General features: G+C 45.1%; 3 protein-coding genes across 4 annotated transcripts in view; 2 read left to right on the top strand and 1 right to left on the bottom strand.

Annotated features, from left to right (window-relative positions):
• Positions 1 to 14,936, top strand: part of how (protein held out wings) — a 20,853-nt gene extending 5,917 nt beyond the window's left edge. The window contains exons 4-9 of one of the 2 annotated variants that reach the window (XM_072288642.1): positions 2,665 to 2,808; positions 2,896 to 2,986; positions 7,000 to 7,050; positions 7,141 to 7,455; positions 9,702 to 9,790; positions 11,769 to 14,936. In XM_072288642.1, coding sequence (XP_072144743.1) covers positions 2,665 to 2,808; positions 2,896 to 2,986; positions 7,000 to 7,050; positions 7,141 to 7,455; positions 9,702 to 9,772 — 672 coding nt within the window. In that variant the 3' untranslated portion in view covers positions 9,773 to 9,790; positions 11,769 to 14,936. Of the gene's footprint in view, positions 1 to 2,664; positions 2,809 to 2,895; positions 2,987 to 6,999; positions 7,051 to 7,140; positions 7,456 to 9,701; positions 10,566 to 11,768 lie in introns of those variants that run through there. The other variant, XM_050169943.3, reaches the window with a different exon arrangement.
• A 10,173-nt stretch (positions 14,937 to 25,109) lies between these two features.
• LOC140218917 (uncharacterized) lies at positions 25,110 to 28,462 on the bottom strand. Its single transcript, XM_072288611.1, has 3 exons — positions 27,432 to 28,462; positions 25,983 to 26,901; positions 25,110 to 25,286 (listed from the first exon to the last, which is right to left on the bottom strand). Exons 1-3 carry the CDS (start codon positions 28,460 to 28,462, stop codon positions 25,110 to 25,112), a joined length of 2,127 nt encoding a protein of 708 aa, XP_072144712.1.
• A 9,361-nt stretch (positions 28,463 to 37,823) lies between these two features.
• Positions 37,824 to 61,942, top strand: Mettl3 (methyltransferase like 3). The gene is made up of 8 exons (XM_050170245.2): positions 37,824 to 38,412; positions 40,616 to 40,867; positions 43,468 to 43,665; positions 46,986 to 47,168; positions 48,650 to 48,903; positions 50,065 to 50,278; positions 55,151 to 55,410; positions 59,380 to 61,942. The coding sequence occupies exons 1-8, from the start codon at positions 38,152 to 38,154 to the stop codon at positions 59,570 to 59,572; spliced, it is 1,815 nt and encodes a 604-aa protein (XP_050026202.2). The 5' UTR covers positions 37,824 to 38,151; the 3' UTR covers positions 59,573 to 61,942.
• The last annotated feature ends 9,686 nt before the right edge of the window (positions 61,943 to 71,628 follow it).

Here is a 71,628-nt window from a genome sequence, read left to right as displayed (position 1 = left end):
ATGTGATTCATCGCTTTAATGTCTGCAAATTTTACTTGAGATTTTATGTTTGTGGAAAATTGATTGTGCTTGGGACAAACCTGCCACGCTGTGCCTGTGGGAAAATAATTTTCAAATATCCTTTCTTTGTTTTGCAGTACTTGTCAAAGCCACAAATGTTGTAGGTAGAAAAATAAGTTTTAAATTGGCCATAATTTGAATCCAGATGCCTGCCATGGTGCTTAATGGTTATAGCTTTCTGCTGCTGAACTCAAGGTCAGGGATTTGATTCCCGACTGGCAGTGCCCACATTCCAGTGAGGGTGGAATGCAAGAATGCCTGTGTACCATGCTTTGGGTGCGCGTAGCTATCCCCAGATGGTCAATATTAGTCTGAAGCCTGCAGCATCCCTTATAGCTTGTGTGGATTTAGGGCACTAAACTCCATAACTTGAATCCGCACTCCATGAGTGACTGACAGCATCTTCTAAGTCTCTCTACATTTCTTGTGCGTATTAAGATAATCTTTTTCCAGTGCGTAATAGTGTTCCTGTTCAAGAGTTATTGTCCATGCAACTCATCCTCTGTACACGGCCTAGGCTGATTATAAGGGCTGTAACCAAAGTTATTTAGGTAGTATACTAGCGCACTAGCATTCCATCTTAGCTGAATATTTTTTTGCATTGCTCCTTGTGTGATTTGTCTTGAGGCTTTTCAATAATTCTGGAATGTGCATCGCTGATGTTGAACTGTCAGAAATAATAGCTTTGACCTGTTCTAGCTGCTAACCTCTTGTATGATGTTCTTTCATGCTTTCATGCACAGGGCTGAAGTGAGTATTCTGCATTCATCCCACTCTTATGTTTCCATCGCAACATACTGCTCACTGAATAACGGCAATGCCTGCGGTTGCACATTTCGCAGGGTGCATTTTCTGGCATCAGAAGTGCTCATAATTATGCCACTTCCTGTAGAACATGGCTTTGGGTTCTGTTGCATTCAACTTTGGTTACACTTGTAGGGGGCATTTGTGGACTGCATGCACCACCATTCAGGCTTTCTATTTGTGCTGCATGTGCTTTAACATGACCGGTTCTGAGTGTGATGGCTTTTGTTGACTGTCTTGCACAACTAACTTGCCAAAACAGGATTATGTACAGTGCTGGAAAATTAACAGTACTCGTCATGTTAACATACTGCATTCAAAGGCATTTTACTGCAATCAGCCGTTAAATATTTAGGAACTGGATTTGTCTGTCAGTGCATACGTAACATGCTAATTTCAAACCTTGAGTGGTCTACATAAGGCAAACTTGAGTCGACTAGGAAGGGAGACAGTGTCAACATTGGAAGATATGATCTGCAAATTTTTCAAAGACAGAAAATGATCTTCTTTGGTGCCACAGTGGAGTAATTGTAGGTTGGCAGAAAACAAAGCTTGCACGGAAGCTGTTGCAGAATTGACGTTGGACAGAATTGAAGCATGTTGTAGAAGCAGTGAGAATGGGAGTACCAAAATAACCTCAAGTCAACTGCTTGTCGCAGTAAATGATTGCAGTAAGTGTCGTTCTTTTGCTGTGCTGCTGACACCTTTTACTCTCTTCATGTCATAATGTGCTGAAGTGCATGAGATAATACACTAATGCGTGTGAATAAGGCTTTTACTCAATTGAATACAAATCTGCAGATGACACAAATATATGAATGGAATATTTTTTTTCATAGCATCAAAATGCTGGCGAGTTTTCAAATTGGTTTGGGTGCTAGTACACTCGCCAAGAACATGTGCCAAGAACTGCTAACAGTGATGCACATTTTACTGACATGTATGCAGTGAAACACACAAGATGAAAACTTTCACAATTTATATAAATTGCATGCACCTTTACATGCCATAGTTTCGGGATATGGTCCACTATTGCCATTACCCAAAGTGCTTAAATTTGTAGACACTGGCGTTTTACACAATCAGAAGAGCAACAGCTTTTGCTGTTTCTAAATTTGATTTTATAACACCTGGTGGTTGGTTCAGCATGGCCTTAGTTACTTTTGTACTACTAAACCACATTTAACTAACTCGCTGTACAGTAATGTTTGAGATGTGCTGAAACAAGAATGTGAAGGTTTCTGCAAGCAGCATAACAATTTCTTGTAGAAGTACTTCCATTTTGTAAACTAGTTAAAAATTGAAAGGAATTGCAAAGACCAATACAATTTATTTCCTATTTGAATGTTTGTTTTTGCCCACCTCTTAAAATCCATGTCAACTTCTTCTTTGCTCAGTCATATGTAATCAAGGTAGTGGGAAGAACCAGCCTTGGAAACTGTTTCACTTGAAGAACTGCACACCTTGTACTCTTAAAGGTGCATGTAATGTGTATGGTGGCTCTGCAAAAGGTGGGAAGAAGTGTTGATGTGGTTCAGGATCCAGCATATATCGAGGAGCAAATGCGTACCACAGGTGCATGCTCTCTTGAAGTAGTGTTTGAGAATGGGATGTACAGCAGAAGACATGCACAAGCACAGACTTAGCAATGACAGTATTTGTTTATGGCTACTGTCAATTTAATTCTGTATTGTCAGGCCAGTTTTGGCAAATGTGAACCAGGCGTATTACTTGGCATGCGTGGGGAACGAGTGACAGCCGCTCATGTTGTTCATTATGCCACTGTTAATGCACCCATAGGAGGACATGAACAGGGGCAAGCCAAACTGGGAGCACCTCAACGACGATCTTCATGTGCTCATCACTTGTGAGGACTCCAGCAACAGGGCAGAGGTCAAACTGCAGAAGGCAGTGGATGAAGTTCGCAAACTACTTGTACCAGTTGTGAGTTCTTAGTCTCTCTTTGCTGCAGCATATTGCATTGTGTGGCAAGTACAGATTGATGAATGGTTGGCCTTGCCCTTTTGCCAGACTGAAGGTGAGGACGAGTTGAAGAAGAGGCAGCTCATGGAACTTGCCATCATAAACGGCACGTACAGGGACAGCAGTACCAAAGGAGTCGGTGAGTGATGCCTTATTTAGGCTCAGCTGGGAATTGAGGCACGATCATTGTATTATATGGACAAATTGAAACACGATAATTGTGGATGTGGGCATAGTATTGGCTTGCACTATTGGCAGCTTACTATGTAAATCACTTTGGTTACTGGAAATGGCGGTTAGAATGTGCTTGGCACAGATCAGCTTTGCATTTTGTTACTTTTCATGTCTTTTTTTTTCACTAATTGCTGCTTTCAAGGGGCATTCTACAAGTGGCGAAAACATGTCACTATCATGGTGTAAGTGTAAATTTTGTGCGTGATATCAGAATTGAATACATTAGTGGTTCAATGAGAATTCAAATTTCAGAACTGGGAAGTGTGGAAGTTCATTATTGAAGGCACATGATCAAAGTGATATGCCTAACTGTTATTGGATACACCGTGCTATTTGTTAAATGTAATGGTTCTTTTCAATGTGTATAACGATCTACATAAAGTTGATGCAGAGGCAGGGCAAATTAGTACAAAGGGAGCACCAACAGTGCTAGTGGTAGCCCTTGCTGTATGGTGGTGGATAGCAACGCTTTGTATGCATGTAAATTTGCAAGTATCCTGGTGTCCCAAATGGCTGTTTATCACTGCAATAACATATTTTCACAATTGCATACGAACTTTACATCATTGGTGTCGAACATTCTTCATGCCATTTCAAGCATGGAATCTGACACTGCCTATTTCCCATTTCCATGCCATATTTAAATATTGGGCAAGCACAAAGCTGGATAGGGCCAATTCTATGCAACAGTAGGCTGCAGTGTACTTGGAGTATGAGACCATATGAAGTCCATGACTGCCATATGAAAACCACAATGTGTGAAGTCTATAGTGTCGTCTATACCTCCCTGTAGCACCTAGCAACTGGTATTAGGCAACAGGGCACCTGTCCGTAGAATTAATCGTTAGTATTCGTAGAATCGTAGAATTAATCGTTAGAATTAATCTGGGTATGCTTAAATGTCTGTTTGTGATGTATATCCAAAGGCAGTACGGTCAAGACGGGGCACTTGTTTTATCTTCTATTCGAATCGCTTTTCATGAGCCTGGCTCACATTTCTGCATGCATGCAGTGCTTGTAAAACAGCACATTGCATAGCTATAATACTTGCAGTTTAGATTTTCTCCTTGAACATAGCACCTCCATGGTGTAACATTGTTAATGCCAGTGCAGCTGTGTCCGAGTTAGGGTGTTATTGTAAGACCATTCCTTATTATCGAAACTTTTAGCTATGGCCAATCTCCAACATTTTATCAATAGCTGGCAAGTACTCTTTCCACAAGGCACTAACTGTCGAAAGCTGAGAAAACCTCTCAATGCCCGATATTATGTCAACCTCAAATTTGATTACCTAAATGTAGACATGTTTCTGAAGGTGTTCAAATTTTTGTTAGAGTAGACTAAATCGCACTGACTAGTTCTGCATCGTGTGTAGTCGGGTACAGCTGCGAGTCGTTGCCCAACCCTTTTTGATCCTTGTCCTCATCTTTTGCTACCGTTCTCATAATTATTTAGATTCTCTGTCCACTTTATCAGTTTGTGGCAGATTGGAATGCATGAAAATGGTGAAACAACTTTGTAGAGTGACAATACACAGGCAATACTGCAGAGAAACCTGTTGGCAGAAAATTTGGCAGTTCAGGATATTCAATATTAAATAGGGGTGAGGGATTATTCAGAACTTAGGAATAATATTGACTATATTACATTTTTAATATTTTAATTCAATTAAAAGAACTAGGTATTCGAAAATTTTTGAATATTCGATTGGTTACGAGTGTTCTAAACAAATCAAATATATTGTTAGTTGTGTGGGAGGGAACAAACATGGTTTTTAGTGTTTATTCCTATCAAATCTGGCAAAGTGCGATGTTGTGCTAAATTTTGCGCTTATTTTGTGAGAATCGTGAAAATGTAGTAGTTCAATATTTTTACCAATGACAGTGTAATTGCAACGTTCCAACATCATGTTAAAATAAACCAGCTTGCTAATAAATGCATGTGCATATCATGATTCGATGCTAAGTATTTGTGTTCGATTCATATTAGAAAATATTAATATTCGCACACCCCTAGTATTAAACAGTACAACAGCATGACGGGAAACAAGATGCACATAATACTGTGTGCATCTTGTCTCAGTCTTCATCTCAAGTTGCGCTGTTCAGTGCTACACATGCTGTACCAACAAGCCCAAATCTTCACACTATCAAGTCCAGGATAGTTGCAATTATGACTTTACAACCATCAATATTTTCCAATTGCATAAACTAGATCTTGCACAAAGAGGCAAACCTTATATGAAACCTCCTTATGTTAAAGGGGTTCTAAACCACCTCTCGGGCTAGATGAAAAAAAGTCTGCAGATTGCATATGCTGCTGTGAATATCTCAACCAAATTTTGCAGTCGTGCGTGGCGCTTGGAGCTCGCAAGTGGAGCACGAAATTGCCTTTCTCTTAAACTCTCTTTTCAACAGAAGCCTGCTCCTCACTCTTTTCTAGATCCTTTATTTCATAATATAGCATTCAGATACGTGTCTGCTATTGCCCAATAACTGACATCAGTCAAGAAGGGTGTTTGGATCAGTGCACTTCTTCCTACTGTTACTGTATATTTATTGGTGCAATTTAAGAAACAGGCTGAAGTAATTAAAGATCTGCATTCGAATTTTGATCATTGTTCTTCCGGAAGAAAATGACTATCCTCTACTCGCAAGCAGCCGCCCACATGAGAACTGAACTTTTGCCACCCTGCTTATTGGCGTCATGGCCATCGAGTCTTGCTAATTTCGGCTAGTTTTGAACACTCGTCTAACCTCGTGTCGCATGAAACTTCAGGTCAGGCCGCACACATGCTCGCCAGCGCACGCTCACTTCTAATCGCTCCTAGTTAGATGCCTTGGCAGACTTCGCCTCATTATGAGAGTGCATCAATTGCACAAGTTGGATGTGCTAATATCCATCGGTCAAGCTAGTGCAGCACAAAGCGGGTCTGCACCACGTATCACAGCCAGACAGGAGCTTATGAACGCATGCGCGCAATCAAGCCCTGTCAATCAGAGCAAATGCTGTAGTTGCATATACCTACAGTCTGCCAAGTAGCGTAGATACTGCGGTCGCCGCGGGGTGCTGCGACGAGTCTGCTGGCTGAGCGCACTGCGCCTCTCTGAGGACAACCGTATTTGGCACTTGCAGGTGCCAAAATCGTAAGTAGTGGCGGCTACGTGAACAACCAAAATCAAATTTTAACTGCATGCTACGGTGACGTTCGGTAGGCGGAGTATTGTGGGCTCTTCGCCATAGCCTTTGTTACTTTGCGAATTCAACTTCTTTGAACAATTTCAACAGAAGTAACAAGTTTGTAACCTCAACAGCACATGTTGATTCATTCTGTCTGCTTGCACTATATTGAGTGTAGCTTGCAGCCTTTCGTTAGAAACTTCACATTTTTGTTCATTAAAATTTTGTGAGAATATATTTGTCATATGTAAAGGCCTAAGCCAAAATCATGCAAATATAAGTTGTAGAAAGACATTGGCCTAGCAGTCAACAAAATTTTTTGATAGATTTAAGGGTACTTGAATGAGTACCCAATCTGTGTAGTTAAGCCTAAATGTAAAGTGATAATGAGTTGTGCAGAATAATATATAATGTGATGACCAGATGCAAGAGCATTGTAGTGCAAGCTGCAGTCATTGCATGCAGGAATCTTCGGTGAGCATTCTGGAGATCCATTTTCACATTATGTTCAGTCAACTACAGGTTTTGACTAAGCTTGTGTAAATCATGTGGAGAGTGAAGCCTATACCCATATTTGTACGAGTGTTTTGTTTGAAATGGGGCAGCATGCATTGGCCTTCTCTATACCACCCTGTCCTCTTGGTGTGTTTGACAGCTTGCATTTCCTCCACCTGTCACATGCGGCTGCCATTTTTGTTGTGTGCCCTGTGTAACATGGAAGGTGCCTCTCTCACCCAGGTCTCGTTTTTGAGAACAGCCCCTTTGCTAAAGCCTCATTCACTCTTGCAGGTAAATGCTCACCAACCTTGATTGCCTTCAGTGCCTTGCATTTGAGTTTTTTCTTTTTTTTTTTTCTTGCCTTCTCTTTCTTGCACACAGCGCCCACAGCCATGGGATTGGCCTTGTCTGCTGCTGACGCACAGCGATTGATGGCAGGCGGCCCTCCGCCGCCAGTGGCATTGGCTTCTCCAATGCGCGCCCAGTCTACACCACTCGGAGCGCCCCTGATTTTATCCCCCCGTGGTCTGCCTGTGGGTCCCCCTAGCGCCCTGCTGAATGGCTCTGGCCCACCACCGCCTCTCATAGCCCCAACAGAAGCGGGCCTACTTTACGCAGCATATCCCGACTATCATCAGTATGCAGCGCTCACGTCCCCTCTGCTCGCCGAGTATGCTCCTGACCACTCCCCAGCCGGTGGGTTGTTTGGACGATGAGTGTTCCCTCTTCCTCGTGACTTCCCCTTTCTCTTTCGGGTTTTCTGGTCCCAAACATCCGCCCACTCTTGTGCTGATGGCAAGGCCCAGCTTTGCTCTTTGTTCAGATGCATCCTCATTCCTAGCAGAGCCTTTTGCCTGCTGGTGCATGCATCACTCTGAACAGTTGCAACATGCCGAGGACTGTGTGACAAGGTCACTTGGATATGGTTTGAGTCCACTTTGTTGAAACTTCGTTTGTTTATGGCTTCTGCTCTTTGCCTTATTTTTCTACGGTCTTTCCTTTTTTGACATGTTTGAGCTTGTCAAACTGGAGAGTGAAAGGTTCTTTCCCACTGAAATGCAACTGACTTTAGGATTCCTGCCATCTTCTGGTTGTTCATTATTGTGCGTACAATACACAGCTTTGTTAAGTGTAGTGTGCTGTAATGAAAACATCTGGTTGACAAAGCCTTGCTGCACCTTAAATTAGCTTGTTTGATCCATGTTGGGAACTTCTTTCTTCTTTCTTTTTACTTATCCGTCATTGTTTGCTAGCCTGAGAGGCCACCTTTGAACAGGTGTTTTCCCTGCACGGCTGTCTTGAGAATTCAGCCTCTTGCTGCATCCAGTGTTGGTGCTTTTAACTGTGGGATGGTTGCTTAGATGGCAACTTGTTTTTCTGAGGTACTTTGCCGTTTTGTTCCCAGTGAGCCTCAAGTCAAATAAGTGGTGAATATCACTCTAAATGCAATGTGGAAATCCACCAAAGTGTGACACTTCCAGAAAATCATTCCATATTTTTCTTTTGCCATGCAAAGCCTTGTTCAAGTGTTCAGGAGTGTAAAGAAGTGCAGGTTTGCATGTGGTGTAGATTCAGGGATGGACATTCCAGCATACCTCTTTCTTAGCCACTTTCACCACACATACAGGGGCATTTCAAAGACACGTTTGTTTCTCCCTTGCATCCAGCTTCAAACCAATGTCACTTGTGCAACTTAATTTTGCCATGTTTGTGTGTAGCATGTAAATATTTGGGAGATCTTATAGTGCAGGGACCAGGAACAAATGTTTGTGTCCTTTTGCTGCCATTACTTTTCTTTCCCAGTCTCTGTGAATGCATTGCTTTGGCTTTTGTTTTTAAAGAGCTTCTGTATTGGCAAACATTGTGCTAGAAAATTTTTTTTGCTGAGAAGCATTTTTCCACCCCACCTAGTGAGGAATTGTTTTCCTGTGCTTGCATGGGCTTGTAGATACTATACATATGTGCGTGTTTTGTCAATGTACATACAATGAGATTCCCGTTGTTGCAGTAGACAAGCATTGATGTACATATATGTGCATGTGCTCAGGGGGTTGCCGACATATATTTTGTTGTTCTCTAATTTATTCAGTTCCCCTTCTTTTTCTTTGCCTCTCATTGTTGCATCTGCAGTGCAGTGCCTGTGTATGCCTGTGAGAAAGAAGTTGGCCATTGAGTTCTCGCCGAATTCCTGTACATGTTTTCACATGTAGTGGTTGCTTAGGTTTGCTTATGTTGTTTCAATATACCTCAAGCTTGACGGAAAGCTTTTGTAATGCATCGGCACTGCTCTTCGCAGAGGCTTGCCTGGGTTGAGCTCTCGCTCTCTTGCTTCATGTGCACTTGATGTTTGCTGTGTGTTGTGTCCCTCAGGAGCTTTGGAAATCGGCAAACGGGGAGCGGGTCTCAGCTGCATGAGTGGGGCTTGTTGGCCTCAATGTTCTGCGTCATGCTGGCGCGTGCAGTTGTTCTAGTCAAGTTCGAAAACTCTTGAAGATACCTGGGTGGCGGTAAAACTTTCCTCTATGCAGCTGGAACAGCTCTCTTGCAATTAAAGTCCAATGTGGCTGCACAGAAGGCAGTGTCGCACGATGAACGAGCGCAGTGTCCGAGCTGAGCACCCATGCAAATCCACTGTTATTTGTGTAGAGTGCTTGTAGCAAATGCCTTTTCCATTTCAGCATGTAGATATCTTTCCTGTAAACAGAAACATCTGTGCCTACTATGTCTCGCTTAACGTTTACTGTCTGCTTCATCAACCTGAAATGTTCAGGCCCCTTAGCTCAACAAGTAGGTGTCTGGAACCATCTAGGCTATGCTTGCTTTTCTCCAAGAAACGGCTCCTGGGGTGGCATGCTCCGTGGGATGTGCATGACAAATTACCTTGGGGGCCACATATTGTGTGTGTTTTAACTCTGCCTGATTTCCCGACTGCCACTTCTTAGGTGCTGCAGCAAAACAACGCCGTCATTTGGCGATTCGCGAACACCCCTACCAGCGGATTGGGTCCCTATAATGAGGGCCTAACCCCAAGGTTGGTGAAATTGCTATTGTTTATCTTAGTGTCGTGTCTCTGCTTTTTCTTTCTCATGCCCAGCTTTTTTAATTAAAGGCTAAACCAGTGCTACTGTTCCTTGATAGCTACATGACCTCTACTGGCTGCACTATGTAGGTCCACATTTTGAGAGAAATCGACAGCATTTTATCTTGCTTTCAGCTGCAACTGTACTGTTACTTGCTGTGTCAGACTTGGTCATCAAATCGCACTTGCACACTGCAGTCGTTTGCAGCATGTTTCAACATTTCTTGTTCAGCTATTGCTGGCTGTTTCATCATGGCCAGGCTTAGTTTCAGTTGCCAACATCTTCTACTCTTTGTGCTTCTGCATTTTTGTTTGGAATGATCATGGTTGTCTCTAGGAGTGGGCCTTGAAGGTGAAGTGCCATTTTAGGAAGTATGATGGCAACCGTGAATTTGACTTTTGTATGTCTGTTTTTTTTTTATATATCTATATATATACACATGCTATATACATGCGTAGTCTTGTCCTTGGCCCCTCCCCCTATTGGTTCAAAGCGAACATGCTAGAAGCACACACATTGCTCAACTTGCTGCTGCTCTTGACATGTACTTGCTCAAGGCATCCTGTGAACTTTTCTTTTTTCCAAACTGGTGTTGAGCAGTGTGTCCTTTTTGTTTTGATGGATGATTTGTACATATGGTTCGTTAAGATATTATTTATATTATATTATACATATTATATATATTTGAAGAATGGAATAAAATAGACTTCAAAGCCTGCAGAGAAAGCTTCTGTGACTTTTTTTCTTTGCCCGGGCACTCATGAAAAAACGATTCCCTTTCAGACATGTAACTGCTAATTTTGCCAATCTAGTTTCTGTGCACTGCTTTTTACTGACTCTGCAGCTCCCTAGCTAGCTGCTAGGGGTTCACAAATGCATTTCACTTTTAGGTGCTTGCAGCATATCTTTGTGCAGAAGTGCTTTCTACTGCACAATAGAAATTGGGCACTAACTTGCGATGTTGCATATTTTCACACCTCTGTCTGGCTTGTAATAAGCACTAATGCACTAGCACTGGATCAACCACTCTTTTACGTGTTAATCTTTTTCTCTCGGAGGAAGCCGCCTTTGCCCCTCTGTCTTACTTGCGATGCTTCATTTTTTTAATACCTTTCACCTGTTCTCCTTGCCTTAGTGTGCTGATACGTTGGGGTCCGTCCCTACAACTGTGACACAGGATGTAGCAGTGCCTTACAATCGTCTGTGCTTACGTCATTGTGCATCTGTCACTGATTGTTCTTTTGTCTCACTGTAGCTGCAGGTCACAAATTGTCTGTAGACAGAATTCAGGTCTCTGATTGCCTTGCGCTTTAAGCTTAGCTAGACATGGGAAAGGAAAATGGTATGCTGCTTAGCTGCAACATGTATCTACAATTTGCCATGTTGTCAGATTGCAGAGTTCGGTCAGAAAATGGCACACTGCACTCCAGTTAATGAGAGTATCTTGCTGCTGAGGTGCTTACTTTTTCTCCATTACTCTCCAATGCTTTGGCAAGTGCAAATAGACTAAATGCAAGGAAGACTTTTGACTGTAAGGCCTAGCATTAAGCCATTCATTTGGTCAGCTTTTGATAAAAGCGAGCTTAGCCTCTTTTTTTTTTTTTTTTTTTTTTCTGAGATACTGGTCATGTGTCAACATAAAAAGTTCTAGGCTAATGTTAAGAGCTAGGCGTTATGCATCAGCTTGCAATAGGTCATCTAGCTTTGCTGAACCATTGAAACTTAAGCTTGCAAGAAAAGCTTGCTGGAAGTACTAAGCCCCCATCTGCTGACCTGGGAACTGATGAACCTGTGTGCGTGTGTGGTTTGTTTCTTCGACATTATTTAATATATGCTGTATGAGAACTACTACTAACAGTCTTTTCTTTCCGTTTTTTTTTTTTTCTTCTCTCTTTCTCTGCCCCCTTTTTTTTTCTTCTGTTAACCCAGACTCCATCCACCACAATCTTCCGTCCGCCAAACGAAGACCACTAACCCCCCACCCACTGACACCCCTTGGAAAAGCTCGGCTGTGCTCGGACTAACGGCGGCTGCGGTGGTAAACCGACGTCCGACTACCTTCTGTTGATGGCGCTTTTTGGCACGTTGTTTGTTTTCTCTTGTATTTTTTTTACCCCTTCTGCCAGTTTGTTGGCTTTGTTCTGACCATAATCTGACCAGTGGTGTAACCAGCCTTTCAGGTGCAATTGTGCTGCCAAGGGCTGGCACCCACGTGCGCAGACGTGACGTGATGACCCCTACTCAGCACATGATTATGCACACACAAACGCACTGGCAGCTTCGCGTGTCTAGTGGAACACCTTTAATCTTGCTAGCTTGGCAAGGTTTGGTCACTAATAGTGTGCAGAAGCGTGCACACCTGAAAGCTGAATTTTTTTTAAGAAATTTTCATTGGCATGGCTTCAAGCATTTTAACTTGCAGTTGCAGGTGCACCTGTTTCTGTTGGCTGAATAAGCTATATTTCGCACATGTGAATTTGAATGCACACTGTGTATACCCACCCCCTATTTGTGCAAAGCAGGCTGAAGCTTACCAGCACAAATTTGTATAATGCCTAAGTAAGGGTTGTGTGGCTCTAAATCTAAGCACAATAGCACCTCTCTCTGTTCTTGTGCTCCAAAATGAGGTGCAGTGAACTGGTGGTGTAACAACCAGAAAATGGAACAAAAAAAAGTAAGGGTGGCAATGGGGCAGTGGTCAAATTTTTTTAACTGAAGTCGGCGTCAAACCACCCATGTGGAGCAGTTTTCATTTTTTAAGCATACCTGAATAGACAGTTATTAAACTGTCATGTTTTGGTCTGGGTAGCTGGCCTACACACCACAATACTCTTTGCACCTTTTCTTGTGATGAGTGATGCACCATGTTGCTTCTGGGTGCTGCATTGGCTGTTGCAAGAAATTTTTTACATAAGTTCAAACCTTCACACACACACACACACAGTAGTGCCTTATGGTTTCTCAACATTCAAGCTTGAGTCTCCTCATCAGTGTTGCGCATGAAGTTTCAGTGGTACATCTTTTCAATACTGGAAAAGTACTGGAGGAATAGAAGTGTTTTTGTGTGAGTGTATGCTGTTTTGCAATGTCGACAGATGAAAACGAAAAGTTTGTTCATGATGTGTTTCCAGCCTAGGAATTCTTAGTTTTATTGTTTGACTGCTTATTGCTTAAAGGACTTGAGCGTGGCAGTAAGGTAGGTGTGCCATCATTGACCCGACATGCATGAGAAGCATTCAAACTTTTGTGCAATAGCTCATTAACATCCACATTTCTGAAGAATCTCAGTGCCTTAATGGTTGACTTCCACAGATTCTATCGTGCTAGGCATTCTGCTGTTCAGCACACCTGCCTTAAGGTTGGTCACAAGTTATGTAATGTTGTTCCATTTTCCAGTGTTTTCAGCTGGCAAGCTAGGCATAGCATAGCAGTTTGCAATACAGGTTTTATTCGTTGGCTATAACTTTTTTTGTATGCATGAGCTTTGTTGTGTATCATCTCCCTTCTTATAAATGTTTTGTTAAGGGCAGAGTCTACTCATGTTTTTCAATTTTTCACTCTTGAGTCGGGAAGGCCCTACCCCCAAATATGCTCCTCCTGGCGTGCACTGGTACAAACTGGTACCTATGCATTTTTCACCATGCTACTTAAGTTATTTCTGTACATAATGTGCCGATTTTAATTTCAACTTTTGTTGTTTTTGTTGTTCAACACATCCCCTCCTGTGCACTTCTCTGGCACTTGTTCTCATATCTGAGATAGTGACAGAGCGCCAAGAGGCGAGTTCATCTGAACAGCTGTGACTCTGAGGTTGTGATCAGGATGCAGAGTGCTGCTGTCGGGTGTGTTCCCCCCTCCCCTCCCCCCCTTTTAAAAGCACATCTTGATGGCATGGCAGCTGAGCTTTTGTTCCAATTTCTTTCCCTTGCAGCTAGGTTCTCTGCATGTTTGTTTTGGCAGCTGAAAGAGTGAAAGTTGTGCATATTCCATCTGTGCCGCTCGTTAGAAGAAAAAAATTCTACCTCTTAAGTCAGCTTTGGGAATACCTTTACATGTTCCCTTCTGCTTCTTGTGCTGTAAAAGCAGTGGAATAGCCTCTGGCACAGTGTTGAACGTGCTGGCATTTTTGCCAGAGCTGCACTTAATAGGGCCCGTACCAGCTGCAACTGGAGAAAGGTTTAATTGCCTGTCGCACAGCATTTGTTAGTGGCACGGATCTCTGCATCTTGCAGTGCGAGTACGAAAAAGGCTTCGCTGACTGGCACTGCTCCTTGTATGGGGGCTGTTTTTGCAAATGTACATTTATGTCCTTTATTACCCAGCAAAACTACTTAATTGTGCATCCTTGTTTAATTTCTTTTTGGTGGCATGGGCATTGTCCAAGTGTTTTTGAGATCGTAGCTATTCCGCCCCCTCCCCCTTTTTCTTTCAATATTTTCATGAGCTACTTGCCAGTTTAAACATTCGTCCTCTGAATTTGTGCTCCGCAGTGAGCTTTTCATTTTTAGTGCTGCCGTGAGTAAAGAATCTCATTTTCAAACAGGTCTGGACAACTTGTTTTCCATTCTTGACATGTGAAAAAGAGGTTAAAAATGTGCCAAGTTTCATAAGTGGACCACCTCATAGTGCATTCAGTTTGCACGTGCAAAATTTCTGCAAGTGCCAAAGCAGCCTCGCCATTCTTTCACATGCCTAAGTTTGGTGGTACCACCATGGACATTTTCCCCCGTTCTTGTTCAATATTTTTTTGCTTGAATCAAATCTCGGTTCTATCTTCCAAGTAGAAGGCACTGGTGATGCCTTTTGGCTAAATACTGAGCATTTATTCAATTGACATTATTTTTCCGATACTGTGTACTTAATAAAGGCTTACACAAGAATGTGAGTGTGCCTGCAGCCCAGGCTCAAGTTGCTTTGTCTTTGCACTTGGATTTGCATTATGCACACTTTTGTTTTCCGCTTTCTTGCGGCTCTAAGCACAACAGCTTCAAGAATGAGCATCCATACCTTTCGGAAGGTTTTGTATGTTTTCATAATTGTGTACTTAATTTCATTGTCTCATAGCAATAAAACAAGAATTCTCATTTTCCCCCCCTCTTTTCTGCCTCTTGAAATTCATTACACAGTGCAAGTGGCGGCCACATATTTGAAAACTGCCTGCCAGACTTGTGATACATGGCTGCTTCACTACATGCAGTTGAACCTGGTGATAATGAAGTATCTGACGCTGGAGTACTTTGTGTTTTACTGCTTTGCAATATGTCCAGGTAGGGATGTTAAGAAATGCGAAAAAATATTGAGCTGAGCTATATTAGTAAATTGTCCTTCTGCAATAGCGAACCTGGCACTGTTATGACGTGAACTTGGTAAGCCAGAAGACTCAAACTGATGGCCGACCATTGGAAGTTCCTGCACCAGCTTACTGTGTTTTGTTATGGATTTTGATGGCATCGGCTTGAATAGTTGGTGTGAAGGGCTACTATGTAGTCTAAATCTAGGTTTCAAGAACTTTGCACCAAAAGAGCCTAAATATGATACTACTAAATCTGTTGCCACATAGATGTACAAATACTGAGGTTTTGACTTGAAAGTTCAGACAAAGGCAGTTCTGTAGCTCCTTTCTTTGCTCGACTGGTTCATTTTGATATAAGGCTGTGATCTGTAGTGCACTTTTGTTACCGACAATCTGCACCGTAACGGTAAGAAATGTTTTTCTCGTTGCTTATGCTTTCTCATCACGCAACACTAATGCATTTGGCCATAAGCACGGTTGTTACTTCCAAAACGCCCCCTGCATCAGCGCAACCATCTCAAGTTTCTTAAATGCATTCACTTTGTCTTGATCTTTGTCATCCTACATTACTTCTGGGAGAGCTTTCTGGGCATAACTGCAGTTTGAATACCATAGCACATACCAAGGCATTGTTGCAAAGAAAAATGGGAAAGAGGAGAGCACAGTATCTTGTGGGGACTCCTTCAGTATGTGCTAGTTCGCAAAAGGATTGCATATTCAAGCTCATTGGGGGCACTTAAATGTGATATCCTACGATAATCCCAAGCATTTCTGAAATTTTCAACTAGCCTACAGAACCTGTTTGAGTACATTCCAGTGTGATTAGAATTCTTGGGAACTTTACGAAGTTTCCAATTGGTCCATTTATATCTTACCTTTTTCTGCCAACTTGGGTCCCTGGGTATGTATCTCTAGGTATGTGTCGCTCAAAAATTCTTTGGAGCTGGGCGGAGTCGAACCCGCGTAATATGTTCAGACGCGCGAACTTCGCCGTGGTGCCGTTAGGTGGCGTAGCGTGTCCGTAGGGAAGGAAAGGGAATTGCACCACATCAAGCGCGAGGAAGCAGTCTGGCTGCAGTACACTCGTACATGACTCGTTTCGGCGGTGGCAGTACGGTATATCGCCATATTCAATGCGAATCGTATTAACGTCGACATTCATGTGGTTTCTATCGATTTTTACAGCGAAGCTATGTTGAGGGCGAGCTCCACCACTGGAAAAGCTGGTGTCGGCGTGACATGGTATGAGGGATCACGTGGACACCGGCTGCTTCGGAAGCGCCGAAGCGAGCGGAAAACTAAAGTCCCGCCTGCGCTGTGGTTCCGATTAAAGTATAAACCCCATGCAAGCGATATTGCACGCGACAAGCGACGCGATGGAGATGGCTGTTGCGTTCGCTCGTCGCCTACAAGTTGCACCCCATGCGAGCGACGACTTCGAGCGATGTCTCCCCAGTGTTGCCGGTATGAGGGCAGCAATATGGGCGCCGAAACTAGCGTGACGCGTGCTTTATTACCTTAAGTTGATGTGTTTTACTGTAAAAAGCAGCATAAAGTATTTCTGAAAGTCTTGCAGTAGGTTCTTATCCTTGCACGTATAAAAATTCAATCGTTTGCTCGTTCCCTGCTACAATCGGAAGTACTTGAGTTATGTACATCCAGTTCCGGCTTCGCGCCATTGGCTTGTCGCTCATAGCACTTCCGGGCGACGAGCGACGAATTCTAGATTTGCAGAACCGAGCGATAGCGCGACAAGACCGAGCGATCTGTTCACGCGACGGCCCGATCCGTCGCTCGTCGCTGTCGCGCACAAAATCGCGCTCATGGGGTTTAGCCTTAAGTGGGGAGCTCTTCCCGCTTCGGGTGTCTGCTTAACACTTGAAAGCACTATATAACAAGTAGCGGCTGCCTTTGAAGGCATTCAACATGGTAGGCCTTAGGTAGGCCTGCTCGGTGCCGCAGTGCCGGACGTACGGAACGGAGCCCGGTGTTGGCGTTCACACGTACCTGCAGGACAAGAAGCTGCGTGAAGCTTGGATCGCGAAACTTAGAAACGGCAAGCAGCCATCGGCTACAACTCGGGTGTGCTGCAAGCACTTCCTCGAGGAAGATTTCTGCCACGGCGTCGGGGCTGCGAGGTTCGCGGTGATAGCAGAAAGCGCGCACTGCCCGGCTCATGTGAAGCTTTGGTCTGTGAAACTGTTGATGCTAGATAGTGGCAAGTTCACTGGAGTGGAAAGGGAACGGCAAGAACAACATTAAATAAAAGGCATTTAGCGTCTGTAAACCATTCTGTGCTTTCTGTTTGCCCAAGATTATTATTTTGACAGTAAAAAGAACTTCCCTCGTTTCGAAAGTACTTGCTGAAATGTCCAGGAGGGCTCCCGCGTGGTGTTTTTATTGAGCGCCAACAGCTAAACCTATAAGGAGCGCGCCGAGTTATCCCTCCTACTACGTAAGCGAGGGGCTTCCGATAGATGGCGACTCCGTAAATCCTCGCCCCCGATGCATTTGTGTCCGTGGGTAAAACTCGTCCAATCACAGCGGGAGGCGTGCGCCGCTGGGTTCCTGGCATCCTGGCAACACCACCCGATGGCGCTCGCATCTGCGGCAGCGCCGGCCGTGCGGGGGTACGAAATAAATAACCAGAAAGCGCGCATAGCGTTCGCCGAAAGCGTTTCCCGGTAGAGATTACGGTTGCACGAGCTGCAGTTGCCGGAAAACGGCAACTAGCATACGAAGCAGGGAGTGACGTATGTAAAAGAAGAAACGCCTAGCAACTGATTTTGTTGGTGTTCTGATAGCGCTGTGCAAAGACCACACATAGGGCTTCCGAAGAACAGCGTGAACACGATGAGTGGTGACGGTAACAGCAACGTCAATACTGTTACGGAAGGATGAGAGAGGAAGATCGGAGACGCTGGCTGCTGCGTGTTGTTGTTGGTCAGCCATCTTAGCTGCTGTGACTCATCCTATATATATATATATATATATATATATATATATATATATATATATATTGTAAATATAGTTTTTATATACTCGCAACATCCCCGTGAGACATTGGTGAGAGGTGCGGAGTACCACGGCTGAAAACGGCGCTCCGCAGTGGACGTCGCATCACCGTCCGCACCATGAACGACGGTGAGCACTCGGGATCAACGTCGTTGCCGTCTCCTACGTCACCGTCGCATGCTACGTCGCTGTCACCTTCGGTTGTTGTGCAACCCAAGGATCCTGGAACTTTCTGCGGGACCGACAGCGCCGACGTCGAAGAGTGGGTGGCCATGTACGAACGCGCGAGTGGAATCAACAGACGGGACCGTACGCTTATGCTAGCTAACTTGTTCTACCCAAGAGGCACTGCAAAGGTGTGGTACGAAAACCACGAAGGGGAGCTAACCAGCTGGGACCAATGCAAAGAGAAATTGACAGAGTTGTTTGGCAAACCAGCCGGCCGTAAAACTGCCGCAAAGCAGGAACTGACCTCCCGTGCCCAATCCCCCACGGAGTCCTATATGTCTCGTACATCCAGGACGTGCTAGCACTTTGTCGTAAAGCCGATCACAACATGACAGAAGCTGAGAAGGTCGGGCACGTGCTTAAGGGCATTGCTGACGACGCGTTTAATCTGCTCATGTGCAAAAGCTGCTCTACAGTTGACGCAATCATTAAAGAGTGCCGACAATTTGAGCATACCAAAAGCCGCTGCGTCTTGCAACCATTCGCCAGACTTCCCAACCCGCGCAGCAGCATGCGTCGCCATCAGAGGACGTGTTGCGAATCGTTAGACGTGAACTGGATGCGATGACGCCCGCAGCTTTCTGTTCGCGTAGCCCTGATGCTACTACATTTTCAGTTCCCCTAGCACAAGCCATCGTTCGCCAGGAACTTGAAAACATTGGTTTACAGTCTGTGCTGTCGCCAATCCCAGAGCTAACGAACGCCCTTCTACTATTTTCGCTCCACCCCGACGCTTCTCTCCACGTTATCGCGACCCGAGTGAGTGGAGAACTGCGGACGACCAGCCGATATGGTTCACCTGTCGCCGCATTGGTCATGTCGCCCGATACTGTCGCAACTCGTGGCCCTCAACACCTCGCACGCCGACCAACCTGAGCCGTTTTGATAGAAATACCCGCAATGTTTCGCCTAATCTGCTCCAAACACGTGGTACAGTCGCTCACCATCGCCGCGCGGACACCAGTCTCGTTCACCGCAAGCACGTCGCCCAGCTTCCCGTCCGCCGCAGCCACGTCGCCTTTCGTCCCCTGTGGCCTTAGGCCACACCCTTTCGGAAAACTAGGAAATTTAGCCCTCGGAGGTGGTGCTGCATTGCAGACTACTGCAGCAAATCCTCTGTCTGTGCCCACAAGGAGAAGTGTAATTGACGTCAAAATAGACGGCGTACCTGTCCAAGCACTCGTCGACACTGGAGCCCATGTATCTGTGATGCGTGCTAGCCTACGTAAACGTTTAAAGAAGGTCCTCACCCCAGCAGCTGCCCGAGCGCTTCGTGTGGCCGACGACGTTTGCTGGTTGTTCTTGGAATGTGTACTGCGCGTTTAATTATAGCCGGCTGCCCTCCTTCTGTACTCTTTGCTGCCCTCACGACGTTATCCTTGGATTGGACTTTTCATCCACTCATGGCGTTCTTCAGTTAGCACTGCCTCAACTCGCCGATGCTCCGAGTACCGCACCACCGCGCTTGTGCTCGCTTAAAGATGTGCGTCTGTCACCCGAGGCAGTTACTTACGTCACTTTGACCGCCCAGCCACAGGTTCCTAACGGTGAATATGTGCTTCGCCCCATCATCGACGTGCTTTTTAACCAGAACGTTGCTGTTCCGCATACGTTGGTCACGGTTACTAACAACGACGTCGTTCTACCACTTCTTAATGTCAGCCTGTGCCCTCAAGTGCTTCCGGCCGGCATGTTCTTGGCCAGCGTTTCTAGTGATTGTGAATTTGACATTGAGAGTCTGAATGCCGAGAGTGGCTTATTAGCGCCAATTGCAGCTGACAGCTCTGATTCCTTAACGGATGACTTCGCGAAAATGATTGCACTTGACCTCACCTCTGCACAGGCCACGGACATACAGGCTTCTGTTTGAATCGTACAGTGATATCTTTGATTTCGGCGACAGGCCATTAGGCCAAACATCTGTTGTTCACCACCGTATAAACACTGGAGATACGAATCCTATTCGTCGGCGTCCCTATCGTGTATCGCATGTTGAACGTCGAGTCATCCAATTAGAAGTGGACAAAATGCTCCGCAAAGGGTTCATCGAGCCATCAGCCAGTCCTTGAGCTTCGCCTGTCGTCCCTGTGAAAAAGAAAGATGGTACCTGACATTTTTGCGTCGATTATCGCCACTTAAACAAGATCACGCGAAAAGACGTCTACCCACTACCACGCATTGATGACGCCTTGGACTGCTTGCACGGAGCTAAATACTTCTCGTCCATCGATCTTCGATCCGGCTACTGGCAGATTTCAGTTGATGAAATGGACCGCGAGAAGACGGCCTTCATCATGCCGGATGGCTTATATCAGTTCAAAATCATGCCCTTTGGCCTATGCAGTGCTCCTGCGACATTTGAACGTATGATGGACTCTCTTCTGCGGGGCTACAAATGGACCACCTCTATTTGTTACCTTGACGAGGTTATTGTTTTTTCTCCCACGTTCGGCAGCCACCTTACCCGACTCGCTGCAATTCTTGCGGTCTTCCGAAAAGCCGGCCTTCAACTGAACTCCACCAAATGTCAATTCGGGCGCCGTCGGACGGGTGTCCGACCAGATCCGGAAAGACGTCGCGCCGTATCGCAGTTTCCGTATGCCACGTTCTGCCTCTGACGTGCGCTGCTTCGTCGGCCTGTGTTCTTACTTTTGCCGCTTCGTCAAAAACTTCGCCGGCGTTGCTCGGCCTTTGACAGATCTTCTAAAGAAGAAGACTCCATTCTCGTGGGGCCCGGAGCAGGCTTACGCGTTCGCCGCTCTCATCGGGTTTCTGACCACCCCTCCCATACTTGCCCACTTTGATCCATCTGCATTGACGCAAGCGGCTATGGCATCGGCGCTGTTCTCGCCCAACACCAGAATGGTACCGAGTGCGTGATAGCTTACGCCAGCCGCCTGCTGTCAGCTGCCGAGAGAAATTACTCCATCACCGAGCGGGAGTGCTTGGCTTTAGTTTGGGCTGTCGCCAAGTTCCGGCCATATTTGTACGGCCGCACATTTTCGGTCGTCACAGACCACCACGCACTCTGCTGGCTGTCTTCCCTCCGGGACCCGACTGGACGACTTTGTCGCTGGGCATTGCGGCTCCAAGAATTTTCATTTAGTGTCCATTACAAGACTGGACGCCTCCACAAGGACGCTGACAGCCTCTAGCGTCACCCCGTGGACCCTCCCGATCCTGTTGCGCATGATCCGGTGACCTGCGTGATGGCTTTGATTGACATGACCGACACGCGCGCTGAACAACAACGCGACGCATCCTTACAGTCCATCATCGCCGGAGTGCAATCTGGCAGCACCGACGGCACGTGTCGCATGTTCGTGCTGCATGACGGCATCATATCTCTACCGCCGCAATACCAACCCTCACGGCCCTGAATTGCTGCTTGTCCTTCCTCGTCATCTGCGACCCGTCGTTCTCGAACAACTTCACGATGCACCGACGGCGGGATACCTTGGAGTTTTGCGTACATACGACCGCGCACGACGCCGGTGCTTCTGGCCGGGTCTCTACCGCTCTGTGCGTCGTTATGTCGCAACTTGCGAATTGTGTCAGCGCCGGAAGAAACCATCCCTGGCACCTGTCGGACGACTCCATCCCATTGAAGTACCCTCTGAACCGTTCTTTCACGTAGGCCTTGATCTGCTTGGCCCTTTTCCGACAACGACTAGAGGGAACAAGTGGATCGCCGTCGCTACTGATTACGCGACACACTACGCGTTAACAAAGGTATTGCCGAGTAGTTGCGCAACTGACGTCGCCGATTTTCTCCTTCACGACGTACGTCATTCTCCAGCACGGTGCACCTCGACAGTAACTTACAGACCGCGGCCGCTCGTTCTTGTCTCGAGTTGTGGACGACCTCCTCCGCTCTTGTGCCACTGAGCACAAGCTGTCCACCGCCTACCACGCGCAAACGAACGGTCTTCTGGAACGTCTCAACCGAACAGTCAGAAATGCTGTCGATGTACGTCTCCAACGATCACCGCGACTGGGACGCCACGCTGGCTTACATGACGTTCGCGTATAACTCGTCCCGACATGACACCGCAGAATATTCACCCTTTTATCTCTTGTATGGTCGCGACCCCGCACTGCCGTTTGACACCATCCTTCCTTCTGTGCCACGTGTTGAAACTGAGTACGCTCATGAAGTCACCGATCGCGCTCGCATGGCACGTCAAGTCGCCGAATCTCATTTATTAGCCTCACAGCATATACAGAAAGAACGTTACGACTGCTGCCATCGCGATGTTCATCGCCCCAGGTGCTTGGGTGCTGCTTTGGTCACAATGTCGTCGGGTCGGCCTCTCCCAGAAGCTTCTCTCTCGCTACACAGGGCCTTATAAAGTCCTACGCCAAATTAACGACGTCAATTACTAGATTTCGCCGCTACACTTTGATGCATCCTCAAGTCAGACGCCTATCGACGTCGTGCACGTTTCGCGGCTGAAGCCATACTTCGCTCGCAATTCGCCTGCCATGCGCCGAGACGGCGCTTCGCCACCCGGGTGTCCCGTTGCGGAAGGATGAGAGAAGAGAGAGGAAGAAAAAGATCGGAGACGTTGGCTGATGCGTGTTGTTGTTGGTCAGCCATCTTAGCTGTTCTGACTCATCCTGTGTGTGTGTATATATATATATATATATATATATATATATATATATATATATATATATATATATATATATATATATATATTGTAAATATAGTTTTTATATATACTCGCAACATCCCCGTAACAATATGCACAACGGTGTCGTGCTCAGGCTCCGTATACCCAGTTCAAGGCTACGTCACATTGGTCTATCGGATCAGGTGATACCACAGCTTTAATTTTTGCTGGCCAACCACATTCATAGCGTGGATTGGAGCTTTATTTTCTTTTTTAAGCTAGGCTCACCTCGATGGGCAACAGGGTTCTGAAGCAAAGAAGGTCGACACCAAAGTGTGTGGGAAATGTCTCATTTTCAGATAAAAAATCGCCTGGTAAGAAAGTAAAACCTGGTGTGTTGGGTTCTCGTGACATTCAGGTCAGCCACCCTGTAGTCTGGAAGGGCATTACTGCTTCCGAGTTCGTTATAACCGGGTTGCGCTGTAGACTACTGAAGGAAGAAATATTCGAAAGCACGGTTATACCCGCCATCGCGGATTTTGCCGATGGCCGACAATTGGCAAAATTGTGGGAGAAAAAGCTGGCTGCCAATTTTCATGGCCAGCCATATGTCTTTCGTGGCTGATACAGAATCAGTCGGGGAACTGTGCCCAAGAACGCAGTAAGACGACCATTTTAATGCGGTTAGCATTCTTGCGGTACTTCACTCATTTTTCCCGAGGACTGGCTGTCTGTCTATTTATCAGTCTGTCTGTGTTTCTGTTTTCCCGCCAACTTGAGTCACTTGGTTATCCGTGTTCTAATGGGTAGAGCATTGGGCTGCTGCGGTGAGGTAACCGGGTTCGAAACCCACCCCACAACCAACTTGGGTTACTGGGCATGCGCCGCTCTTCAATGAGCCGGTGCTTGAGCGGAATGAAACACGCCTCACATGTGTTCAGGCAAATTTGTCAAAGTATGTTCACGCATGCGCCATGCGCGGACTTCACGGCGACGCCGACATTTGACGCAACGTGTCTAGAGGAAAACGCCAGAGGGGAGCCCGGTGTAGAATAATTGAAGGCTACGACCAACGCTCTGTGGAGGTCACTTCGCGAGTGTGACTACAACAAAACTGCTGCGTGAGACTCTCTCGGGCGGCGGCGTATAGCGGCCGCGCACGCAGGAGCCTCGAAGGAACGATTCTCACTCGTCGGGGTTCGCTTCAAGACTGAACGTTTATTTTACAAAAGACATCGCAGTGACTAGAAAAGGAAGAGAAAAGAAAATACAAAATACGAATTGTCCGTTGGCCGCACCGACGCCTTCGTCCTTCTCGGAAGCGCCGGCCATTCGTGCCCAGCAGGCGGTCCGCCGAAAACACGGGGCACGGATCAGGTTGCGGGTCGAGGCGCCGGTCGGGACACCAGCCCAGCGGGGCGCCCCCTCGTCCGTTCGCCGGCTCCCTCTCTTGGTGCGTCGCCGGGCCCCCAACCACGGTTGCACGAAACGCGCGACGGTCGCTACCAATTCTCAACAACCTCCCCCGCAATGAGCGTCGGCTCATTCTTCCCCTAGTTCAAGCGGGTAGAGGGCTTGGACCGGTCGTCTCAGCAGCTTTCGGTCCGGCAGAGAAATCTTGCATACTCGAACTCGGCCGTCCCTTCCAGGAAACGTCTCGACAACCCGGCACAGCTTCCACATCTGTTGCGGGACCTTCTCTTCCCCGAGTAGGACAATGTCCCCTTCCTTTATGCTTCTCTCTTTGCGCTGAGCGGTAACATAAGCAGAGCGAAGCTCTAGTAGGTATTCCTGCCTCCATCGTCTCCAGAATGAATCGACAAGTGTCATACGGTGTTGCCAACGTTTTGTGAGCGCAGCCTTCGTAGATTCGCTGGGGACCGTTTCTCTAGTGCTAGGCAAACTTGTCATTCGGCGCCCTATTAAGAAATGCGATGGCGTTAGGGGCAGAAGCTCCCCCGCGTCCGAGTGAAGGAACGTGAGCGGGCGGGAGTTCACAACCGCCTCGGTCTGAGTGAGGACGGTAGTCAAGCTGTCATAAGGTAAGGCACTTCTTCCGAGGACCTTTCGCAGCGCTGTCTTAACAGTTCGCACCATGCGTTCCCAAAAACCGCCCCACTACGGTGCTCTTTCTACGATGAACTTCCAGGCTATGCGGTTGTCGCCCAAGTAAGCCTGCATCTCGCCTCCTTTTATAGCGTAGAATAGCTTTTCCAAGTCTCTCGACGCTCGCTTGAACGTTAGAGCGTTGTCTGAATAAATTTTCCTGGGCATTCCCCGCCGGGCCACGAACCTCTTGAAAGACATAAGGAAAGATTGTGTTGTCAAGTCCCTGACGAGTTCCAAATGCACAGCTCGCGTGGTGGCACATGTGAACAGGGCTATATAGGCCTTGTAAGAATTTCCAAGCTCGGTATAAAATATCGGCCCTGCGAAGTCCACTCCAGTAATTTCAGATGACTCTGATTCGCGGATACGGTCGTATGGGAGCGGTGCAAACGGCTCATCCGCGGGGCGGCTGCTTTGTCTTTGACACGGAACACAATGACGAATGATTTTCTTCACGGCCTGTCTTGCTCGCAGGATCCAATATCTTTCGCGAAGTTGAGTCAGAGTGTCCCTTACTCCAGCGTGTAAAAGCCGCCTATGCTCCCAGGCCACCAATAAGCGTGTAAACGGATGCACAGCGGACAAAATAACTGGGTGCCGCGTCTCTTCTTTATGCGCGCTATTCTGTAGCCTGCCTCCAACTCTCAATAGGCCGTCGCTGTCAATGAATGGAGTCAGACCCGCGATGGTGGACTTACGATTAAGTGTCCCGGTAGAGATTAGAGAATGGATGTCCTTCCCAAAGGTTTCTCTTCGTGATACTTTCAGCCAGTAACTCTCGGCCTGTGCTAACTCTTCCGCTGACAGGCTTCCCCTTCGCTTCTCTGACGCGTTCCGTGCGTTATGAAGAAAGCGCATAACCCATGCGGTGACACGGAGTACCCGTGTCATTGAGCTCTTGTGCTCAAGTTCCATGAGAGGCATTTTGTCTACCAGCGTCACGGTGTTCAGCACGTGAACTTTACGGAGCTCTTCGGTGCTACATTCAGCTTCAGAGACGTGTGAAGGCATCGCGTCGTACGTTTGAACACCTTTTAGCCATTTCGGTCCCGTCCACCAGCTCTCGCTGATAACCAAAGGGGAGGGCAGCATGCCCCGTGTCAACAGATCTGCTGGATTTCCCGGGCAATGTTTCCAAACAGCGGGATCAGTTAGTGCTTGTATCTCCTGTACTCTGTTGCTCACAAATTTTGTCGTCAACGACCGGAGCCTACTGAAAGCCGTGGCTTTGTTGTCTGCTGAATCGCCAGCATTCTCTTTCCAGGGAAGGGAAACTTGATATCGGCAGTTGTTCCTGGAGATGTTCTCCCTCAATTCCCGCAAAACTTGGTTGTCTTCCACGTCCGCCTCTCCTTCGTCGACAATGCCAATGTGCTCGAGCTGCCAAAACGATTTCAGTTGAGCAGCAGTGTCGTCTTGGTCTTCCTCGCCGATGACAGCCACGCGCAACACTCCCACAGTGGACACGTACGTTGCTGTTGATTCTGTGGTGTGCGTTGTCCCCTGCAGGGTCCAGCCAAAAATGGTCTCCACGGCTACGAGACCGCTGTCCAGGCGCCTGACACTACCGGTTGTGACCTCCCAGTAGAAATCGGATCCCAGCAGCAGCCCTATCTCTGCTCCATCTTGCGTACTGTCGGCGAGTTGGAGGCCTTGCTCTTCGAGGTAGTTGACGGTGGACGCTTCAGGTGCTGGCACGATGTCGCAGCAGATTTGCGGGATCTCGAGCGCTTCAACGCGGCTTTCTTTCTTTCGTTGTGTCGACTGCACAGCCATAACTCCACTCGGCGGCACTTCATTCCTGAAGACGACTTGTCGTTTCCAAATGTCATTATTTTCAGGGTCTCCTCTCCCATCACACGCAGTCCCATCTTCTGTGAAACCTCTTTCTTGACAAAGATACGCTGACTTCCGCCGTCAATCATCAGCCTGACCATCGCTCGCTTCTCCCTACCCTGAACCCACGCTTGAGCCGTCTGCAGAAGGACACGGGTTCTCTTCTTGGTGCCTTCGACTTGCAGCGAAGACTGTACGATTGTCTCAGTGAGTATAGTCTTCTCTTCCGACTTTCCTGTCGCTGGTCGTCGATTCAGGTTACACAGGGCTGCAACGTGCCGGCCGGAACATCTCTTACATTTAAGCCATCTTGAGGTGCGGCATTCGTATGCTCGATGACCTGCCTTGGCGCACTTAAAGCAGAGTCTTTCCCGCTGCACAATTCGCCTCTTCTGATCCGCAGTAAAATCAACTTCACAGTCGGCGGTTGAGTGGCTGCTCGCTTCGCATAATTTGCACTGTGTTTCAGCTCTCATGACGGCAGTTAAAACCGACGCGGACGCCTTCTTTTCAGGGATATCCTTGCGGCTCGGGCGACTCAGCCTGTCGGTGCTCTGCTGTTGGCGGGTTCCACATTCGGCCCTCTCTCGACTTTCTACTTCGGTCTTGAGGAAACTGAGGAAATTTTGAAGATCATCTCCTGGCGCGACTGCAGATGTTGTCTTTTGCCTGCAGTAACCGAGGCAAAGTTCATTCGGGATGTTCTTCCGTAGGACTGTCAATAAAAGCACTCCATAAGTGCTCGACGCCACACCCAATGCCTCGAGACTCCGAATCCCCGTCTGTACCTCATCATAAAGGGTCCGCAGCCTCTCGGTGTCGAGGATGTTATGGACAGGTCGGATGTTGAGCAACCTCGACATATGTTCTTCAATAATAACGTCGTCCTTTCCGAATCTTTCGACCAATGCCTTCACTGCAATTTCATAATTTCGGTCACTGAGTGGTAGCCCGTCGATAGCGGCTGCTGCTTTGCCGGTGAGATAGCTCGTCAAGTACTGAAACTTGTCAATTGGATGTAGAGCTGGATTCTTGTGGATGGTAGACTCGAACTGATTCCAGAATCTGTGCCATGAGCGCAGGTTTCCGTCGAATTTGGCGATCTCTAGCTTCGGAAGTCTTGTCGTTGTCGACGGTAGCTGAAGAGTCGTCGTAACTGCATGCTGGACGGAACCTGACTGTGCGACGTGGTCAGAGTTATTTCCTGTTTCTGATGGTGTACTTGACCTCGTTTCGCTCGCGGCTCCACCTCTCAGGGCCCTTTTTATCCTTGTTTTCAAGGTGCAAATTCTCAAGCTGTACGCAGCGCACTCTGTTAATACGGTGTCGAGCTCCTGTAGGTCCACTTTCTTTTCTATAGCGTCGTTGACTGCTTTAAGCTCTTCAGCTTGTTCAAGAAGGATGTCGAAATGTTCTTCAAGCTCACCGGTTGATGCTTCTGTCGCTTGAAGTAAGGTGCTGGCCGCTGCGATGGTAGTGTCGACGGCTTGTCGCAGGGCCGCTTGCTTCCTTTGTAGTCGCTCCATGATGCAGGCGAAGTTATTCCAGATGTAGCACTCCCGGGTTTCGGCACCAGAAAATGTAGAATAATTAAAGGCTACGACCAACGCTCTGTGGAGGTCACTTCGCGAGTGCGACTACAACAAAACTGCTGCGTGAGACTCTCTCGGGCGGCGGCGTATAGCGGCCGCGCACGCAGGAGCCTCGAAGGAACGATTCTCACTCGTCGGGGTTCGCTTCAATACTGAACGTTTATTTTACAAAAGACATCGCAGTGACTAGAAAAGGAAGAGAAAAGAAAATACAAAATACGAGTTGTCCGTTGGCCGCACCGACGCCTTCGTCCTTCTCGGAAGCGCCGGCCATTCGTGCCCAGCAGGCGGTCCGCCGAAAACACGGGGCACGGATCAGGTTGCGGGTCGAGGCGCCGGTCGGGACACCAGCCCAGCGGGGCGCCCCCTAGTCCGTTCGCCGGCTCCCTCTCTTGGTGCGTCGCCGGGTCCCCAACCACGGTTGCACAAAACGCGCGACGGTCGCTACCAATTCTCAACATCCGGGTTGCATTGTTAAAAACGGCCCAGCTGAGGTGCAAGTGTTGCCAGCCAGTTGCGACGACGGCGGCGTCAACTTTCAAGGAACGACACCGTTACGCTCTAGCCTCGTCGCCGTTGTGACTGAATGAGTTCGACGAAGCAGGCTTTGTGCCGCGACACGACACCGCCAACCGGGTCGGCCGCGAGCGGGGGAGTTGCCGCGGGAACGTCGTCGGGGACCGCTTCCCACGCGCCGACCAAGACGCAGGACAATGGCTACCCGGGCGCGCTGCGAGGGGCAGCTCCGAGTTCTACGAAATCCGTGTGACGTCAGTTCCGGACCGGACCGTGAACCTGTGTGTGTGTGTGTGTGTGTGTGTGTGTGTGTGTGTGTGTGTGTGTGTGTGTGCGTGTGCGTGTGCGTGTGTGTGTGTGTGTGTGTGTGTGTGTGTGTGTGTGTGTGTAAGCCGTCCCGGGGAGAGGCGGCGTGTTTACAATGACTGGACGAACGTTTCCCTTGGAATGAAGGAGGGGGAGGGGCGAGTGTTTATAAACCGCTGTTGTGCGGATGCTCGACACTTTCTTAAGCAGTCATGTTAGACTGAGACACTCTCTCAAGCAGTCATGTTAGGCTGATGTACTTTTCTAGCAGTCATGCCAGACTGATATAGATACTGTAAATAAACCCATATTCCTCGTTCTCGATGAGAAGCAGTCCTTCCCTTCATCAACGTCCTCAGCGTGGATAAGTTGGACAACGGCATGGGCCAGCTACCTTCTAATTCATGCCCGACTCCAATCTTGACAACGGATCACGAGCGATGGGATTGAACCCCCAATCATAACAGCATACACACCATATACGTGACGCGTCTCTGCGGGTGTGTCGCTACTTTGCTTCACTGCTAATCGCATTGACGTCGACGTTTATCGTGAGGTGGATTCTGTCGCATTTTGTATTTTTTTTTGATGTTTCGGAATGCAAAGTTTGAACAACGCCGCGTTGCGTATACAGCCCACACGTCACCGCGGTACACAATAATGGATCGATACTTCCGTTCTCGTGCAAGAGAAATATGAAATAATGAAACGATATTAGCTAGCCGTACGCTACCAGCGTAAATGATGGGAATGCCCCCCCCTCAATTTCCTGAGGAGTATATTATGCCATTAGCGCCCCCCCTCCTCCCTTCCCATTTTTGAAAGCGGGCACTTTTGGCTGCACGATGGAAACTCCAACTACAGCTGAAACTAAATTTTCTTTCTTGATAGATTGGCCGCGTAAGCAATGCTTTTCTTTACTACGTATCCCCTGCTTGGGCAGCGAGGATTGTCTTTTGTGCTTCCTCGGGACGCGCTGTGTCCCGGACTAGGACGAATTCTTTTTTCACCTGTGAGGCTTTTCTTTCGAGGAACCCGTATGGGTTTCCTTTGTAGGGTGGTTGTCTAATTTTCCCTTTATTAGTTCTCTCCATCTTGCGGGTTTCCGCAGAACCACTACGTAAAACCCTTGCCTTTGCTTCGAGTTGATGAATTCGACTTCGCCCTGCCATCTTCTAGCCGCCTGGTTAATTTAGATGTTAGAGCGGCTGCCCCAGAAAGGCGGTGGTCGCGGGTTCGAGTCCCGAACCAGGACGAATTTTATGCGAAGCATATTAACGTAGGTTTCGGGCCTTCGCGCGACGCCCGGCGGTGGCCACCATTGACCCTGAAGTGGGGTCACGTGACATGACGTCACGTGATGACGTCACACAGGCTGCAGATTGGGCCTCATATCGCGCCGTCGGTCGCCTCCCGGCGGTGGCCACCATTGACCTTCAAGTGACCTTCAAGTAGGTCACGTGACATGACGTCACGTGATGACGTCACACCGGCTGCAGATGGGGCCTCATATCGCGCCGTCGGTCGCCTCACGGCGGTGGCCACCATTGACCCTGAAGTGAGATCACATGATGTGACGTCACGTGATGACGTCACACCGGCTGCAGATGGGCGGAGGCCTCCACGCTTCGGTTCGCGCCGTCGCGCGCGACGCGGCGGCGGCGCCACCATCGCTGCATCACGTGATATGTGACGTCACGCCAGGGATGAAGCGGCGCGCGCCCGCCGTCGCGTCAGTCTGTGCCCGCAACCGCGCCTTGACCGCGCCAGCGCCTTTGCGCCGGGCGTGTATGCGGTCAAGATGCCTCCAAACGCTAAGGATACGCTAAGGTTGATAAGGATACCTAACCTTGATAAGCCTCCAAATTTTTCTTCAACTGCGAGGCTTTTCTTTCGAGTAACCCGTACGGGTTTCCTTTGTAGCAGTTAGCTACATTTGGGCGGATGCCTCATTTTCCCTTTATTAATTACTTCTCTCCACCATTACGTCAATAGTACCGAGCGAGAGAGAGAAATGAAGAAGGAAAGGCAGGGAATAAGGTACCTAATGGTTGAAAACGAGGATGTTTTTTTTTTCTTATATTACTATGCTATTGGCTTTGCATATATCTGGACGCCGCGCATGGCTGTTCGCTATGCAGGCGTTGATACTCGTCCTGCTATAGAGTACTTTCGCGAGTCTCTCATTTCATTTCTGGAAATGGAAAAAGCGCAAAAGTGTGTACCCGATTCGGTGCCCCGTATGGAATCTTTGCTGCATATGAAACAATTGCAGCATGTATTTGACATTACGTAGTTGATTGTTAAACTATTGCAATAAAGGAAAAAAATTAAAAAAAACTTGCCGTGGTGAAGTGCTTACACTGCCTGACTTGTGAGCGTGAGGACGTGAGTTCGACTTCTACTTTCGGGCACCCTTATTTTTTTTTTTTCAGCTCAGAAAATTTTTTATACTCATATATAATTCATATTTCATATTCATAAATTCATATATTTTATACTTTGAAGGAATGGGCAGCATTTTAAGTGCAATGTGTCGCGTAGTTTTCACGTTTCTGGCCTATTGAGGAGCGTTACAAATAATTATTACACCCTCGTGTTTATCTTTTTTTTTTAATGCGTGATATATTAGGCTTGGCCTGGTTTCATATCACTGAACTAATGTAGCCAGATTCTTTATGTTGGGTGACTGTAACGACACGATAATGGGTGACGTGTACGTAAAGTTCAAAATAGATATAGGTAACTGGGGCGTTCGCAAGAAACTACGTATGCAAGCGCTCTAGATCGATATGAGCGTGTCTAACGAGTGGGGCAGATTTGAGCCCGCTGCCCTCGCAGAACTACAAAAGCCACGAAGACCAAATTTAGCGAAAATTGGTGGTACGCTATGGAAACTACTTGTGCGAAGTTAATGCGGTTAGATCAAACGCAGCCTTTGTAAAGAAAAATTCTTATTTAAGAGTTAAAGCATGTGATATGGCCGCTATCAGCTTTACTTCCCAGTGTCCCGACAATGTTCCGACAGATTTATATTTCAAGGAAAGGGGAGGGAGATTATGATAATTGAAATTGATTGTGATAATGAAAATTGTCGACCATTGGGTCGACAATTTTCTTACGTTCCTGGTCTATATATATATATATATATATATATATATATATAAGCTAACCTAGAAAAATATCGGCATCGGTAGTTAATGGGCATATCATAGTTAACCCATGCTATCCTTTCATTTTCCTCTTCTTTTTGTGATGATTTGTGCATTACAGTACTTTGTATTTTTCCACCTTATCATATGTAAATGCTTATTATTTTCTGCATTCTTTCTTTTTTTTTTTCTTTGGTTGTCTGGCACTGCTATGCGCATGAGGGTGGCGATATGGGCTTGTTGGTCAGTCATCATTGAAAGGTATCTGTATAGCGCAACAAAACAAGGACAACCCGCCGTGGTTGCTCAGTGGCTATGGTGTTAGGCTGCTGAGCACGAGGTCGCGGGATCGAATCCCGGCCACGGCGGCCGCATTTCGATGGGGGCGAAACGCGAAAACACCCGTGTACTTAGATTCAGGTGCACGTTAAAGAACCCCAGGTGGTCGGAATTTCCGGAATCTCCCACTACGGCGTGCCTCATAATCAGGAAGTGGTTTTGGCACGTAAAACCCCAAAATTTAAAACAAGGACACAAGAACCGAAGATGAAGACAAGCGCTTGTCTTCGTCTTCTTGTGTCCTTGTTTTCTTTTTTTGCGCTATACAGATACCTTTCTATGCGCATGTATTATCCATGTCGTAATTTTCACCGGTGTTGCTTTAACTTGTTTTCATGGTTTCCATTGTCGCTTACTTATATGTGCTTTTTACGTTATCCTTTTGCTTTATCTGTTCGGAGGGGGGGGGGGGGGGGGCAGGGTGGTTGCATGGCACCGATATATTTATATAGTTCTTATGTTGAATTTTTGGCTGGTGTTCCCTCTGGTTTATTCCCACGGTTTCAATTTTCGTTTATTTATATGTGCATTTTATGTTGTTTCTACATTTATTTGTGTAAATTGACCCCCTTACTAATCATCATCATCATCAGCCTGTTTTATGTCTACTGCAGGACGAAGGCTTCTTCCTGCGATCTCCAATTACCCCTGTCCTGCGCCAACCGATTCCAACTAGCGCCCGCGAATTTCCTAATTTCATCGCTCCACATAGTCTTCTGCCGTCCTCGACTGCGTTTCCCTTCTCTTGGTACCTATTCTGTAACCCCTTACTCAATGCCCCATAAATGAGCCTTATATCTTATTCCCCACCCCCATTCAACACACATACCTTCATAAGAAATAATAATAGAAAATAATAGCTGAAGAAAGAAAATAATAGCTGAAAGGGCAAGACCAGCTCGATCGTTCTATTTACTGTAATTGTGCAATAGTGCAATGTTAATAAACGTTGGGAGGAAAGTAACGCAGAAGTAATCGATTGCTTTTTAGTAATTGCGCAAATTATCACACTTTCGGGCGATACCTACCGGCTTTGTCCGCAGTCCGATGTAAACAATTTAACTGTAACAAACCTGCGCATTGTACATGCAACCATATATTGTTTCAATGCACCGTCCATTCTCCAAAACTAGTGCTGAATTTCAACGGCAAGTCCAGAACGGTCCGCAAGCTCTGCTACAGAGCGTCGTCCTCCGCGCCGAGCACTCGCTCCAAATCCGCGTTTGGCACATACTCGCGCTCAACAAGAGCAGTCAGGGCTGCACACGACAGCACTGACAGTCGTCACGTCGAAGTGACACTTGTCTTTTCTGCCGAACGGCAAAAGTTTCAAAAGCCTAGCTGGCAGCTGGTCCGTCGTGCCAGCGCCTCCGCACTCTCGTGGCTTGATTGCGTGCGGAACTTCTGTTATTTCGCTTTTAAGTGCTAGCTACCAGAAAGCTTGCGCTTATCAAGAAGCAATGTCTATTACCTTTTTATCTAAGCCGCGGCTTCCGCTGTAAAGCGCACTACTTGAGCCTTCTTCGTTCGGCGAACGGCACCAGATCGTCAAACGTATACGTTTGTTGTTGTTTTTTATCACGTATGTACGTAGCTTGCAAGCGCTAAACGCCTTTGATCTCGTCTTCGCCCATTTCCTCACCGTTTGAGTCTGAGAAGCTGCTTTCCGGGTAGTGATTTTCTCAGGAAGAAAATGCGTGACACTATCCATCGCTGCGGCCGAACAACGAATCGCTCGTACAGTCGGCGCCGTCTGCTGTCTACTTCCGGTCGAATCTGCCGGTTTCGGCGAAGCTGTCTGGAGCATACCTGGACGTTCAGTCTGAACCACCGTGGTCTGAACTCAGCAAGGTGATCGCGGATCGAGATGCGCTCCCAATCTGCCATAGCAACCCAGGATGCTATATACTTGGACTTATACTTAGCTTTATGTAACCTCCTTGATTAGAATACACTTTCTATAAAAAGAGCAAACTTTGGATCCAGGACACGCTCCAGATCTGCCACTGGAATTCAGCACAAGAAAGCTTCGCTTACAGGGACAAACATCAGAACTGTGTTCTGCACTTTTATTTTCCCCATCTTTTTTTTTTTATTATTTTTGCCTGGAGTAACTCGCGCTCCAATGCCTCAACACGCGTCGAAAGTTTTGCGTTGGTGCCGTCGAGCACGTAGAGGACTACTCTGAAGGCTAGACTAACTGCCTCTTTTCTCGTGGTGCCATTGTAGCAGTACTCGGAGTACCGTCATAAATAATAATAATAATAATAATAATAATAATAATAATAATAGACCTGAATACTCGCAGAAGAAACTCGCTGAATGAAAGACACGAACAGGCACGTACCCAAGATTTTTTTTGGGGGGGAGGGGGCAACCCAAGGTAACTTTTATATGCAAATGAGGGGGGGGGGTACCTTTACTAGTACTAATGTGAATAACGCCCACCATTCGCCATGAATGGTCGTAAAGCCACAAAAGAGAAATGAAATAAGGTATATTTTACACGTACGCCTGTGCGATACACCTCTCCTTTACTTGGCAAACAAAGAACCACGTCAAATGGACTCGCGCAGGAAAGAAGCGCAGAAAGAGCACTACCAAGAAGAAGAAACAGAAGTGTCAAATAAAGATTACCTTAGTAGAATATAACGTAAAAAAAAAAAAACTACAGTTGGCAAAAAGGGCACACGGAGCGCGCGGAGTTAGGTTACTCCGCCAGCCAATCACAGAAGCAAACAAAATCGTCGTCATGCGGGTTTTTCAAAATGGCGTCGTACTTGATTCCTCCGGAGCGTCTGCTGTTCTTGAAGAGTCTTTTCATTGGCAGAAGCAATGAGGTGTGCAACAGACATGGACAAAATGTATGGAGTCTTCAAAAGTCTGCGGCGCAGTTCATGTCACTGCTGCACCCGTTTTATTCGTGAAACTTCATTACAAACTGAAGTGAAACTTCACAAGAAATAGTTGTAGCGAACCAAGCATGTCATTTCAGTTCAATAAAGAATTAGGCATTCGCCATTCCATTATAATAGGCGAGGGAAAAGGTACAAAATTACGCGCTAATAATTTTATTTTTGTAGTTACCGCCTTATTTGGGTAACAGAAAAAGTTTGAAGTACGAATTATTTGCAGCCTCGCGGAGGAACAGTGGCTGGCGGTTATCAGGGCGTGGGCGGGGCTTCATTGCAGATTTAGGTTCTATCCGACTATAGTAGCGTTTTTTTTAATTAGCTCTGGAAGAACTATACAGAAATATATATTTGCGGAACAATCACAGTTCTTTTGGATCCCTCGTTTACTGCTCTAAAAAGTGTCACAACCATCTTCTACTAACTCTATGGTCACAACCGAATCGTATTGTTATTTGGGAAGTGACGTAACGATGCGTGGCCGCCAGTCGCGTACAACCGCGTATGGCGCAGGAAGCTGCGATTCTAGACGTACTGCGCCCACCGCGGAAGGTTAGAAAAAACGCCTACAAAAGCACAGCAGAGAAGTGGCTACGTTAGGCGGCTCTAATGATAACTGTAGAAGCGTTATTCAGAAAATTGTCCTCCACTTCCGGCGGCGTTTTCTCTGTTTCCTTTTTAAATAAAGAGATGTTGATCCATAAATATCTTCATAAACAACGGCTAAATTTCTTAATTTTCGCTTTTCCTTCCTGTTTGGCTGTTGTCTCGGCCCTCTCCCTTAGTAGATCGCTTAAATTCTCAACTCCTTGAGACTCTTGTTCACAGCTGTTGACAATTTTGCACGAAAATTTAGTGCTGTGCAATTAGGGAAAAACCAGGCGAGTTAACGGGTGACAGTCATATTACCTATGAGTTTAAGGGTTGATGCAGGGTTTGATGATGGACGCTGTCTCGCATTATTTTATTTTCCGCCTTACCTAACCCATATCACGGGTATACGGTTCCGAGGATATGTCAGCGTCGCGGCGAGCCGTCACTCGAGGAAATAATGAAACAACAAGAAAATTTAAGCGCAATTGGCATTTTCTCTGGCCTCAACTGGTTCCACGTGCATACAGACCAGCTGACCACGAACTAAATCCCTTTCCTGGTCCCTGGATCAGTCTAGACGAAGAAGGTTGAACTAACGAAGCAACAACGATGCGCGTGATCGTTGAATAGACGGTGACAACTGAATGCATCTCGAGTTAATCGCGCGGGCACCGACTTGATGAGGAAACTGGCATTCTCATCCCAGCAGACGCCGATAACTACCACCATCCAAAAGGAGTGAAAAAGGCAACAAAATGTTGACCGTTGAATAGCTGTCAAGTCTCAACATTGATTTGGCGGCGCTTTAGGAATGTGTGTGAGAAGTGTTGGAGTGGGCGGGGAGGGGGGGTATGCGTTTTACCCAAGGGGGGCCCGAGGCCCCCCTCGGGTACGTGCCTGGACACGAAACTGCACTAACTGCGCCTAAGTACGCTTCTCTCTATAGGTGACGAGGGTTGAAATGAGCCAATGAGTTATGGGGCTCAATCAGAGACTTTGCAGTGAGCTATGACAATGCAAGAGCAAGCCACATCTGCAGGCAGCAGATTTAGTAGATTAAGAGTATGAGTGCAAAATGCATGTAATGCGGGGTAATGATCTTACCTGATTCCCAACACGCACCTTGAGGCTTTGAACCGTTTCGCCTCGATGTTGTAAACACAAAGCTGACTGTATGATCAAAGAAATTGTATCAGACTGTTTGCGTAATGTCCACCTCTCCGTAGCTTTCGAAAAAGTACAACTTTCATGACTACCTTCGACGTTCCTTCCTCTATGCTTTCGAACCTGCGCGCCTCTGTTCACGTGGTCTCCAAATGCACGGTATGCTATTCCATTTTACGCAGTTTGAGCCTTTTCATTACCACTTACGTGTCCTAAAAAATTATGTTATAATTTACGAATTTACCTTATAATCTTTAGCTTTTTCTGTCTCCATACTTTTTGTGTCATCATCATCGTCGTCATCATATAAAGCGGTCAAGCATGGTCAAGCAGCGAAGTGAACATGGCGGCGTACATCAGTTGTCAAACTTTACGCTTGACGTGACGGACGTGACTATGGTGCTACCTATGGTATTACCATGGTATTACTAGTTATACAGTCAGTTCTCATTCTTAGCCACTATTTGTGGAGGTAAGCGTTCACTCCAAACCCTGTTGGACAAATAAAACGGAATAGCATAAGGTGTTCTTGTAAACGGACGGAAACGAAGTCCTCAGGCCAGCGGTCGCCGGCACTTACTTTCACTTTTCCCCGTAGCTTTCTGTGCACATTATCAAGTGCGTCGTTAACGGCGTAATCATGTCGGACGCCTGGAAGGATATGCAAGAGTTCAAATCGCGGCAGTCGAGCCTGCGTGAACGTCTTCAGCGTCGCAAGAAAGAGCGCCAAGAGATCGTACAGGCCATCTCAACGGAGCCTGTCACAAGTACTGGCGAGGACAGTAGCGGAGCGCTGAGTTCTGCAATAAATCAACCTGTAGGATCTCCACAACCAGGCCACCAGGCGACCGGTGCCCAGTGCCCTAGCACCGACTCTCCGGCCCCCGCTGATGTAGACGAGGTGAGTAGCGGGTTTCCGTCTTCCAAACCCGGTGGCCATGTATATGAAGTTTCAGCTGCCTAGTCCTCATCATCAATTTGTGGTGGAGTCGCAGCAGAAGAAGAGGTTTTGTAACAAATAGGCGCGGCATCTGAGCTGGAATAGGCGACCTTGTTGTTGGCTTAAGAGGGACAGAACGACCTCAACATTCCAGAAAAGTCTGCTTCTCTAGCAAAAATTCTAATACAAAAACTAATAGCCTTTGAGGTTATTGACACCAATACGGTCTATTAGGTCTGTTAGTGTATTAGTCTAATAGATCTATTGGTGTATTGGTCTAAAAGGTCTATTAGTGTGTGTCTAATAGGTCTATTGGTGTAAAAGAAAGTGCTGCAATGCACCAGATACAGAACGAAAAACGAATTGCTAAAATTGCTAAAAGTATTTATTAGCACAGCATGTATTTTTACAGATTCATCTTTCAATATCTTCGTAAGGCCAGCAATCTTGATTGCCAGAGCTTTTAGTCGACTTCCACCAGAACACGTCCTTTTGAAGAAGTGGTCAAGAAAATCTGAGCAGAAAAATACACACATACAGAAACATTTAAAACAGGGGTCCTATTTCTATGACTAAAGGTTCAAGCTTCTAAATTGGAATAATGTGGCTCCGCAATTATTGCACAAGTTTAGGACAAAGTGCAATATGCTAGCTCAAAATGTTTATCGCAATGAAGAATGATGCCACCTGACGACAAAATAATCAGAAAGCACACAAAAGCAGCATGAGATGTTCTGTGTGTTACATCGAAGCTGTAGTCAGTAAATGCAACTCTAGGCAGAAATCTTGTACAGCATTGTCGGAAACAGGCATGTCATTGCTGCAATGTGCACAACAATTGGCCTGATGACACTGTACTGAAGTACGTCCACCGTTGTGATAAAAAAAAAGAAGAAACCTTTATCCTGTGCTATAGAAGCATAAATAAGTTGAATAATTACCTCCAAATGGTAGAATCGGTGCATAGGAAAACACTGAACATCGATAAACGCTGATAGATCCACAAAGCCACGAAGTACAGGAGAAAAACAGTTGCCTTCTGTTTTTTTGAAGTCGCACACATCCACAGATGGAACTATCCAAATATACTACTGCACGAATAAGATTGTGCAGGTGCTAACACCATGGGTCCCTTAAAAACACATTGTTCATTCACTAACAAACATGCATGCCTTGCCTTGACAGGGCAGCAGGTAAATGCACACATGCTTTGCGCAACCACGGCTGACTAGGGTCACAGGTTTACGTTCTTCCCTCCCGCCGTGTTCCCTTCTGTGCAGTACTGCTATTTCATGTCAATAAAAATCCGACCTTCTATATGCGGTATCAAGTCAGCAATTTAGGTTACAAGTTTAGGCGCAGGTTGCTTTCATGTACGGCGCTGATATGGCCTGGTTCCAGCAGCTTGGTGCGCTGAAAGTAATACAAACATGCTAACGCAGTATGCTGCACATTTGTACAGCAGAATGCTTAATGATTCAGCGATTAAATAGAAACACCTCTCTAGGAAAGCAAGCGGTCCCCTGTGTAGTCAAATTTTTCATAAACTTTCACCCTCGCATTAAACAAGAGTTGTGGAATCCAGCAATGCATGTTGTATAACTGACCAGCAACAATCTGTATAAGACCCATTGGACCTATTAGTCTAATAGAGAAACTGGCAGACACGCAACACTGTTTGTATAAGACTAATAAGTCTAATACACAGGGTCTATTGGTCTTATAAGTAAATCGGCACAACTAAAAGAAATTTGTGTTGGTCTAATACACAACTTTTACAATACAAAACTGTATTAGACTAATACAAACTTCTACTGGAATTTTCGCTAGGGTTGGATTCTGACAAGATTTCAAGGTCAAGTACTTGAGCAATCTTTTACCACAATAACCTGCTCCCATTACTGTGCTGAAGGTAAATTCGCTCTTATTGCCAGCAGTTATTCAGAAAGCCTATATTTTACTGGCTAACCACATTTTAAAGTAATACAATAATTTCCCATGTTTTTGAGGGGAAAAGCCAGCGCGCGAACGGGGACCAAGCAACACTTGTTCATTGAAGCAGTGTATCACCGTATTAGTTTTAATGTGTCTGTCAAAATTTTTTGTCACTATTTATGTTCATTCGTCGGTTTCTTTGGTTCTTTCTTCTGGCGCACCAACACAGGTGGAGCGTCGCTTGTTGCGCTGTCTTCTTGATGTTGCACTGGACCTGCCGGCAGACTCGCGCCGACTGCAGGCCATTGTGAGCCGGTCACTAGGCCGGGATATTGACCACGGTGCTCTTGAGGACTTGTTGCACAAGCTGGCTGCACAAGAACTTATTGCACTCGGTGAGGACGTCACAGCTGAAGGGACCCCCTTCCTCCAAGTGACCTCGGCTGAGCACACTCGTCTACAAGCCTTTGTTGATGCACAGGTGATTAACAGCTCTTTCTCAAAAAATAACAGTGAAAAGCACCAATTTCTTAACAGTAGAGTTTCAAGGCAGCCTTGCAAATTGGATGCTCCGTAGGAAAGATGGAAGCTGTTTCAATGGAAATAGTATGTTTTCTTGAAGAAAATGCAATTTAGATTTTTTTTTTTTTTGGCAACGAAATATTAGTGGTGGCAGAATATTATATATTTGCAGTAAATACTAATTATAACTATTTGGCTATAAAAATTCACTTACTATTGTTTAAATAAACTACATATTTCAAATGCAACATTTGTGAAATTCAAGCTAGTCAATATTTAAACATGTTTTCATCATCAGGCTATTACCAGCTTGCTTTTAGATATTCATCTTTCAAACCTGTCGCACAATATTTTGGTTTTTAACAGTTTTGTTCTGAACTGTTTAGGAGTGCTTTGTGTTAAAATGATGCATGGAAGATCAGTGTACTTCTCCAGAAGTTTGGGGGGGGGGGGGGGGATAGCTTAGAACTAGGGGTGTGCCAATATTCTAAACATTTGAATAACCACATATGAATAATCTAGTTTTTTCTTTTCTACACTTCTACATACCCACAACATATTATCTCTGCAAAATCGTCACAAATACTCACTAGGCATTCTGATGCACAAACTCTTCTATGGAAAACTTAAACTAATTGAGGAAAACCAGCTTCCCCATTCTAGATCCACGAGATTTGCTTCCACTAATAACTATTTGCTTTCTATGCCAAAGACTAACTACAGCAAGTTTTCCTCTAAGTTTTCCGCTACTTACCTTTGGAATTCGTTACCACTTAAGCTTAAGGAACACTGCACTATTAACATGTTTAAATACAACCTTTGCACTTCAACTTTTGTGATACTGTATTTATTAAGTAGCACTGGCACATTCTTATTTCTTGTTATTTTGACCTCAGACACTGCACTAAATAAATAATTAAATTAGTTGTTATAGGAGGCCCCTCCTACAGTCTTTGACTATGGGACCTTCTCCTGCATATGGGATGTAGAATTATGAGAACTTCTTGCCGGGCAAGTTGGTGTTGATTCATTATACCTATTTTTAAGGTGCCAGAAAAACCACATGCAACACACAGGAGAGAACAATGGGACAGAGGGCTTTATCAGGCGCTGTGTCCCGTTGTTCTCTCTTTTGTGCAGTGCGTGGTTTTTTGGCGCCTTAAAAATAGGTATAATGCCATGTAGAGTTGCCATATACTATGCATAATAAAACCAATTCTGATTCTGAAAAAAAAAGATATATAGTAATAGTATTTGGTAATGCATATATCAATATCGTGGAACTAAATGTGTGGAAATAATCAATACTTTTCAATAACAAACGGAGTAGTCACTGTGCATAAATTTGAATATTTTCTAATAGTATTCAAGTAATAGTATTTGATTCACTTTCAAAATTTGCTATTCACATGATCCATATTAGAACTTTTGCTAGTCTCAGGTTTTGAGTGGACATATCTGAAAGACTGGCTGGCTTTAATACTGTAATTGCAACACATGCTCTAAAGTAACTAAGAAGTTAGTGAATATAATGTAAATATTTGATCAGTTATCACACATGTATTCATGACCACAACTGCTAATGATAGGTGGTAAGTTGGGCCAGTTAGTCATGATTCATCGTAAGGTTCATAACAGTGCAACACAGAACACAGACAAAAAGGATAAAACAGTGCCGTGGTGTCGTTTTTACCTTCCTTTTGTCTGGGTCATGTGTTGCGCTGTGGCGAACCTTATGCTAATTATAGATCGCTATAAAAAGGACATTTGTATGTCTTTTGTGCTGTCAAGAAAACTGCATCTTCATTGTAATCATTTGTATATTTAGGGAAACATCCTTTATAATACAAATCAAAGCTAAAACGTTTTATGGTGTGAGGATAAAAGTAACCACCAGTGGTGACAGATATTCTGTGTGTGTTTATATTATATATGTTATATCATTCAGAAACTAGAGAGAAAATCAAGGCTGAAGTCATTGCCCAAAGCTGCCTGAAGCAACAAATGTAATAGTCTAAAACATTGAATTTTGTTAATTTCTCATGCTTGCCTACAGGCCGTCTTCATATGAGTGGCTTATTTTTTTATATATGCACTTGTGGTGGCATTTAATTGGACACACCCTGAGACGCAGTTTACATGCATAACTGGCACTTCAGTGTCATGGATTTTATGTTCAGTACAAGTCGTTGGTGTCAGAATGTGACTGGCCGAGTGGCACCAGGTGGCACCATTGGTCACACATGTTTACAGAAACCAACTTCTTTCAACCCCCTATCCTGCCCATTCCTTCTTGATGACAACAGAGGGCGACAGGCCACAGTGGCTTAGCAGCCATAGTGTTGCGCTTCTAAGCACGAGGTTGCGGGTTCCGTTCACGCCATCATCTCAATGGAGGTGAAATGTAAAAATGCTCGTGGTACTTAGATCTAGGTGCACGTTAAAGAACCCAGGTTGTCCTAATTAATCCGGAGCCCTCCACTGCAGCATGCCTGATAATCGTATCGTGGTTTTGGCACGTAAAACCCCAGAATTTAATAATTTACTTTTTTACAACAGGGGGATGGCGACGAGATGCGGGGGAAGCGGGGACAGAAGCGTTCTGCGCCTGACCCGATTGAGTCGCTGCTTTCACTTCCATCGGCACGGGAGAAAGAGACCAAGCAGTTGGGCGAGGAAATCCTAGAGCTCCTGAGCAAACCGACTGCCAAGGAGCGTTCTCTTGTTGAACGTTTCCGCTCTCAAGGTGGCGCACAGGTTTGTGTATTTTCACTTGTTTCAATAATTTCACCACATTGAAGCAAACAGTGTGGTTGAGCATTATGAAGGAAAATACAGTGTGGCATGAAGGTGGCAAGATGTACGAGATCGGATAATCGGGTGAGTTGGTGAACGTCCATGGCAGTGTGTCAGCTCTGCATGAGCAAAGAGAAAACGTGAAAAACAAGTCATGTGCAGACACTCTTACCTCATAATTTACTTACATGTTACAGTCAAACCTCGACATAATAAGTATAGATGTAACAAATTATAAGATATAACAAAGTAAATATAAAATGCAGCTCACCGATATCAGCATGCAACAAGTGTCTGCTTATAATAAATGTTGGATGTAACAAAGGTATTTTTGTGTTGAAAATGACTAGTTTTTAATGAATTTTGACTACTGACAAAAAAATAATTAAGAGAAACTACTGGAACTGCGTTTGTGCATCATAAAGATTTCAATGGCAAAATAAATTCTATGTCGCTCGCAGCTATAGATCCTTGGCTGATGCAAGTTTTTCCTTTGCTCCTAATATAGAAGGTCTCTACGGCCTCACAGGCTAGATGCTGGCCATGACTAGACAGTGTTTCTGTGTCACAAAAGACATTGCTACACCAACACATGTGACACTGCACATCAAGACGGGAAGAATTCCAGACTGAGAGCAATGTTCTTGCTAGCATGTGTAAAGTATCGCAAGTTTAGTCTTTGCACTGTGCAGTCATATTCCCAGTGTGTGTGTGTTGCGTACACTTTATTTTTCTTTGGCATATCTCTTTGGCATATTTGTCTTGCATTGACACAAAACTGTAAACACAAAAACCAGCCGGCATACTACTATGCTGGTTGTATATTTCGGGGAAGGAAGTGACAGGAACATGAAGTTGAAATACCAGCAAATAAAGTGTGTTGCATATGTGATATGGGAATGAGAACATGTGGGACGCAAGTAACAGAGTGGTATAAGATGGGACAGAACATAGTTGAAGTGCACTTGTCGAAGTTTGACGTGGCATGGTTCTCCAGATTTATCAGAGCCTTGCTATTTGACTTGAAAAGTGTGAGCTCAGTGGGTTTCTTCTTCGTGCTCAAGCGAGAAGGTAAGAGAGCTACTTGTGCATGCACTTGTTGCCTTGTACTACTTGCTTGGAACATGCAGACTTCCTTCTAACTGGCAGTGTTCCTACAATGTTTCAAAATTTACTAGCACAATTTTGAATCTTGTCTAGTGGGGCGTGACATCTTTCTTATTTTACATTTTGAACATTGTTTACATGTTGCCATCATCATTCAGCACCGTTTAGAAGAGTGTCTAAACTGGCGTCCACAGCACCCTAGGAGTCCTTTGAGTAGGTGATGGATGTCTGTGAGGACTGCTGCAGAGCCGTGTTATTGATTGGTGTAGTCTATTGAAAAAGGCATTTCCAGTGACCTGTCTCTGTGGGGCTGCGTGCTCCACACTGCTGGATCATATCAGTAGCAAGAAGTTGTGCCATGTTTTTCATTTATCATTTGGCAAATGACAAATGAAGGGCATAAACATTAATCCTGGCTGCTGTAGATTGATAGACTTTGCCAGTTAACAAGGTCCTAGCTTGATTTGTTTTTGCGTGCACACTTTATGCCTGTAGCCAAAACTGGGTTCAACTGGTGCCCATATTACCATGTTTAAGAGGCTGTGAGATTCATGAAGCTTAACTCTTTCCCTACCATGGGGAAAATAGGTGTTTTTTGTAGGCTACGCCAGACTTAAACAGACTTAAACAAAAGGCAGAATGAATGCACTTTTCACGCATAATGTTTTTATTAATGAGATGTATGTCATAAAAGACATAAAGTGGCAAAGTCAAGATTGTGGGATAACATTGAACAAAGTATGTAAAGACACGCTCGTATCTACTAAAAAAATATGTAACAAAAGATATGAGATATACAAAATGGTTGCTGTCTAATTGGCACTATCTCTGAAAAAACAAAATTTTTCATTGAACAGGTATTCCACTACAAAAATTTAAGTGCAGGTATTACAGTTTGGCATGCCAGGCTGCACCCGCTATTGTTTCGGGCTGGCTTGCGTCGTCGTCGGTCTCAGAGTCAAAGTCTGACGAAAAGGTAGCATCCTCAGACTCGCTGCTGCTAGATCCGTGAATACAGTCAGCCACAAATGCAGCAGAATTGCGATCTGCGATCTTTCGAAGCGCGCGCACCGCTCCCGGAGGTGGCCATTTTTACTTTCTGCTTTGACGATTGCCAAACTTGGGAGTGCATTCAGAAATTAATGCCTGGTGGGCAAAAAGCGAAGTGCTTAGAAAACAAAAATATAGTTCTCCTTTACGTCCTATGGCGCAGAGTGTCTGTGAACGGCGCAAAAAGTCTTGAAAGCGGTGTTTCAAATCATTGATAGTGGGCAGCCATTTTTGCTTTCTAGTTTGACGAGTGCGAAAACTTCGGAGCACATTCAAAAATCGCCGCCTGGGGGAAGAGGGCGAACTGCTTAGGAAACAAAAGAATAGTTCTCTTCCTTCACATCCGATAGCGCAGTGTGTCTGTGAGCGGCGCAGAAAGTCTCGAAACAGGCATTTCAAACCATACTTAGTGGGCTAACAATGTCCAATGGGCGCAGTACGGAAAGAGTTAAGAACTGCTGCCTTGATGAAGGAGTGCCACTGGAAAAAAAAACAAAAAACTGAGAATTGAACAAACAGAAAGTATAGGGGGGGGGGGGTTGTTTCATCATCAGCAGCAGCAACATCACCGCCAGGAGTATATTTTATGTCCACTGTAGGATGAAGGCCTGTCCCAGCCATGTCCAGTCACCCCTGTCTCATGTCAGGCGACTCGAACTTACGCCCTGCAATTTTCCTAATGTCATTGCTCCAGCTGATTCTCTGCTGCCTTCAACTGCATCAATCCTGTCAAGCTAATAGACCACTGGTTATCTTCTCTGTGCATTATATGATCCCTCCAGCTACTTCTTATTGTCACTTATAATATAGTTTACCCATGTTTGCTCTTTAATCTATACTGTCAGCATCAGGATGCTTAAACCATGTTAAAAGGCAAAGTAGAAAGAGTTTCAGGAAAGGTACAGTTCGTGGCCACATGAAGGTACACATTTTCTTTATATGTACAAAGCGTTTCTGCGTTTCATTGGAGTGCATGTTGTTTTTTACTACCGCACGGCCTTGCGGTCACTTCATTGTACTGGAAATCAAGTGGGATAACCCATAGCCGCTCAGATAACTGCAGTTCTTGTGTTGTTGCTGAAAGAGCGCATGGCTGACCTGTTTCGGTTGCCTTTCTTGGCCAGGTGCAAGAGTTTTGCCCACATGGCACCAAGCAGGAGTGCAGCCGCAGCTCCAGCACTGGGACAGCTTGTAACAAGCTACACTTCAACAAGATCATCCAGAAGCACACAGACGAGTCCCTGGGCGACTGTTCCTTCCTCAACACGTGCTTTCACATGGACAGCTGTAAATATGTGCACTATGAGGTAAACATCCTGCACAGCAGTGTGGTTACAATTCATGCACCCTTTGTTCAGTGATTCTCCACTGAAATAGAAATGTTACAGGCACCCTTTGAACCCCAAATATTCATTTATTGCGCCCATGGTCATGGGTCTTGCCATTCAGATTTAAAGAGAGAAGTGCAAGGCGAAGAAGTCTCTGGCTGACTGTTTTTCCTTCGGTACTTACTTTCGCGCAGACAGATGCGTGCACATTCTGCAACGTGACCATGCTGTTTCTCTTGAGTACTGGCTTGCAGAATTATGGAATCATGTTCATTGCTTTGCTCAGCAAACTTCTGTTGTCCCAAAGAGCAACATTACCGGCACCCTTCTAGTTTTGAGTAAATATTTACCGTGCTGGAAGTCATTACAGTTTCATGCATTTAGAGGTACTATATAGTCACCTTGTGGTGGTGAACAACCACAGTGGCACAAGACATGCCAGGAAACTAACTGTTTACTGGGTGAACTTTTGCCCAGCAAAACAAGTCACTCTGTCAATGATAGCAGTGAGCACACTCGTCGATCACCAAATTATGATCTGTGGCTCAGACGTGTCAGCTATTTATACTCATTGAACTTTTCAGCGTAATCCCTTGCGCTCACACAAGTTCTACAATGTACAACACTATTTGTGTTGCGCATGCAATCTGATTACAATAGGTTTGGCGACAACACAAGCAACAGACAGAATCGGCCAGAACAATCGAGAATGTTCCAATACATGCAGGCGTGTCTTGTGCTGAGCGATAACATTGAACATTTGTTAGCCGGTGAAAAGCGGTCACAGGAAAAAGACAAGCAAGTGCACATGTCAATATTTTCTATTCACTGGCGTGGCTCAGTGGCTGTTGCATTCTGCTGCTGGGTGTTTTCTTTGGATGTTAATCACCATCAGTCAATCAGTTGTATTTTGTATTACTGTGGTCACAGGTGCGTTTGAAATAATGGAACATATTTCATTGGAACATCCAGCTTATGCATATTGAAGGACTTGTTATTTTATTAGAGGGTGCTCAGTGTTGCAAGAGCCACCAGATATAGGAAGCACACTAGGCCCTTATGCCTTCTCTTTCATGATGTCGAGCTTCATAATCCTGTTTCTAATTTCTTCGAAACATTGGCTTAGTTAACAACCTCCAGAACATCTACATGTTCACCTCCGCCTCACCAGTAGGTACCATAATATTTTCTTGCCCTTTTTTTCCCCCTGCACTCTGTTGGGAACCTTTCTGTCCTTGGTCCCTACTCCTATGCACAATGACATGTAGGTAGCTATATACACGCCTGCACAATTCTCTGCTTATCACACGCTCTCTCTGTACTGTGTGCATCACAATGCCTTCGTCAACTCTTGCATTCCAAAGAGTGCTTACTCAGCTGGTCTCATTTGCAGCTTTTTAATGACTGCGCGCAGTTTCTGTTGTAAGTGTGGCGACAAGTGAATGGTGGTGATCGCTCAGGTGGACAGCAGTTCAGTGCCAGTGAGCCGACCTCCAGTGCCATTGGGCAGTTCTTCTCCCCCAGCATTACTGCGGGGCACGGGGCCAACTGTGCTGCATCCTCCTCAGTGGATTCAGTGTGACCTGCGCTTCTTTGACATGAGCATTCTGGGCAAGTTCTCTGTGGTGATGGCAGACCCACCCTGGGACATCCACATGGAGCTCCCCTATGGCACCATGTCCGATGATGAGATGCGGAAGCTCAATGTTCCCAGGTAACTGCTCCATCTTTGGCTTCCAGCCTGTGAAGGTATCTCAGCATAATGCAGTACAGTTAAACATTGATATAACAAAGTCGGTAAAATTGGCAATTTGATTCATTATATCGAAATTTCGTTAGATTAATATTTGATCTTTTATGCAAATAAGCACAGTCACTGATGGATTTTTCTTACACTGAAGGGGCCACAAAATTTACCAATTATGGGGCATTCAGAAAAAGAACATTTCAGTGAGAAAGAAAATAATTTTGTTGACGAAAGATACAGTTTCATGCCATGTCGACGAAATCTTCAAGAATTTCGGCAGTACGAAGCGAAGCTAGCCATGCTTTCGCATCAAGTCCGCCCTCGCAGCTGCTAGTGTCGCCCATAGGGGGATGACACTGTCATTAAAAGCGTCAGCAGCAGGGAGACAATGCTTTATCTGGCTTTTGCTTGCGTCTCCAGAACTCGAGATTATGCAACCTCCAGCACTAAATGCGAGGAAAGACGGTGCACAATGCCACGCCATCTCAGCTCATCCAGGCTTTGTACATATGGCAGGTTACCTCTAAAACAGGGTGCGCTTGCTGCGTATGCTCTCAGCCATGTGCTGCCATAGCCACACTTGATCATGAGCTCCCTCCCCTCCTCCCTTTCCCCTTGCTCGTGCAGGAAGACTGTGCTCGTCAAGCCACCATCCTTCTCAGCTCACCCTCTCCCACACCTTCACTCGCACCTAAAGCACACAACGCGCAGTGTGCAATAGGATGTTACTGCACTTGGACTTTATATGTAATATGACACTGCTTTGCTTTAGTGCTCGCTCTCAACTGCGGGGTGCACAATTTGGGAGGTGTGTGAACAAGCAGTCGCATGTAATTCAACCACTTGACTACCTGTGTCCGTAGAAGTTTCCATTTATTGTCTCAGTATTTCTTGCGGCAGCACTGAAATTTTGTTATATTGAAATCGTGTATAAACACATTTGTGTTCCGAATAGTCAAGTTCAACCAGCTGAATGTCAACTACGGCTAGAGCTCTTTATAATGCTTGAAGATGACCAGTTGAGTGTACCATTAGTCAGTGCCTTTTTGCACAAGATAATTTCTCTTGGGGTGCCGCTCTAGGTATTGTACTCTGTCACGAGCTCTCTTTGGGGTGTGGGGTGTGCAGCCTGACAGACGACGGCCTCATCTTCCTGTGGGTGACAGGGAGAGCCATGGAGCTGGGCCGGGATTGCTTGAAGCTCTGGGGCTACGAGCGCTGTGACGAGCTCATCTGGGTGAAGACGAACCAGCTGCAGCGCATCATCCGCACAGGCCGCACAGGCCACTGGCTCAATCACGGCAAGGAGCACTGCCTGGTGGGAGTGAAGGGGAACCCCAAGGCATGCTCCTTTCTTGCTCCTTACCCAGAGCGATCTGTGCTTAAATCAGGTTCACTAAAGACCACTGAACAGTAATACCTTGTACAATTGTACCTCAATGTAGTGAACACAGGCATAACAAGTTATTGAGTATAATGAAATAAATCTAAAATGTTTCTCGCTGATATCAGCATGTAACAAGCATATGCTTGTAATGAATATTGAATATAACAAATTAATTTCGTGTCTGATGTGACTTACTTATAAACGAGGTTCGACTGTATGAGAAAAGTCTTTAAAGTTTGTGGTGTCATAGTGACCTGGTGAAGTTGAAACTTGGGCATGAAAATCAGGAAGGAAAAGTTTAGCAGTTAATTTTCTCTGCTGGCAACAATCCTTCATTTACGAATTAAGTACAACTGGAACTATGAAAGAGTCTAACCAGTCTTACCATATTTAGTAATCCTTTTTAATGTCTTTTTAAATATATTCATTCCCATAGTGCAGCAGCTTTGACAAATATTGCTAAATCCCTGCCTGCCTTTTAGAGTGGAGCTCTTTGGTGCCCATTCCTGCATTTCGCGGCGCCGTCATTTCTTGTTGTAACCAGCTCTGTAGCTGCGCGCGCTCCTGGCACCATCACTTGCGCACGGCTTGAGTGTTGCTCTCTTCGCTCCTCCTCTAATGCCACCCCTGTGTGGCGGCAATCGGAGTGCCGGCTCGGTGGCGGCTGATCTTGATGATGTGCTGCTGCCCAAGCTGAAATGCATAGCCAACGCCGTTCGCCACTATGTGTACCCCTATCCCCCTCCTCCCACCCTCCTCCGTGGTGGCGACCACGGAGGAGTGTGGGAGCGAGAGCACGTGGTGTTCTCTGGTTGCTGAAGTGCTGGCTGGGTATCAGCAGATCATGGTGTGTGCTTCCCAAGCTGAAACGCTGAGCCATCTTCAGACTTGCTAGCAGCTTCAGCAGCGTCAGTCAGTCTCTGCCATGTCTTCGCCGCGCAACGTTCCTATGCACCTACGCACTGCCTTCCGCAACCTCCTGATAAGCGAGGCAGTTGAGCCAAGGTATGCTCCGTTTGCGGCGGCTGGTGCGAAATGTTCTGCATGAGACGGATTGTCTGAGGCTCACCGACAGTTTATATTATAATATAATCCATCTACCTATATAAATAGTTTATTCTCGGCCAGTTCTTTCTGAGCCATGAGTGAGGCAGCCGGTAGAAGTCCTTCATCTGCTGCTGCTGCTAAACGAACTGCCCGAGCACAGGCCCAGCAGTGTCGCCGCCAGAATCCAGAGGCGCGCTATGCCGAACCAGGCATTGGTGCTGCAAGTCGAGCATATATCCATCTATTTCTCCCACCACAAAGCTTCCTTCATGACAATCAAGAACTGGGAGTGGAGTATGTATGAAGAATAAGAAGCTGTCTGTAACTGTACATACATGTCTTGCTCGAATTCATTGCCTCAATATATCGAAAAGCCGAAACACCTGAAGAGCTGCACTCAAATTTCGCATTAGGAAGTAATATAAATCGTCGGCAATTTTTTTGTTTATCCAAGGCCAAAACGTGGTGGGGTCATGGCAGCCATAGTTTTGAACTGACCAATTATTACGGCGAGTGGTAAATCTGTGATGTCGTAATAAAAATGTGCAAAGAACACCTTACAGTTTACCTCCGTTAACTAGACCTTGACGGGACTGACGAAATTGATTGAGTTTTCCGGCTGGTGGAATGAAACACAATGCAGGGAACATGTCAAAACACACTACTGATTCATTTGGTACTGTTTTTGCCCGATTCTAACGAGCCTACAAATTAAATGTGCACCTGCCTTTTATGTGACTAAAGTAGAGAACTAACATAGAAATTGTCAAGTTAATAAGACTGCTTTATTTGAACACCAGCATGGCGACTGCACTGACCACGCCCGATCGAACAGCACTACCCTTCAGTTATTGTCCCACCAGAAACTCGACATGGCGGTCGAGTTCCACTGCTGCATATCAATCTACATGCCCTCATGACCATCTTGTTGGCTGTAGTATTTTGCGATAAACATGCTCAAATAAAATTTCACCAGAAATTCGAGCATCACACACTCGACCATGGTAGCCATGTGAGCAAGACAATAACCAATGTGACAATGTGGCTTTAAATGCCATCTTTCTTGACTGGGAACTCACGATAATACACAGACAAGCATTTTTTTTTCTGTGTTGCTCGGTGCATCGTAATGCAGCGCGACTGACCATAGGGCCAGCGCTCTAGGCACCATGTGCCGTAAATGGCAACCTGACCCAAGTGAGGTGTTGGACAAACAAAAGTTTACATTTTCTTTTGCACACAAATGCAACAAGTCATTCGTGCTGTGGAATGGTTTTCGATATACTGATCACGACACTAAGCCCGCTTGAAATGCAGTTGCAGTGGTCTGCAGCGGTACCCCTTCTGCACATCAAAGTGCTTGTCACTATCCAAACTGTGCTATGCCGACATTTACACACCTGTACTGCAAATCACGCGTTGATTTGCCCCATGTTTAAATGAGCCATGCCGTCATCCATCAGCAACACGACCATGCTGCTAAATTTGGAGATGGCCTTCAGGTTTCACAACACAAGTGTTTCACAAGTGTTTTGAACCACCTTTGTAAGCACAAATGAAAAGCTCTCAACGGGGACATTGTGGACCCGAAAATCACACAGTGACGAGTCTCCCACATTGCTGCCATGTAGATTTCTCTCAAGGTCTACCGAAGTGTAGATGTTGTGTGTGGTGCCTTTGATACCACAGTCCGATTCCCATACAGTCCAATCTTCCTTCTCTAAATTGAGGAGAAGTTGTGGATATGAATAGGGGAAAATTGGTTTCTGTTTTCTCCATTCCCCATCAGAACCCTAAAATACCTTCTGCGGAACCCAGTTTAGAACCCCTGATATAAGTGATTCTTTCTTGCGCTCTCTAAGATTTGCTTTTCCACATTGCACTTCCCATCTTCAGAGTTCCAAATATTACGAGGGACCACATTCCTGGTCAAAAACTTTTGCCGATATTATTCCTGGTGCGCATTTATTGTATATTATAGCGGTGTCCAATCCAATGAGGTGTCACATTGGATTGGATGTTACATCATGCAGAAGTGGAAATATTCCTGGAAGTGGTAGACATGGAATACGAGGCCAGAACACATACTTGAAAAGCAGCAACTTGAATTATGCTGTAGTGCTAAGACAGTTTATTTATAAATTGCCATCCGGCGATATACAACACTAAGTACAATCACTTTGCTATACGTAATTTTACGCTAGTATTACCTGATGTAAGAAATTCCAAGAAGCCCTATGGTTACATTTGTGTATCTTTGTTGGGCAGTCACCCGCTGCAGTGGCTTGGTGGCTAAACGACTACTGATCACGAGGTCACGAGTTCAATTTCTAGCCATGGCAGCTCCACATTTCACTGGGGGAAGAATACAAAAATGCTTATGTACTTAGATTTAGGTGCTCACTGAAGAACACGAGGTGATAAAAAATTCACTGACGATTACAATACTCCCTGATGCGAAATTTGAGTGCAGGTATATACGTGTTTTCATTTCGTGATATATTGGCTGGCGTGAACGATCTGTTTCGTGCGGCAAGTTCCAAACAGAGCAAAGTGTCACGTGGTTGTGATTCACAGCAGCTGCCGCGGACAGACCTCCGCTCATGCAGTGCTTTGTTCCATACAGACGACGCGGGCTACCTAGCACCATATCGTAGCCGTTGTTGCCGCCCAGCCCGTCTTGTGCAGCACTATGCTTTTCTTCTCACGCTTTCGTTCCACCAACGACAAGTGGCCCTTCATCGCGGGGAAGTTGTGCCACCAGTGTCAGTGGCGACAACACCTAAGGAAGTGTCACATCGAGCCTTAGTCGTAGCTGCTCACCATCACCCCTTGCAGAAGCAGTGATCCCCTTCAGACACGCTGGTACCACGGACTGACCTCAGCAGCAGACGCTGCAGACGAGCGTAGCCCTCCCTACCTCACAGCACCCTGGCCCCACCTCGGAAGCGCAGATGAAATCTGCGCTTCCGATGAAATCTGCGCAGAATCCGGCCTAACAACCCTGGCTTGTCGGCGTCTTATCGCTACTATGTACTTATTCCATAGGTTCTTTTACAGCTCACTTCATCATCCTTACCTACATCAGTCCTCCTGCATGCATTTCACTCTGCATTGGTCCTCCCCTTCAAGTCACCCGGCCACGTGCGCACACTACCACTTTTGCCTCATCATTCTTTCCAAGCTCAGCCTCGGACTGTAACGGCCTTTCACAGGACATCGCCACAGTCACCTGCCCATCCACGTTTTTGAACTGTATAATTAACATATTTAACAGCAAGCAAACTTGTACCTAAACTTCTTTTCCTTGTGTTTCCTTGTGTATTTAATTTCTTTTATTTGCTACTCATCCTTTATGTAATACCCCCAATCCTGGGGGCCTTTAAGGTAATAAAGTGAAGTGAAGTGAAGTGAAGCTCGCCGCAGGAACGGGCTATGAAGAGCTGCGCTCTAAAATTAATCTTGAGCCCACCATTACAATGTCTTGTAGCCACTGGCACAGCTTTACCTCTCAATTCAAATTTGATAAAGCTGACATCTGCTCATCGTTACTACACTAATGGGCATGCCTTTGTATAGGACCATTATAAAACTCCAATTTTACTAAAATGGAGATCTTAAAAAAAGATTTAAGTTTTTTGCTTCAAATTGGAGACTATGCGTATGGCAGAGAGCACAAGTTCGTTGGTCAAACTGGACTTTCCAGGCTCCAGTGCTCAAAATCATACGAGCTGCTACTGGAGCCACATGAGTGACAGCTGTTTTGCCATGTTGCTGCAGGAAATCAACCGGGGCCTTGACTGTGATGTGATAGTTGCAGAAGTTCGTGCAACAAGTCACAAGCCTGATGAAATCTACGGCATCATTGAGCGCTTGTCTCCAGGCACACGCAAGATTGAACTCTTTGGACGACCACACAATGTCCAGCCCAACTGGATCACTCTCGGTAACCAAGTGGAAGGAGTTCGGCTAACGGATCCTGAGCTTATCAACGAGTTCAAAAAACATTATCCAGACGGCGACTGCATGAAGCTGCCACAGTGAGTCTTTTTCCTTCTTTTCTTTAAAGCGAAGCTTTCTAGGTGAACACTCTCTGACCTTTCCAGACCGTGGTTGCTGCTGCTCTTTTGTTGAATAACTCGCACACGGGACAGGATGACACTTGCATAATGAATCGGTTTATATGTAGCTCCATGTGCACAGTAGATTCTCATTCATACGTTTTTGAAAAAAACGCGGGGGAACGTACTAACTAGAAAAATGTACGGTCTGAAGTCAGAAGCAAATTTGACAGACTCAACTGTAGTTGGCATCTGTGTAATGTGAAATGTTGCACGAATTGTTGCAGCAGGAGCTGCCGGTACATGCCGAACTGGTGGGGCCCGAGCAGCTTGAGACATACATTGTCATTTTTGCAGCTTTGGCAAACTTACATCTGCGCTCCTCTGTTCAGTCTGGGTCAGCAGCTTCTTTAAGCGGAGCATTTTGGTGGGAAGCTTTGACGTGCCCACTCAGTGCGAATCGCTGCGGCACAAGACGTCTACATGCGTCAAGCTGGTGAGGCTTGAGCGACTCAGGACACACATTATTGTTTTCCTATTACATAGTGTTTTAATACAGCGACCGGCAACAGGAACAAAATTGAGCTGGTGGGTGATGCCAGAATATGATGCCTACAATGTCGTCAGAGCGAAACATGACACTCACTTTGGGCCACCTGCCACAGGGAACGGTGGCACGTTTAGGTTATCGCCTATACGAGCTTAGAACGACAGAAAGCTGAGCTAGTTGGTAAGGATTCATTATGCAAAAAAGAGGTGAGGCGTGCAGACAGGACACAAGAGTACAGAAGTGGAAAACACGAACGCCGACTATCAACTGAAGGGAGCACTGAGGCAAAAAAAGAAAGAAGACACAAAACTCATCTGCGCAAGCTCAGGAATGGTATCACCATGTGTCAGTCGGGTACACGTGCCATTCTGCGTGAGAGATAACTGTTAAGGCACTTAATCTCTTCCTCCCATTGGGACATTTGTCATAGTGTGGTACCAACTATCCTATACCCTCTTCATAGAAGGCAGCCAGCTGTGCTTTCAGCCAATTCTGTACACTGGTATGCAGCTCATTGTTTGAGTCAAACTCCTGTCCTCCTGATCAGCATTTCTTGTGAGCAAGAGATGGTAATCAGAGGGAGCCAAGTTCGGCCTGTTTGGTGGGTGATCAAAGACTTTCCATCGAAAACACTCCAGTAGTTTTTTTATTGCAGGTGCACTGTGCGGCCTCGCATTGTCATAACAAAGGAAAATGCCTTATGACAACATTCCTCTTCGCTTGTTCTGAATTGCATTTTTTAGATGTTCAAGAGTCGCTCTGTACGAGGCTGCAGTGATGGTCGTGCCACATTCCATGAATTACACCAAGAGAACATGATTGCTGTCCCTGAACACAGTAGCCATACCCTTTCTGCTGGACAAAGTTCACTTGAACTTCTTTGCTTTCGAGGAATCGGAATGCATCCACTGTTTGGATTGTTCATTTGTTTCTTAAATTTTGAAATGGTCCCATGTCTCGTCCCCTGTGATGATTTTCTTCAAAATACTTTCCCCTTTGTAGTGGTAGTGCGGGAGAAGCGTTAAGGTCGTGCCTATTCACTGTGTTTTGCAATGGTCAGTCAGCATCTTGGGAACAGAGTTTGTGGTACTGGAACCTCTCACTCATGGTGGTGTAGAGAGCTGACCGTGAAACTTCGGGAAACTAATCACTCAACACAGAGACTGTGAATGATTATATTCTCGAATCACGTGATCTACTTTCTGAACAAGATCATCGGCTGACAGTCGCTTCATTCCCTGCCTGCCTGCATCATGAACATCTGTGTGTCCTGCTTCAAAGTTCCTGCACCATTGCCGCACTCTGCTGTCACTCATGAGACTTGTACTGTACATGTTACTCATTCGTTGAGGAATTTCGGCTGCATTGCACCCCTCAGCATGCAGAAACGGAATGGCAGCATGCACTTCACACTTAGCCGGAGTCTCTATTGTGCGAGGCATGTTTACGTGCTCACTGCATGCTCAGAATTGACAACTGCGACCTCACGCAATCGACAGGCATACTAGAGACACTGCGCAACACATCTGCACACAGCGTCATTGAATTTTCACTGTGATTTTCATTCTGCAACCGATCGGACCTTGAAAAAACGAACAAAAAGAACCCTCACAAAAAATATGCAGTATGTTTCCAACGATACTATGCCTCACGTGCTGTGAAACAGATATGTGAAGATGCTTATCCCAATAGGATTGATAGTGATAGCTGTGAATGTGGCGTGTGACGACCTGGGAGGAGATTTGCTGGTACTGGAATAGAAAACTGAGTGCGAGCCCGCGTTTTTATGTGAGACGGGTGGGCAAGTATTGTGGGGAAGCTGCTTTAGCAGGTGGCTAAAGTTCTTAAATACATGTGCCTCGCACCTCTTCTTGTTTCTGTGGGCTCTAGCAGTTGAAAACGTAGCATACGATTGCAGTTTGCCGATGTACTGAGTGCTGGTGCCAAAAAAGTGGGTCGCATATTGAAGGTTTCTGGGTCTTGCCGATTGACCGGGCAGGCACGTGATCGTAGAAAAGTTTTACAAGATAAAAAGCTTTACAAGCAAGTTACCTTTTCATGTGCATCTTGTACTGGACATTTTCAATGCCCTGACAAATTAGGACAGAGTTGCACCACAACTACTAAAGTGTAAGGCTACATATAGGGTAAATCACGTGACAGCTACAACATTTATATCAACACTAAGGCGTTACAATGACTGTTTCTGTGCAAGCTCAGTTTATTTTTACTCACTGAATTGTGTAATACAGCTAGTTGTCCATGGCCACACTCAGCACTATCAGAAATCAATGTGGTTTATAGACTTTTTGTAACACAAAAACATAACTTGTATGACATTGAACATATAAATGGATGCCATTCTACACAGTTGAAGCAATAGAGAAAGCAATCAGTGGGCTCTTTATGAAGGCATGTGCACAATGAGGGAAAGGTTGTTGTTTAGGAAAAGAAATGAATTTCAATTTTCAGCAGATCGATTGATTAAGAACGGAAACTGAATGATATGGCCCCCATGCATGTGCCTCAAATCCGAGCCATCTAATTGCAGCTATTTTGTTGTTCTTGCAATTATAGTTCCGATTTCTGGGGGCACCTACATAGAACTGCAGTTCATGGTCCAAACATGCAAATATAGGCACTGTAAAATGCAGTTGGGTACTTGCTTCTGTGTCTTAAGCGAGGTTTTTGGGTGTGTCTTCCAGCTCCAGTGAGGAAATAGGGCTAGAAAGTTCTAATGACTTGTATTCAAAGCTGAAAATTAGTTCTGACCAAAGTGAGGGGGAGTGGCATAAAGTGGCATAAATTAAATATATCAACCTGATTAATTGAAACCTTCATTTGAATAAATAATCAAATTTGTGGACTTATGTATGTGAACTAAAAAAAATATTTTAATTCTTGTGCTTCGAAAGAACAAACAAAACATGCTATTTGAATGGATAGTTGCCTTTAATATCGTGTCAACAATGCCTTACCGGAGTGGGCATATATATCAAGTGTATCATATTCACTCAGACGAAATCATGTCTAGCTACAGCAAAGTCGTTCACTCGACCAATTGTCGCACTGGCTTGAAGTGGAGTGCTCATGGCCAACCTTTGGCCTGACTCATGGACATGCCTGCAGGCACTACCTGAGTCGGAAAATTGTAGCTCATTCAGTCGTTCCCTTCCATGCGGTTAAGCAAGCAAAGTGCAGACATTGGTGCTGGCACTTGTCTGATCTTGCTCACATGACATCATCGAATTAGCCATGATAAAAAAAAATGTTTGTTATTAAAGCATTAATTAATCTGAACATTAATCACTCAATTGCCTGGCCCTAACTCAGACACGATTCAAAGCTGTCATCTGCCCTGTGTAGTGACATAGCTGTCGGCTTCTTGTGTCTTCCAGAGTACCTGTTAACATGGGTATGAATGTGTGGCCACCGGATCCCCAGATGAACCGGCCAATGATGAATCCTATGGTTGGGTACGGGGACCCAATGGGTATGCCTGATCCTGGCCTTATGTACGAAGGTCTTCCTCCTGTACCATATCACCACTATCCTCCACCACCAATTGTGACACCTATACCGCGCCAATAAAAGCTTTCTCTGGTAGGCATGCTGGACTGGTCCTTCATTCAAAGTGAGTGAGCCCCCTTTGCCAATATCAGGCCTTTCATTTTGGATGAGCACTTCAACTCGGGAATGTGGTTTGTGTCATCTGGCTCGTTTTGCAAAATTTGGTGCTATTTGCTCAGCATAGTTTTCCTGCTCCGTAAAATAATGTATATTTGGTCCTGTGAAGTTCTAAAATTATCTGCCAATTACGTTTCAACTGCTGCACAAAAAAGAAAGAAATAATAATAATAATTAAAAAAATAGGTAAGTAAAAGAAAGAAGGAAAGACAGTGACAAAGGTTGATCTCTTGTTGTGCAGTGATATTGTGACACAGAAAAAAAAAAGAAAAAGTGGCCAGACACAGTGGACATAACACAGGCATTTGCATTGTCTTCCCTGTTCATTTGAATTTTTCTTGTATCTTGTAAACCTAAAAATTGCATAAATAAGTCAGGTGCAACAGTGAGAGTGCGAGACTTGTTTTCCTATTTATTGCTTTGCAAGGCAGCATATATTTTGGAGGGTAATATTTTGTTGTAGCTGCTAAATGAGTATGTTCTTTAAATTTTTGTCACAAGCTGACACCTTTTCGCCAATTTGGTGTCGTAAGTTAACTGCCCTTTACATGCATAACTGAAAATTAGTGTGTTAGTTATGGCCCTCCTTTTTTCAAGAAAATACTCTGTTCTGATGCACTCGTTTTTCTTAGAGCTAAATTCAAGATAGGGCTGCTGCTGGCTATTATAAGCATTGCACATATCTAGGGTCCTTCGTTTTTGGGTAAAACCTCATAATTCTCAATTTTTTCACCTTGAATCAGTTTGATTAAAATTGGGAAGTTTGCCCTTTCGTAAAGGCTAATAATGAGTGCAGGTGTTACAAGATGCCACCCACTTTGTGTGGTCAAGATATGCTGTATTAATAATATTATGGATATATGAACATGGTATATGTCTCTTCTTTTTCTTACCGCTCAAACAAAAACCAGCATATATAATCTATGTAAGAGCCTGCTGGCCTTGAGCGAACGAAACATTGTTGTGCCTTTAGTAGATGTGTTTACACGAATACGACAATGGTGTATTGCACCGCATTTCTCACGCTACTACCCCTTCCCCATCAGGCGCATGTAAATGGTGTTAGTGCACTAGAAAGCAAACGCTGCGCTGACATTCCTCCACATGGAGGCCACTAGCTGTGACGTTGAGAGGATGTTTACCCAACTGCGCTATGTTTAAAGAAAGGTGGCAGATTTGGTTAGTTGGAATTCCATTAATATTGTTGCAAGAACATATGATGGGAACCGGTAAAACAGGATGACCACAGACAAGCAGGAAATGTCCAACAGATCTAGGATGGACACAGAAATGCCCAAATGTATAATTATGATATCTATGTCAACGTGGGCTTGTAAGATAAGGAAAAGCATCGCACCTCCTGCAAAGAACACCTGCGTGCATTACTATTAGTACTTTTCTTTATTTGTTAAAAAAGTGAAATCGATAAACTAAAGAACGGATCACCAAACGTGTCTCTATTGTTGTTATTCTTCACGTGGTCTCTTCAAAAAACATTTCATAATTCCTGCATGCCAATGAGGCATTGCATATCTGAGTTTGGCACATGATTTGCGAGCAGCTTTCTTTTTTATTAAATGTTCCTGAGTGATTTTGCTTGCTTAAATGGAGCGTTTGGGCCCAAAAAAACCATTGTCTGTGTTAATCGTTGATAGAGGTTACCACAAAAATACCATATTTTTTGGGCTGCCAGAGGACAAAAAACACATTTCTCCCCCCATAATTTTTTAAAACATAACACCCAAATTTCACCTCCCGAATTAAAAAAAAATATAGAACATGAAAACAAAGGATCCTTCATATATCCAACAAAAGTGAAAACTTATTTTGCTCAGTGGTTTTCACGGAGCTTCCAAAGCACATATGTGGGCAGGAAGACAGTCTGAAAATAGGATCTATGAAAATGAGGATTAATTAATTTAAATTTTTTCCCTCGGACAATCCATAAGTGGGATGAATGGACTGAGGGCACTATCCCCCAAACATCAAAGTTAACCTTTTACAATAAATTGTTAGACATCTTATTAAAACATGTACTTGTTCTGACTGTGCATATCGTGTTCCTTTTATTTTCTTTATCTCATTGCTGTATATATTTTTATCTCTTTTGTTGTACACAATAATATGCTGCCTGTTCTATGTCTGTTAGGGTGCATGTCTTTTTAATATTGATTTCCATTGTTGGTATTGTCATGTCTCTTCTCTACTGTAATGCTATAAAGAGTGAATGTGTGTTTGTATAATAAATAAGTAAATTAATTAAGCAACTCGGGGCATCAGTTTTTGCTTGCACAACTGAGAATATGTTTGTGTTGCCATTAAAGGTGCTAAGGTCCTAGCGGCCTACAATTGAGTTTTCTTACCCTGGTTCTATGTAAACAACTAGTTTTCCTACTTTTTCACTAATCTTTCTAAAGCCCTTGATTGTCACTTTTTCTTTAACTCCATCAAATACTTTTCACATGTGCTCAGTCCAGCATTTGTAGCTCAACAAACGCCACAGTAGCACAGTGCCTATGGCAATGCACTGCTGAGCTCGAGGTTGCGGGCTCGATCCCAGTCTCGGTGGCCACATTCCAATGGAGGTGAAATGTAAGTATGCTTGTGTACCTCGATTTAGGTGCATGTTAACAAACCTCTAATAGTCAAAATTAATCTGGAATCCCCCACTACGGTGTATCTTATAATCATGGTGTGGTGTTGGCACGTAAAATCCCAGAATGTAACTTTTTTGTAGCACTTGTATGCTCAATCACTGAAAAACCTGCCACTAGATGGCACAAGGTGCGTATTGTGCTAGGACTAGCTGTTGGTCTTAAAACTTTTTTTTCTGAGAGGCCTTGTATAGGCCTTTTTCACGGGGATCCTGTGGGTGCCACCATGTTTGATCACGTGGTGAGGAGACCATTGCTTTGCCCAGCTGCCTCTGGTGCATCTCGGCAAACCTCTTTTTCTGCGAACATCACAGACAGTGGCTGGGTGAATGACAAGGTGCTTTGGCCACAGCTTCAGAGGACATGTAAGCGCTTTCAGAGCTACACCTTGTCCAAACGGTGCAGACAGCATATATGGTGCTTGTACTAAAAGCGGTGCTAGAAATATATTCCAAGCTGTCCAAACTTTCTGCTTATGAAATAAATCAGGATCAGTCTTTTTACTCTTTGTTCTTTATTTGGAAAACACTTTGAAGCAGCCACTTGTCATGTTTCTGACTCCGTATTTGCGAAGTTCCTTGGTGCGTTTACTATATGATTGTTTATTTTCTGCCTAGTCGCTCACAGGTCTGCTTAGTTGCGATAGATTTGTTCTTGCTTCGCACAAGGCTTTGCACGTAGATGTTCTGTACTTTGCAGTAGCTTGTAGTAAAACATATTATTGCTAGTCGCTTGCTTATTTTGTAAACCGTCACAAACATTCAGCTTCGAACATTTGAGTGTTGTCGGTGTAGTCGCTGTCACCGATGCTTCAGCACATTGATTCAAGTTTGCGCCCATTCACTTATTCTTGGTACGTTGGCGATGGAGTGGGCATAAGATTGCATTTGAGTTGGAGTGTATGTGTGTAGATAACATGCAAGAAACTTACTATGCCAGGAAGCGGTGCTACTTCCTTTGACACTGTGTAACAAGCGGTACTCACTCCTGCCAATGATCCAGGGTTGAAGTTCTTTGTTTGGAGATTAGCGATGCAACACTAGTAGATGAGTGAATGTTTTTATCGTTGAGAAAAGCTGTGCATCGTGAAGGGCTGGCAATACAGGCAGTCATTATGCTACAGCGCTCTGTAGACTTGGTCACATAGATTCATTCCCTTCCTTAATATGCTAGTCATTATTTTTGCAGCCAACTACTGCAGACGTCTTCCATGTACCGTTCTGTATTCTGCAGCATGAATGGAGCACAGTGCGTTAGCAACACGCAATGGCATTTCCGACAGCTGATTGCTCAGTGGCAAGGCAGAAACGTTAATGGTTTTGCATTCATGTGCTTTCGCTGAGGCAACATGGGCATGATGCCAAAAGCGCCATCTCATTCCTCTAGAGCAAGTTCCTCCTCAAAAAGGGTCTATACCACAACAGCCTTTCAATGGCACTCAAATGTAATGTCTCAATATGTGGAATGTTCACCAGTCTTTAGACAGGATTTGAAAGAAGCTATGAATGCCAGGTCAGGGTTGTAGGCATTGCAGCAGAGGTTCAAGGGCGAAGATGTCAGTTGGTTTGCCCACATGATAAAGGAGGACGAGAGCGATATCAGCAAAAGGGCAGTGATAATTGACTCTGGTGGTACTAGATGGCATTAAAAGAGGTGGCAAGGCAATGTCAAAGAGGATTTCAGCATCAAGAGCTGGATGGAGGACTGTATGACTAATACAGCAGAATGTAATAAGCTCATCAAGAACAGCAGCTGTACATATAAGGGATGTTTTTTTTTTCTAGACTATACAGAATTTTAAAGGATTGGCTGTGGCAGAGAGCAGAATTCTAGTCCTTAAGCTGGATTACTCATATAGATGGACATTGCTTGCATGATAAATCAAAAGATAATGCACTAATTTGTAAAGTACACTAATTAGCATGTTTATTAATTAATTTGCGACACATGTTGCAATATACAAATTGTAGCCAGCGAGTTCGCAAGGCATGTCCACTTGGAATGAATTCTGAGCATGGCATAGTTTTCAAGAGAGAGAAAGCAAGAACAGGAAAGGCAGGGAGGTCAATCAGAAGAGCACCCGGTTTGCTACCCTACACTGGGGGTGGGGGAAAGGGCAATAGAAAGAGGAAAAAAGGGAGAGCAAGCACTGAGTTTTCGAGATGTGCACCATCAAACCTGTGGTAAAAATGCATTGTTCCACCTAATTTTTTTAACAAACTGCCATTTCCTGCATTGAAGCACAAAAGTAGCTGGAACACCCGTGTATTTCGTTGCGCACTTTGCCAGTGAACGTCTTAGAACTGGTGTCAACCTAAATATTATTTCCAAGTGGATATGCCTTGCGAACTCGCTGGTTACAATTCATAAATTGGAATATGTGCCCTAAAGTGACTTATAAAAATTTAATTAGATATCTTTTCGTAATTAGTCGAATATATATGTTGATTTCGCATGCAAGTAATGACCACCGCTTTGGTTGATCCAACTGAAGGACTAGAATTATGCTATCTGCCACAGGTGATTATAAAATTCTGTAGTCTAAAAGGAACACCCCGTAGATAGATCGAATATGATCACCCAAATAAGTCCACTGCTGAACAAAGGCTTCTTGCAGAAATATCTTAAGAACTGACATAACATCTTCAATTTGTCACTTTTGTTGTTGTTTTTAAGGAAAATTTTAAATGCTCTCTAAACCATAAAAACATACTGGCAATCATCAGAATCCTCCAAATAATTTACTAAAATACTTGTTTCTACAAATCTCTTCCACAGATGGGCTACATTTTCTTACAATGTTCAAAAAGTGTTTCAGGGCCCCTTTAACATCATCGTACCTAGCCTTATTTCTGTATGATGTCAGCAAATTTTGTTGCGTCATGATGTCGCAGTATGTTGATGACACTAGCTCCGATATTTCTAGGCAAACATTAGTATTCCCTAGCAAAAATTCTAATACAAAAACTAATAGCCTATAACCTTAGTGTATTAGTCTAATAAATCTATTGGTGTATTGCTCTATAAGTCTGATAGGTCTATTGGTGTATTAGTCTAATAGGTCTATTGGCATATTAGTCTAATAGGCCTATTAGTGTATTAGTCTAATAGGTCTATTGGTGTGAAAGAAAAGGTTGCAATGCACCAGATACACAATGAAAAACAGGCATAATTGCTAGAAGCATTTATTAGCACATCATGTATTTTTACAGATTCCTCTTTCGAGATCTTCATCAGGTCAGCAATCTTTATTGCCAGAGCTTTTACTCCACCACTTCGACCAGCGAACTTCCATTTGAGGAGGAGGTTATAAAAAACTGGGCAGGAACATACACACACATAAAAACATTTATAAGCAGGGGTGCTAGTTCTACCACGAAATGTTTAAGCTGGCAATATTTGCTTCTAAATTGGAATAATATGGCCCCGCAATTTTCAAACTAATTTTAGGATAAAGTGTGATATGCTTAGCTCGACATGTTTATCATAATGAAAAATGACATCACCTGACACGACAGAACAATTAGACAGCACTTTAAAGTGAACATAAGATGTTCTGTGTGTTACATCGAAACAGTAGGCAGATAAGGAACAACTCTAGACAGAAATCTTGTACATCATTGTCGGAAACAAGCATGTCATTGCTGCTATGCACACAACAATCGGCCCAATGACACTGTACTGAAGTACATCCATCATTGGGATAAAAAGAAACAACTTTATACTGTACTATAGAAGCATAAATAAGTAGAATAATTACCTCCAAATGGTATAATTGGCGCCGGGGAAAACGCATCACATTGATGCACGATACATCCACTAAGCCGCGAAGCACAGGGGTAAAAACAGTTGAGTCACACAACATCCATAGATGAAACTACCCAAATATACTACTGCACGAATAAGATTGCACAGGTGCCAACACCTCAGGTTCCTTAAAAACATATAGTTCATTCACTAAAAATCACGCACGCCTCTCATTGACGTGGCTTCAATACACTGCAACATGGCAGCCGCCAATGCACACGTGCTGTGCGCAACAACGGCTGACTACATTCGCAGTTTTACAATCTTCCCATCCGCCGTGTTCCCTTCTCTACGATACTGATCTTTGATGTCAATAAATAGGAAGGCCTTTTATATGCGGTATTAAGTTATCAATTTAGGTTACAAGTTTAACATGATTTTATCCGCACTTCCCAACGGAAGGTATTGGACTTACGAAACTTGGCAAACAAATATAGTTGCTGCGATTGCACCATCGTTCGTAAACTCGCCAGGCACCGTGACCCTGCCTTTCAGATTACGGCTGGTTGTATGTTATGCTTTTTTTTTTCGTGGTGAAGTATTTGCTGTGCTGTAAACACTAGCTGTTTCCTCAATGATTCATCTCGACGCGGCTGAACAGAGGCCTAGTTATGAGACGTCGCCAGTGAAGCACAATTGGGAAGACAATGTAGGCGCGCGTTTCGCTAGCTTGGTGCACTGAAACTAATACAAATGCGCGAATGCAATGTGCTGCACGTTATGTACAGCAGAATTCTTAATGATTCAGCGAATAATTAGAGACATCTCCCTGCAAATTGTCCCCAATAAAGTCTAATTTTTCATAAACTTTCACCCTTGCATTAAGCAAGCAGCAAACAAGGGCAACGGAATTCAACAATGCATGTTTCATAACAGACCAGCAACAATCTGTATAGAGTCAATAGGACAAACTAGTCTAATAAAGAAACTAGCAGACATACAAAGCTGTTTGTATAAGACTAATACATGTAATACATAGTGCCTATTGGTCTTACAGGTCAATCAGTACAACTAATAGAAAATTCTATTGGCCTAATACAAAACTTATACGACTAATATGAAACTGCATCAGACTAATACAAACTTCTATTAGAATTTTAGCTAGGGTCGTTACGCCACAAAGCACAACATAATATTTTTCATACGTTAAGTTCCTGATTTAAACATGGATAACTTAACACAAAGCCCATAGTGGCGTTGTTGATACACTGGAGCAAATTTTCAGTTGTGGATAGTTCATGGAAACAATTACTAATTAATTGATTAATTCAATATTTTACTCAAACTACGTTTGCCTTTTTTCTTTTTGTGCGAATGTACTCTCCATGGCCAGAAATAAATGTGTACAAGTTGTTCTAACTTTCTTTGTTGTGGATTTAGGTTGAAGGTACCTCATGTTTTTCTAACTTTCATAGTTGCTTAGGTATCATCTTTTTATGTGTGAGAAATGTCTGATATTTCTACAACTTCGAACATATGCGTCTGTACTTCTCTTGTGTTTTTTGTCCAAATCTGTTTTATTCCATTGCATTTCTGAAATAAGAGATGGCAGGTTGTGGGATGAACTGGTAAAGTGTTTCAGGGGTGCATTTGGACCTCTGGCTATGTCTCTAAGGATAAAACATCTATATTCATAATTAGTGCTGGGGCCTCACTTACTGCCAGCTTCTACGAGGCAGTTTCTGGGGGCTCAGTTTTTAACTAGAAACAGAACAGGCAGCTGGGACGAGTGACCCCCGAGGCCTTCCTGTCGAACAGAGCATGCTCGCTTACACAGCTGCCTTGTGCTTGCTGCTGAGCAGCACACTAGAATTGAGAGAGTACAGATGGCAGCTGTGCACAACCCATGTGCACCTATTTCAGGCCACGAGAACGAGGGCCATTAAGTTCTGCATGTGTGCATGCACGCACAGGTTTAGATCCATGGCAGCACTTTAAGTGACACAGATACTATACTTGAATTTAACCTTGAAATTTGCCCTTTCGCTTGTAGGCTTAGTACGAGGTTAATGTCTTCACAAAGGAAATTTTAATGTGTTAGTATTCTTATGGTACTTCAGGCACTTTCGGGGGCCAAATATCTATCTATACTCCTGTCTTTCTATTTACTGTATTTATGTTTGCATGTGACAGCCTTTCCACTTACCTGGGTCACTGGGTTGAATGGGTAGTGCATCAGGATGCTGCGCTGAAGGAACAGGGGTTTGAAACCAAATGTCAGACCTACTTGGAGCACTGGGTATGCGCCCCTCAGTCTGTGCGGGTCTTCAATTAACCTCTTTGATGCCAACTTGGGTCACGAGAAAGATCCCTTAAATTTCTTGACGCTGAGCAGAATCGAACCACCATTACAAGAGTTCCTCACCGGCAGCAACTCGAGGCTTTAGCAGGCTGCGCCAGAAATGCACTGGGTGTGTGCCGCTTTTCAGTGGACGTCTTCCACGCCAGTGGTTTAGCGAATTGTGTCGTGAATGCACTGGGTACGTGCTGCTCTTCTATGAACCTCTCGCCAACCTTGGTCACTGAGTATGTGCCACTGAGTGTGCGGCAAGCAAGCAATTCTCAGCATTCGCAGGCACCGGTGCACACTTCTCGTCTCAGAGATTACGCATGGACTTCTCGGAAGCACCACTAGATGGCCCAGCTTGTCGAGAGAGAAGCGTGAGAGAGGAGCCCGCTTGCCGCATGGTGCATTTCTCAGCGTTCGCATGCACCAGCACGACATTTATTTAGGAGGCCACATGCAGGCTTCATGGCGGTGCTGCTAGATGGCAGTAAGTGTTCTTAAGGAAATGCAAAAGAGGAATCCTACTGCAGTACACTCCTCATACATAAATCTGTTCAATGGTGGAAATATGTTGTGTTGCTATATTGATCAAAATATCCCTCCAAGATTGCAAATTGTGGCAACAGCTGGAATAGTACTTGATGTTTGTACCAATAAAGAAAAAAGTGGAGCGCATTACATTTCAGAATAGACAAAATTCAACATTTTGTAGGCTTTCCCAGTCGATAGCGATCCCAAATTCTCAAAAGGCCTGCGACATCTCGGGTACCACAGCAGTGACGTGTTAGCTGACATAGTACGCCAGTGCCACCTGGTCTAGTGGTGCTGATCCTGTCGGCCTGCTTGTGAGAGTTGAAGGCAGCTGTTTGCTCCAGTAAATGCTTAAAAAAAGAAAAGTGGACATAAGATTTTATGGTCTCACTGCAATCTATTACTGGCTGAATATGGGTAATCTCGTTTCTTTTTGAAGGTACTCCCAGAGAGGAGCATTACGTGGGTACAACATACACCCTTAAATTACTGCTCCCCCCAATCTTGCTTGTTCTTTTTTTTTTTTCCACAGGCACTTATAGGCACACTCCAGATGAATTTTCGCCTAGTTTTGAAGGTCGCGTAATCCCAATTTTCGGAGATGTGTTGAAGAGAGAGAGAAATGGTTCTTTATGAAGTAGGAAAAGGTTGGCATTGTCTTCTGCTGCCCTTGAGGGAGCACGGCTCAGCGAGAGGCAGTGCGCAGCGTTCGCTCCCTTCTGTTTCCTCCCTTCAAAATGCCAGCATTATGACAGCGAGTGTTCGCTTTCATCAAGTGAGAGATGTTCATGTTTGACTGTGAACGCGTGACGCCATACTTGTTAATTAATTAGTAAGCGAATGTTCTTTATGCAGCTGATATAACACTACAAACCTTACTTTTTGTTGTTGTCTAATACTTTGCTATCACTATCAGTGCTTTGCCATTCAGGCGAAACTGCAATTTCTGTTTTCTGTTTTTATTCTGTAATGAATCGTGTTGTATAGAAGCAAGTTTCAGCAGAGCTAAACAGGCAAGCCTATACAGGTTTAGTCTGAAAATCTCAATTAGACGTGCCACTGGCACGACACAAAAGAAATTTTGAAATATCGAGAAACGGCACCATGGTTTTGTATTATGAACTGTTAGGATGATGTCTTTCGTCTCTCATTCGAATCCATCGTCTGACTCATTTAATATAAATGCTGGTTATTATAACTTTTATATTTATCTACAATTACCACCTCGCTCCACATACTGTAAAATGAATGTCGGTGTTGTAGAAGCACTCCCCAGGAAATCGTTTTGTTATCTCATCTTAATTTCGAGCGCATTTTCTGAAACACGACCTGTATGGTGTGTACAGGAACAGTGCCACGCATACTCGTCGAGTTGTCCCCCTCAATGTGCTAACCGTGACTCAAATGCGGCGTCGCATATTTAGTCGCAAATCGCTGACACGCGCGGTCACGGGGGAGGGGAGGCGTATACGCTTTTTCCTCACCGGGCAGTGCGTTAACTGGATGTTTTCTCTGCACAGTTGCTCAGCGATATTTATGAAGACGCGTCACCCTGCGTCTCCCACTGACAAGGGAAGTTGAGTTTCCTTCCACTTCCATTTCCATTTTCCTTGATTGAACACGAAGATCTGTAATTCACAGTAATTATTATAGTTCGACTGTTAAAAAATATGCTCCCAGTGCGTTCATTGGCTTCACCGTCTAGGTGTTGGCCTTATGTGGTCGTTTTAAAGTCGCGCCCCCGCGTAAGGTTTCCCCGATTTTTCCCCAGCAATACGGCGAGTGGTTTTGTTTATGTTGACGAAGGCAGTGGGGGCGGTGATACGTCTCGAAACGGCAACGGGCATTCCTTGGTCCTTGCCACAAGGCAGCCCCCTTCATCAACGCCCGCCCAGTCGTCGACGCAGCTCTCGCGCCGACTCTTGACAGGTCAACAAAAAAGCTCCCTTCAAGGTGACAACGACCACCGGATTCTGAAGACGCGCTAACCACCGTGAAGGCCAGGCTTCTCAGGTCGCTGCAAGCTGACCGTCATGCAGAGCCCCCTAATTGATGCAAGGGGTCCACGTCTTCCGTGCAAACTGCGTCGACGTCAGGTTCCCAGATTGCCATGTGGTTGCGCCGTATGTAGGGGCGATAGTGTAACTGGAGGCGGAGTCCGGCGGAATGATGCGACGTCGTGGGAGGCATTTTGTGAACGATTCGACGATTGTGATTGACCGTTACACATAGTCGTCAGATTCCCTAGTCTAGTCAACTGGGGAAATGAACTGCTTTAAAAGCAGACCCCTTTGGCGCAGGAGTATGTCCTGCCTGAAGTGTCCTGATGTGGGCTCAGACATGTAGTGAGCCCAAACATTTAAAACACTCCCACATGGGCTTCCATATCTGGAGCCAGTGTAAATAACGTAAAATAAACGCTTCTATTTCGCTCCTACTCCCCAACGTACTCATCCGTGTGCCTGGAGGATTCCTGACCTAAACGCTACCTCGAGTCGCAACAGCGGCATACGGTGCGATCACCTTCCTATTGGTCTCCTGGTTGCGTGACTTTCTGCGCGAATAAATAAAAAATCGTCGTTAACCAAAGTTTAATTGCGCCATTTGCGAAAAGGCGCATGCTTCAAAACCCGCGCTCGTAGAGATTACCTTATAACCTATGGATGGAAAGTAAACTAACG

Source organism: Dermacentor andersoni, chromosome 6 (genome assembly GCF_023375885.2).
Source record: "Dermacentor andersoni chromosome 6, qqDerAnde1_hic_scaffold, whole genome shotgun sequence".
NCBI lineage: Eukaryota > Metazoa > Arthropoda > Arachnida > Ixodida > Ixodidae > Dermacentor > Dermacentor andersoni.
This window is presented reverse-complemented; position numbering and strand designations above follow the sequence as displayed.

Excerpts from the sequence above, each read along its gene's own strand:
- LOC140218917 (XM_072288611.1), bottom strand. The coding sequence starts at position 28,462 with ATGGAGCGACTACAAAGGAAGCAAGCGGCCCTGCGACAAGCCGTCGAC. Across the intron at positions 26,902-27,431 it reads CCTGAAAAGAAGGCGTCCGC|GAATGAAGTGCCGCCGAGTG; the intron begins GTCGGTTTTAAC and ends AGTCGTCTTCAG. Across the intron at positions 25,287-25,982 it reads ACAAGAGCTCAATGACACGG|AGGTTCGTGGCCCGGCGGGG; the intron begins GTACTCCGTGTC and ends ATGTCTTTCAAG.
- Mettl3 (XM_050170245.2), top strand. The coding sequence starts at position 38,152 with ATGTCGGACGCCTGGAAGGATATGCAAGAGTTCAAATCGCGGCAGTCG. Across the intron at positions 47,169-48,649 it reads GTAAATATGTGCACTATGAG|GTGGACAGCAGTTCAGTGCC; the intron begins GTAAACATCCTG and ends GTGATCGCTCAG. Across the intron at positions 50,279-55,150 it reads GAGTGAAGGGGAACCCCAAG|GAAATCAACCGGGGCCTTGA; the intron begins GCATGCTCCTTT and ends ATGTTGCTGCAG.